The 71,601-nt window shown below is 39.7% G+C and overlaps 4 protein-coding genes and 1 non-coding gene across 9 annotated transcripts; 2 read left to right on the forward strand and 3 right to left on the reverse strand.

The window, feature by feature from the left end:
* Positions 1-12,459: 12,459 nt before the first annotated feature.
* LOC101127305 (small proline-rich protein 2D-like) lies at positions 12,460-13,954 on the forward strand. The gene is made up of 2 exons (XM_019036667.4): positions 12,460-12,502; positions 13,216-13,954. Exon 2 carries the CDS (start codon positions 13,235-13,237, stop codon positions 13,451-13,453), a length of 219 nt encoding a protein of 72 aa, XP_018892212.3. The 5' UTR covers positions 12,460-12,502; positions 13,216-13,234; the 3' UTR covers positions 13,454-13,954.
* A 6,732-nt stretch (positions 13,955-20,686) lies between these two features.
* On the reverse strand, positions 20,687-22,457 carry SPRR1B (small proline rich protein 1B). The gene is made up of 2 exons (XM_019036644.4): positions 22,337-22,457; positions 20,687-21,260 (listed from the first exon to the last, which is right to left on the reverse strand). The coding sequence occupies exon 2, from the start codon at positions 21,239-21,241 to the stop codon at positions 20,972-20,974; it is 270 nt and encodes an 89-aa protein (XP_018892189.1). The 5' UTR covers positions 21,242-21,260; positions 22,337-22,457; the 3' UTR covers positions 20,687-20,971.
* Positions 22,458-40,802: 18,345 nt separating this feature from the next.
* Positions 40,803-40,935, forward strand: LOC115932344 (small nucleolar RNA SNORA31). The gene has a single exon (XR_004068633.1). It is a non-coding gene; the product is annotated as a small nucleolar RNA SNORA31 (small nucleolar RNA).
* Positions 40,936-49,546: 8,611 nt separating this feature from the next.
* SPRR3 (small proline rich protein 3) lies at positions 49,547-53,843 on the reverse strand. 3 transcript variants are annotated; one of them, XM_019036606.4, is made up of 3 exons: positions 53,520-53,843; positions 51,586-51,676; positions 49,547-50,377 (listed from the first exon to the last, which is right to left on the reverse strand). In XM_019036606.4, exon 3 carries the CDS (start codon positions 50,356-50,358, stop codon positions 49,873-49,875), a length of 486 nt encoding a protein of 161 aa, XP_018892151.4. In that variant the 5' UTR covers positions 50,359-50,377; positions 51,586-51,676; positions 53,520-53,843; the 3' UTR covers positions 49,547-49,872. The 3 variants fall into 3 exon arrangements, with proteins under 3 accessions (XP_018892151.4, XP_018892169.4, XP_055215552.2); XM_019036624.4 differs by having other exon boundaries at positions 49,574-50,377; positions 51,586-51,625; XM_055359577.2 differs by having other exon boundaries at positions 49,574-50,377; positions 51,586-51,625; positions 53,733-53,825.
* A 13,733-nt stretch (positions 53,844-67,576) lies between these two features.
* Positions 67,577-69,435, reverse strand: LOC101125991 (cornifin-A). Of its 3 annotated transcripts, none has more exons than XM_055359542.1 (2): positions 69,329-69,435; positions 67,577-68,218 (listed from the first exon to the last, which is right to left on the reverse strand). In XM_055359542.1, exon 2 carries the CDS (start codon positions 68,182-68,184, stop codon positions 67,891-67,893), a length of 294 nt encoding a protein of 97 aa, XP_055215517.1. In that variant the 5' UTR covers positions 68,185-68,218; positions 69,329-69,435; the 3' UTR covers positions 67,577-67,890. The 3 variants fall into 3 exon arrangements, with proteins under 3 accessions (XP_055215517.1, XP_055215524.1, XP_018893246.1); XM_055359549.1 differs by having other exon boundaries at positions 67,577-68,204; positions 69,329-69,415; XM_019037701.2 differs by having other exon boundaries at positions 67,577-68,185; positions 69,329-69,409.
* Between the last annotated feature and the right edge of the window lie 2,166 nt (positions 69,436-71,601).

Consider the following 71,601-nt stretch of genomic DNA (forward strand, 5'->3'; position numbering starts at 1 on the left):
ATTTTTGCCTTTAGTTCTGTTTATGTGATGAATTGCATTTATTGATTTGTTTATTGTTGAACCAACCTTACATCCCAGGGATAAAGCCAACCTGATGGTGGTGGGTAAGCTTTTTGATGTACTGCTGGATTTGGTTTGCCAGTATTTTGTTGAGAATTTTTGCATTGATGTTCATTGAGGATATTGACCTGATGGTTTGTGTGTGTGTGTGTGTGTGTGTGTGTGTGTCCCTGTCAGGTTTTGGTATCAGGATAATGCTGGCCTCATAGAATGAGTTAGGGAGGAGTTCATCCTCCTCAATATTGTGGAATAATTTTAGCAGGAATATTTGTTTAGCAGAAAACAAGAGCAGATACTAGCTCTTGTTTGTATATCTGGTCGAATTCAGCTGTGAATTTGTCTTGTCCTGGGCTTATTTTGGTTGGTAGGCTATTTATTACTGTTTCAATTTTTGAGCTCATTACTGGTCCTTTCAGGGATTCAAATTCTTCCTGGCTCAGGCTTAGGAGGGTGTATGTGTCCAACAACGTATTTGTTTCTTCTAGATTTTCTAGCTTATGTGCATAGAGGTGTTCATAATATTCTTTTACGGTTATTTGTATTTCTCTGGGGTCAGTGGTAATATCTCCTTTGTCATTTCTAAATGTGTTTACCTAGATTTTCTCTATTTTCCTCTTTGTTAGTCTAGTTAGCAGTCTATTTATTTCATTAATTTAAAAAACCCACCTCCTGGATTTGTTGATCTTTTGAATGATTTTTCATGTCTCAGTGCCCTTCAGTTCAGCTCTGATTTTAGGTATTTCTTATTTTCTCCTTGTTTTGGGGTTAGTTTTCTCTTGATTCTCTAGTTCTTTTAGTTGTGATGTCACGTTGCTAAATTGAGACCTTTCTAACTTTTTGATGTGAGCATTTTGTGCTATAAATTTCCCTCTTAACACTGCTTTAGCTGTGTTCCAGAGATTCTGGTATGTTGTATCTTTATTCTCATTAGTTTCAAAGATCTTCTTGATTATGGTCTAATGAAATATGTGGATTTGATCCTGTCATCATGAAGTTAGCTGGTTATTTTGCAAACTTATGTATGTGGTTGCTTTATAGCGTTACTATTCTGTGCACTTAAGTGTGTTTTTGTAGTGGCTGATAATAGTCTTTCCTTTTCATATTTAGCTCTTCCTTCAGGAGCTCTAGTAAGGTAGGTCTTATGGTAACACATTCCTTCAGCATTTGCTTGTCTGAAAAGTATCTTATTTCTCCTTCACTTTTGAAGTTTAGTTTGGCTAGAATTGAAATTCTAGGTTGGAATTTCCTTTCTTTAAGTGTGTTGAATACTGGCTCCCAATCTCTTCTGGCTTGTGTGATTTCTGCAGAGAGGTCTGCTCTTAGTCTTCTGGGTTTCCCTATGTAGGTGACGTGACCTTTCTTTCTAGCTGCTTTTAAGATTTTTTCTTTCATTCAACCTTGAAAAATCTGATGATTATGTATCTTGGGGATGATGTTCTTCTGTAGTATCTTACAAGGGTTCTTTGCATTTTCTGAATTTTATGTCTGTCTGTCTAGCTAGGTTGGGGAAGTTCTCATGGATGATATCCTGAAATATATTTTCAAGCTGGTTACACTCTCCTTATCTCTTTCAGGGACACCAATGAGTCACAGATTTTGTTTCTTTAGAAAATACCTACTCATCTGACAAAGGGCTAATATCCAGAATCTACAATGAACTCAAACAAATTTACAAGAAAAAAACAAACAACCCCATCAAAAAGTGGGCAAAGGACATGAACAGACACTTTTCAAAAGAAGACATTTATGCAGCCAAAAAACACATGAAAAAATGCTCATCATCACTGGCCATCAGAGAAATGCAAATCAAAACCACTATGAGATACCATCTCACACCAGTTAGAATGGCAATCATTAAAAAGTCAGGAAACAACAGGTGCTGGAGAGGATGTGGAGAAATAGGAATACTTTTACACTGTTGGTGGGACTGTAAACTAGTTCAACCATTGTGGAAGTCAGTGTGGCGATTCCTCAGGGATCTAGAACTAGAAATACCATTTGACCCAGCCATCCCATTACTGGGTATATACCCAAAGGATTATAAATCATGCTGCTATAAAGACACATGCACACGTATGTTTATTGCGGCATTATTCACAATAGCAAAGACTTGGAACCAACCCAAATGTCCAACAATGATAGACTGGATTAAGAAAATGTGGCACATATACACCATGGAATACTGTGCAGCCATAAAAAAGATGAGTTCATGTCCTTTGTAGGGACGTGGATGAAATTGGAAATCATCATTCTCAGTAAACTATCACAAGAACAGAAAACCAAACACCACATATTCTCACTCATAGGTGGGAATTGAACAATGAGATCACATGGACACAGGAAGGGGAATATCGCACTCTGGGGACTGTGGTGGGGTGGGGGGAGGGGGGAGGGATAGCATCGGGAGATATACCTAATGCTAGATGATGAGTTAGTGGGTGCAGCACACCAGCATGGCACATGTATACATATGTAACTAACCTGCACAATGTGCACATGTACCCTAAAACTTAAAGTATAATAAAAACAAAAACAAAAACAAAAAAACCGAAAATACCATATTTTTAGGTTTTGTTCATTTCTTTTAATTCTTTTTTCTCTATTCTTGGCTGACTGTCTTATTTCAAAAAGTTAGTCTTCAAACTCTGGGATTCTTTTCTCTGCTTGGTCTACTCTATTACTAATACTCGTGATTGCATTAGAACATAACCGACCTGATAGAGCTGAGAAACACTCTGCAAAATGTATAGTTTCTAGTGTGTTTCTCAGCTCTATCAGATCAGTTATGTTCTTTTCTATACTGGCTATTTTGTCTGTCAGCTCCTGCGTTGTTTATGGTGATTCTCGGCCTTCTTGGATTGGGTTTCAGAACACTCCTGCATCTTATTGATCTTCCTTCCTATCCATATTTTGAATTCCATTTCTAGCATTTCGGCCATCTCAGCCCAGTTCTGAACCCTGGCTGGAGAGGTCGTGTGGTCATTTGGAGGAAAGAAGGCACTCTGGCGTTTTGAGTTTTCAGAGTTCTTGCATTGCTTCTTTCTTATCTTTGTGTCTTATAGTCCTTCAATCTTTGAAGTTGGTGATGTTTGGATGGGTTTTATTTTTTTAATGTCATTTGATAACCTTGAGGTTTTTGATTGTGGTGTAAGGTCAATTCAGATGACTGGCTTCATTTGTGAAAGATTTTGGGGTCCCAACACTCAGCTCCCATCTCCTGGACTGCATGCTGTAACTCTGGGGGAACTATATCAGGCTTGACTTTGTTCTTTGGCTCCCCCAGATTAGGAGGCTGAGGTGCTCCCTGATCCCTGGTCACTACACTGTGATGAGTGGTGTCAGCCAAAGTGTTTTGTAGTGTGGTGGCAGTGGGATCTATTCTTGTTTGTATGTGCCAGGAGCAGTGGCAGCATGGCAGGGTGCATACTTTTAGGCTGGAGCAGGGTTCTTGCAGGTGCTAGGCTACTTGCCTCTGTGGGGACATTCACCACAGTGGTGGAGGCAATGTTTCTTGGCAGGGTACAGGGTCCCTGCTGGCGACTGTGTGTGTGTGGTGACACTTGTAGTGTTGTTGGTGTGGGGATGGGGTGCTGGCTGGTGCAGGTCTGTATGCTTTCTCTCTGTGCCATGGGCAGGGGTGGTTGTTTGGGGTGCAGGAGTTTCCACTGTTTTCAGTGCCTAGTTTCACTCCCATGGCAGTGTTGGCACATGGGTATACATTGGCATGGGTGGTGCACTGGCAGGGGTGGGGCTTCCTGGCTCTGTGCTTGCCATGGCTCTGTGACTGCAATGGTCATTGCCAGGGATAATGGGCTGACCATACTCTCACTGCAGCAGTGGCAGGGCAGGATGCACACACTCACATGTACTGGTGAGGAGAGGAAAGCAAAACCCATTCATGCACACACATGCCAGCAAAGTGACATGGAGTGTTGCTCTGCGCCCAGGGGAAGCTGCAATGTGTGGAGTGAGCAGATGGGCTGGCTCACTCACAGATGACTGTGGGTGGCTGCCCCACTGGAGTTCTCCACTAGTCAGCTGTGATCTGCCAGCACAGAGGCTATGATGGGGTCCCAAGGTCACCCGAGTTTGCCCTGCAAGCAGGTACAGCCAGGCTGGCACCCCACGAGAGACCAGCTGACCAGGGGGTGCTCAGGTCAGACTGGCCCCATCTGAAGGGCAAGATTGCCCTGCACAGTTCAGGTCCAACAGTTCCTCAGGGGCTGAAGTCTCCTGTGCAAGCAAGTTGAGCCTAGGGAGGTGGCCATCCCTGGCCCTGCTCCATTACAGACACTCCCCTACCAAACCCTTTAGGCTCCACATCAGCTGGCATGCTGCCTCTGTCACTTCCCTAAGCAGCTCTCCCTGCCAACTGGAGCGTCCCTGGTGGTTAAGGGGGTCTCCCCCTGCCGGGATTCCAGAGGCCCATGGCGAGAGTGGGTTGTTCCCTGTCGGTTCAACTCAGCTGTTCCCCTGGAGTCACTGGAGGCCAGGAACAAGTCTTGGTGTGTAGTGTCCCTGTGTAGAGCTCCCACCTTTCTCTCTTTTCAGCCTAGCTTCTGGATCTTCTCTTCATTCACTCTCAGTGCCTTCTCTCTGAATATCTGTTAGAAGTGCACCTGCCATCTCGGTCCCTTAGTGGCAGCTGTTCCACCTGGCTGCATCCAGTTGGCCATCTTACCCACGGCCACAGGAACGATCTGGTATGCTAAATGTTTCTGAGGCTTTTTTGCATCAATATTCATGAGGAATATTGGTCTGTAGTTTTCATCTCTTGTAGTGTCTTTGTCTGGCTTTTGTATCCGGGTATTCGTGTGCCTCATGGAACAAGACAGGAAGTAGTCCCTATTTTCAGCTTTCTTTTTTGAAAGATTTTGAAAAGGATTGGCATATACTTCTCCAGTAAATCCTTCTGGGTCAACATTTCTTTCTTGTGAGATTTTAGATTAATGATTCAGTTTTTTTTACTTATTATATATCTTTTCAAATTTTCTATTTCTTCACGATTTGGTTTGGTGGATAGTGTATATCTAAGAGTTTGTTCAACTGGTTATCTGATAAGCTGACAGAATTATTCATAGTTTCTGCTTAAAATATTTTTATTTTTGTAAAATCAGTAGTAACGTCCTCACTTTCTTTTAGATTTTAGCTATTTGAATGTTATATCGTACTTTTTCCCTGTAGTTAGTTTGTCTAAAGATTTTTCAATTTTATTGACCTTTTCAAAGAAATAAAACTTAATTTTATTGATTTTTCTCTATGGTTTGCTTGTACTTTATTAGTATCTCTACTCTAGGCTCATATTTACTTTTCTGGGGTTTAGAGTACTTTAATTTTTGTAGTTTCCTAAGCTGTAACATGAGGTTATTGATCTGAGATATTTTTCTGTCATTAAAAATGTATGTGGGCCAGGCACGGTGGCTCATGCCTGTAATCCCAGCACTTTGGGAGGCCGAGATGGGTGGATCACGAGGTCAGGAAATTGAGACCATCCTGGCTAACATGGTGAAACCCCGTCTCTGCTAAAAATACAAAAAAATTAGCCAGGCGTAGTGGCAGGCGCCTGTAGTCCCAGTTACTCGGGAGGCTGCGGCAGGAGAATGCCGTGAACCAGGGAGGCAAAGCTTGCAGTGAGCCAAGATCACGCCACTGCGTTCCAGCCTGGGCGACAGAGAAAGACTCTGTCTCAAAAAAAAAAAAAAAAAAAAAAAAAATGTGGTTCTGGCTATAAATTTCCCCGTTAGCACTGCTTTTGCTGCAAACCATAAGTTTTGGTTTGATGTGTTTTGTTGTCAGTAGTCCCAAGCAATTTCTAATTTTCTTTGTGATTTCTTTTTTGACCTGTTGGTCATTTAAGAGTTTGTTGTTTAATTTCTACAAATTTGTGAAATTTCCAGTTATAATTGGGCTATAGGTTTTTAATTTCATTTTATTGTGATTGGAAAAGTACTTTGTATGATTTCAGTCTTTTAAAATATATTAACTTGTTTTCTAGCCTAATATGTGGTCTATCCTGGAGAGTGTTCTTCCATGTTCTCTTGAGAAAACTGTAAGGGGTATCCCGTTCCTTTTGGTTGGAGTATTCTATATTTGTCTGTTTGTTCCAATTGGCTTATATATTTAAGTCCTCTATTGTTTTTAACTTCTATCATTCTATCCACTTTTGAGAGGGAAGTATTCGAGTTTTCAACATGTTTTAGACCTATTAATTTCTTCTTTTAATTTCTCTCACTTTATCTTTTTATATTTTGGAGTTCTGATGTTCAGTAAGCGTATGTTTATAACTCCTATAATTTCTTGGTGAATAAATCTCTTTATCTTTGTAGTATTTTATAACAGTTCTCAACTTAAAGTTAATGATGTCTAATGTTAGTGTAGCCATGTCTGGTCTCTTTTGGCAATTTACATGAAATATCTTTTTCTTTCCTATTACTTTCACCTCCTTTTTGTCTTTAGCTTTAAAGTCAGTCTCTTTTAAACAGCAAACAGTTGAATCTTTTTTTTTCTTTTTGATTCAGTTCTCCAGTTTGTGTTGTTGGGGAGAGTTTAATTCAATCACATGTAAAGTACTTACTGATAAGGGAGGTCTTCTTTCTGCATTTACTCTTTTCTGTATATTGTTTGTCTTTCAACACTTTCTGATTTATGATTTTTTCTACTAAAACTATTTTACTGCCTTTTTTCTTTTGTGTGTACTTGAAAATATTATTATGTGATTTCAATTGGGATTATGTATAATATTCTAAAGTTATAGTAATTTAATTTTAATTAACACTATGTAACTGCAATAGCATAGAAAAGTTGACTCATACCCAGCTGGCCAACATGCCGAAACCCTGTCTCTACTAAAAATACAAAAATTAGCTGGGCGTGGTGGCACGCGTCTGCCTGTAATTTCCGAGGCACGAGAATCGCTTGAAACCAGGAAGCGGGGGTTGCAGTGAGCCAAGATCATGCCACAGCATTTCAGCCTGGGTGATGGAGTGAGGCTCTGTCTCAAAAAATAAAAAAAAAATAAAAAATAAAAAAAAGAAAAGTTGACTCATACAATCCTATCCTCTTTTTATGTTGAGTTCACAAATTATATCTTTATACATTGTGTGTTCACTAACACAGATTTGCAATTATTTTGTACACATTTGCATTTTAAATCTTGTAGAAAATAAAACGTGGAGTTACAAGCTAAAATTACAGTAATGCTGGCTTTTATGTACCTGTGTACATTCACCAGAGATTTTTGTGTTCTCATACAGTTTCAAATTTCTCTCCAGCATTTTATTCAACCTCAGAGGCTCTCTTTATCATTTCTCATACAGAAAATCTAGGGGCAATGAACTGCCTTAAGTTTTGATTTCTAAAAACGTTATAATTTTGCCATCATTTTTAAGGATAATTTTGCCAGCTGTAGAATTCTAGGTTGAAAGAATTCTAGGTTTTCTTTATTTTCAATATATCATCCTGCTGCCTCCTGATCCTAAAGACTTTTGGTAAGAATTTGGTCAACTATTTATTAATAATCCCTTAGATATGATGATTCACTTCCCTCTTGCTGCTTTCGATATTATCTCTTTTGATAGTTTAATTATAATGTGTCTCAGTGTGGGTGTCATTGAATTAATTTAACTGGAAGTTTTTTGTGCTTTTTGGATGTGTAATTTTGCATTTTTCAGAATTTGTATAAACGGAACCATACAGTATATAGCCTTTGAGACTGACTATTTTTTACCTATCAGCTTGCATTTTAAATTCAGCCATGTCTTCGTGAGTCTTGATAGGTCATTCCATGTTATCACTGCGTAGTATTCCATTGCTTGGGTGTGATGCACCACAGTTTATCAATTGAATTATTGAAGGGCATCTTGGTAGATCACAGATCTTGGAGATTATGAATAAAGCTGCTATAATCATTTGAATGCAGGTTATTTTTTGTCAACATATTTTGAAATCTGTTAGATCAATTTTTGAATGTGCTTTTGTTGATTCATATAACAAAATTATGTTTATCTCTTTAAGATTGTGAATTAGTGTTGACTTTTCTCATAATGTTTATATTTTATTTAGCCTTTCTCCCACTTGCAGCAGAATTCAGGTCTCTTGTCTTACATGTTAGAGTTCAAACAGTTTTTTCTCTGCAAATGTTTTCACAATTTTGTCCGTGTTTCTTCGTTTTCCTTTTTAACTTTTTTGGAGGGAAACCACGGCCTATGCACATTCACTGTCTTGAAAAGATTCTTACAAAAACAGGTGTCTGATTCATTCCATTATTTACCACATATCCTTCTCATTCTCATTTTAACACTAAGCATACGGGATTACTATATATTACTAATAGCTCTTGAAATTATGCTCTTAAATATACTGATCTAACATATAGAGAAAATAAAAGTAGAATATATAGGGTCTATTCACTTTGAGAAGGTTAATACTGATGAGCTATTCAGTTTCTTATAACGATTTAGCCTAAAATTTGGGTAATTTGCCACCAGAAGGAATGTGATATTTAAATGAGTGATTTCTTTATTATCCTAAACAGCTAACTACAGTAATGGCAAACTAAATTGGAGGTAACATTGTATATTTTTTTCACACAGAATGCTGAATCTCTATAAATGCTATTTGTTTTTACACATGAACAAATCCACATATTGCTATTTTTTGTATTTAGATTTATTTTCTTATATTAACTGAATTCAGAGGAAAGTCTTAGAGAGTCCAAACATCAAGGAACAATTAAAGCATCTGGTTTCTATCCTTTGCTCTAAATTTCTGCTTAGGTTAACTCTCATTTTCATCACAAAGGATAAGTGTCAAAATCATCCCATCTTATTGTTTCTGCACACTTCATTTAAATTATATATTTGCATTTGTTTTGTCCTAAAAACTTCTGGCACACACTTCAATAAGATAATATAAAAGATCTTAAAGGTGAAGCAAATAACTTTCTCAACTATAAACAACTTGAAATTGATATTTTGTCTCTATCTCTTTCGTTAACAATGTGTTACTTTAGCATTTTGAGCACTATCTGTAGCCTGTGCTAAGTACTTTAAAAGCAGTCTCTGCTTTAGTTGTTTTCTCATGACAATTAGTGGTAGGTACTATTATTATCACTATGTTCTATTATAGTTACTACCTGTCCTACTGATCACCCATTTCTTCCAATTTCATCATATTATGGCCAATTTATGCTTTCTATCCACGTGGCTCTTGGATAGCAGACAAACTCATTCCGATTTTTTTAACCTAGTATGATCTCCTAATTTTGGTGAGCTGTTTCATAGATACATATGGCTATGGAATGTCTGTGGCTTCTGTGTGTGTGTGTGTCAATGCTATGAGGATGGGGATTATTATTGGGGTTTTCTTCAAGACAGATTTTAGTAGTGATGTGATCAAATGTAGAGCTATAACAATAAAACAACTGCTACTTCCATCCAGCCCCACCTTTAGTGTCTGGCCAAAAATGCTGGAAAGAAGGAAGACCGTTTTCTCACTAATTGGACAATGGACAGGGTTGTCTCTTGTCAGCTTTTCAAATTAGAATTTTAAGATTCCTTAATAATAGGTAACATTCGGAGAATATTTTGAAAAGTAAAACAAGAAAATAAACATCATCCTTAATTATACCAGCCAAATATAATCACATTTAATATGTTGTTTTACATATTTCCTAACTTTTAATAAATACATGTTAATGAAAATGTTATCATCCTTTACATAAGTTTTTAGTAAAATTTGAGTGTTTTAAATAATATTAAGTAATCTTTCAAAACATCCTTCTTAATTATCTTCTGAATTCTACTGTATATTTGATACATCGAATTATGGAAAGACAATGGAGACTAAACCTTCCATTCAGAAATAAAAGCAGAAGGCAGATATGCATGGGGGCTTACAGTTACCATTTCTCTGAGCATAAGAAGAATATTTTGCCATGATTCTTGTTTCTTTATTTGTTTACATATTTAATTTTAAATCTTCATTTGCTAGCACTATTTGGTTTAGTGGAATGTATCATAGTAAAATACGAGATAAAATGTTGCATCAAATATTAGACCAAGTAAATTTTTTGTTGTTTCCTGTCATTTTTATGTACTAGTAATTCATACTTAATGATCTACTAGAAAATCAGGAAGTAGAAGTATTAGGAATGAGCCTAAGGCTATCAGACTCTTAAAGAACATAAAGCTAAGCTCTTTAGACATGAAGATAGACGATAAAGACCCGTGAGGTGTGTGTGTGTGTGTGTGTGTGTGTGTGTGTGTGTGTGTGTGTGAAGTATGCCTCGCTCCATGTCTCAGGGCCTGGATGTCCTAACTCGGGAAACTCTAACTATTAGCTGTCCCTCTTCATGTTATGGCCATTCCTCATGTAGCTGGCCTGTGAGGAACTCTGAGTTTCTAGTTCTCCACGTCAACTTGTAAAGTGAGCCTGTCTGAGATGCTGGGAGCACTAGGTCTGCTGCCACACTGGTGCCTGCACTGCTGTGATAAGTAGCCTGTTTGAGTGGGGTGTCCTAAGAAGGGGAGTCTCAGGTTGTGACCCAAACTGTGTTATCTCACACAGTGATCTCATTTGGCAGAGAATTCTTCCATTTTGCATGGCAGAAATCAGACATTTCTCTATGGATTTATGTTTTAGATGTCATGTGAGGCTCTTGGGGAGTAGTGGGTGATTTATTGAGTAAAGGACTTTTACTTTGGCTGGTGAAGTGCGTGGCATGTGTAATAGTCTATAGGAAGCATTTGGTGAGAACACCGTTTGTGAACACCTGGCCTCAGGGTGCTGACATGATGGCTCTATTTCTGTAGTGTCCTGGCCAGTGGTGATCTTGGCTAAAAGCTCTTCCTTACTGACAGGAGCAACAGCTGTTCTGGGAACCTAACCTACTTAACTGAGGGATGTGATGCTGGCTTGATTCAACACTCTGCCCTTCCTGGAGCACAGCTGGTGACTGCTCCAGTGATTTTGAGTCTTTCCTCTTCCTCATTCTCCTTTCTTCTCATTCACTTATAAAACCATGTTCTTGGGAAGCTTCCTGATTAATGGTCCAGATAAGGAAGCAGTAGCAACACCACTTTAAATGTTTAATATACAGTACTTAGAAAGGCTCACTGATTGTAGGAAGCATTTAAAAAAGTTGTGAAAGAACAATCTCTAAATGCATTGACAACATATGTGTTAAGTGAACAATATGTACCAAAATGGACAGATGAGAGGTGTACATTGGGTATGAGTTGATAATCTAGCAGTTTGTGGGACTAGAAGGTTTATGGAAAAGACAAAGAAAGAACATGCAAACAAATTGAAAAACACTGAGAAACATCTAAAACCTGTTTGGAAATAGAGAAGAAGAATACATATTGGATTACCCTTTGTTTGTATTTTCCCCTCAAGTTAAACTTTAAGTGCTCTTACCTTCCTCACTCTGCAAACCTACTTCTAATTATTTACATATGATAATGTCTATGCAGCTTGTTCTCTATACGATGTTCACAGGGAACCATACACGCATGTTTCCATACACAGATTTTGAGTGAATACTTGTAACTTTAGTTTCCTTCTCTCCATTACCTTTTATAAATAAAAAGGCTGTAGTACACATCCTTGATGGCACCAAGTAGCAAATGTGCTGGGGAGACTAGATCTCACTCTCAAATCTGTCCTGGGATGCAAGTGCCTCTACGAATGTGGTGCAGAAGCTACAAATGTGGTGCAGAAGACAGCTTCAAAGAGGAAAGGAATATAGGTAAAAATCTGAGGTTTTATCTGAGAAAGAAGTGGCAAAGAAAATTTCAGTCTTGAACAGGGTCAGCAGATAGCACAATGTGGTCAGCCTGCAAACCCAGAGGTAAGTATTATTGTCCCCTGTTTATAATCCCAGGGAGGAGAGGTGACATGCCTGTTGTCATGGAACTTAGCAAAGAAAAAGCTTAGCTCAGGCCTTTGTTAGGTCTCTCCTTCCTTCTAGCACATTGGCCAACTGTACGAGGAAAGTAGAGGTAGAGTTGGGTTCATGTAAAACAATATGGCATTCAGCTAGAGTGGATCAGGACAGGAAGTTTTATGACTCAGGGGAGGTAAGATAGGAAGGGATCATTGTTCCCAATCAAGAAAGAGAGCCCTTGACAACCGGTTAGAGAATCCCCCAATTATCTCTCTGACGAAAGTCACTGAAACTGAGATCTAAGGCAGGTCCTCTGTGACTCATGAGCACTTAACCCAGTGGGGAGATCCCAGAACAGGATATTTCCTAGTTTGAGAATGCCTCTCATGCCAGATATGGATACATTTGCATTTTACTTTGGACATTGCTGGACCAGCCCAGTTTTAGGCAGTTCCACTTCCCTCTGGGTGGGGCAGCAAGTCCTATAAAGAGGTTCTCTGCTGCACAACTCTTAAACTCCTGGTACTCTAGCACCGATCTGCTTTGGAGAACCTGGTGAGTGTGAGTCCTTGAGTTCCTTGGTTCTTCGTGACCTGAAATATTGAATTTAATCTGAAAACAGCAAGTTTGGTTGATACAATTCTGTAACCATGGGTTTGATGCTACTTAGTAGATGGAAATTTAGATTTAGAGTACAGTGATATGCTATTTTAGCTTGTTTCTTGTATACAGTTAGGTGTCCATACAGACAGAGAAGTTAATAGGAAAGCTTTGAATTGAAGAAGAAAAAAGAACAAAGTATTTTTTTCCCCATGTTTTCCTGGTGTCTTTTTCAAAGATTTGTGTCTTAACTGGTGCCAAGAGCCTGCAATCCTTCCCAAAGAGCCCTTTATTCTGTGCTCAAGTCAACCCACTGGGACTTTACTACAGATAATGATAAGAGAAATGGCTTGTGCGATTGCTCGTGGTATCTGAACTTGTTACTGCCTTTCCTAAAGATGTTATTTTCACAGAAATAACATGCTTGGTTCATTACTACAGAGATATTTTCTTTGGGAAAATTGTATGAGAAAACACAAGATTTCCCAGGGCCAATGAAGCAATTTGCTCAAGTGGAAGGGAGAAACGAAGTAGTCTTGAAAAGGCAGTTAAGAGTTTAAATAATTTCTTGGAGATGGAGCAATAATATTTCATGGTATTACATAAGCATTGGCTTCTCTCTCTGGAGGAGTCCCTTCCAACGAACACTGTTGTATCATTTCTTTCAGGTTCTGAGACTTCAGCAGGATGTCTTATCAACAGCAGCAGTGCAAGCAGCCCTGCCAGCCACCTCCTGTGTGCCCCCTGCCAAAGTGCCCAGAGTCATGCCCACCCCCGAAGTGCCCTGAGCCCTGCCCACCACCAAAGTGTCCACAGCCCTGCCCACCTCAGCAGTGCCAGCAGAAATATCCTCCTGTGACACCTTCCCCACCCTGCCAGCCAAAGTGTCCACCCAAGAGTAAGTAACAGCTTCAGGATTCATCAGGAGCATGAAAGGATAAGGATAATTGGCTCACCTCTTTCCACAGCTCCACCTGCATCTTCTCACCAAAGCCTACCATGGGTTCACAGGGAGCTTCTTTCTCCTTAATCTGTGACCTGCCTGTGATGATCTGTGACAGCAAAAGATTCCCTTTCTGAGGCTGCCATACTGCCACTGTCCAGGTGGAGCTGAGAAAAGGAAGTCCTCAGCTGTGCCAGCTCCCAGAGCTTCATCAGAAAGAGCAGCAGCTCTCTCCCTGGGAACCATCAGGCAATTCTGTTGATGTGTTCTGTGTCTGTCTGTCACCTGGTCATGAGCTTCTACCACCTTTGCAATTGTCACTTATCTTTCACTCCCTGAATAAGGTATCTATGCATATATATTTGTGAATGGATCTTTTGTTTCTTTTAGAATCCGCTTTATTAGTAACATTATATGATTATTTGGATTTCGTTCTACCTTTCTCTGATCCCCAGGACCAGGATTTCACAATTATTGTTATCTGAATTTTGGGCCATATCAATGATTATTTTTATATCATTTTAAACCCCTTTTATTTTCCTTAATTAGTGTTTGATTGATTTGAAGAACAAATCAATCAGAATTTTAATCTCTTCATTGCAAAATGTGGAAAATAATATTTATATCACTAACTTATCTTAGGCATAAAATGGAATTAATATCAGGAATTCAGTTGACACAATTCCTGACATATCATTACTACTCATTTGATAGTAGTCTATTAGCAGCAGTACATCATCATTAAAACAGAACTACTATTTGACCCAGCAGTCTCACTATTGGGTGTATATCCAAAGGAATATAAATCGTTCTACCATAAAGACACATGCATGTGTATATTTATCGCAGCCGTGTTCACTATAGCAAAGGCATAGAATAAACCCAAAAGCCCATCAATAGTAGAGTGGATTTTAAAAATGTGATAAATATACGCCATGAATTCTACACAGCTATAAAAAAAATTAGATCATGTCTGTTGTAGCAAAGTGGATCGAACTGAAGGCCATTATGCTAAGCCAACAAAATCAGAAACAGAAAACCTAATACCACGTGTACAGCCATTACGGAAACCAGTATGAAGGTTCTTCAAAAGTTAGAAATAGAAGTAATATATGATCTTGCAAACCCACTACAGGGTGTATACCCAAAAGAGACGAAATTAGTGTATCAAAAAGATATTTGCACTCCCCTGTTTATCACAGCACTTTGCACAATAGCCAAGAAATGGAATCCACCTAAGTGTTCAGTAACAGATGAATGGATAAGGAAAATATGGTTCATATACACAGTAGAACACTATTCAGCAATGAAAAGAATAAAATCTTATTTGTGACAACATGCATGAACCTACAGAACATTATGTTAAATGAAATAAGTAAGGCACAGAAAGACAAATATTGTATGTTCTCCTTCATATGTTGGAGCTAAAAAAGTTGCTTTCATGAAGGTGGAGGGTAGAACAGTGGTTACCAGGGATTGGGGAGTGTGTAGGGGAGGGAGGGAAGGATGGGGAGAGGTTAGTTAGTGGGTACAAAGTTACAATTAAATGGGTATAAAGTTACAATTAAATAAATATAATAATGAATTATAATTTTTATTTATAATTAAATAATACAATTAATTGTATTATTATAATAATACAAGTAATACAATTTAATTATGATTAAATAATAATTAAATGAGTACAAAGTTACAAGTAAATTAAAAAGTTACAATTGAATACATACAATTACATATACATCATGGAATGCTACATAGCCATGAAAAAGAAAGAAATCATGTCTTTGCAGCAACATGAATGAAGCTGGAGGCCATTGTCCTAAACAAATTAATATGAGAACATAAAACCAAATACCACATGTTCTCACTTATGAATGGAAGCTAAACATTGGGTACTCATGGACATAAAGATGGCAATTAAAAGGAATGAAATACTAATACACGCTACAACAAAAATCAGTATTTAAAATATTATGCTAAGTTAAAGAAGCCAGACACAAAGGACCACATATTGTATAATATTATTTATATGAAATGGCCAGAATAGGCAAATTTATAGAACCAGAAAGTAGACTAGTGATTTCTAGGGGTCTAGGGGCAGGGGAATGAGGATTAACAACTTGTCAGTATGGAGTTATTTGGAGGAGTGATTAAAAGATTCTGAAATTAATGGTGATAATTGTATAACTGTGAACCTACTAAGGACTATTGAATGTACACTTCAAAAGGGTGAATTTTATGGTATGTAAATTCTGTGTCAATAAAGGTATTTTAAAAACAAAGAAAATGGGCTCTTTTGTAAACGTAAATGCAAGAGAATAGAGGGAAACCAAAAATCTGCGGAGTTGGGAAACTCAATTACTTTTAAATAGAAAGAGATAAAATCGAGAATAATTTTGAGAGACAAAAGTTCATTAAAACTCAGGTTTGCACTTAAGATTAAATTAAGTTTTAATGTCATCCCACCTAAGTTTATTTTTCCAAATAGTGTCAAAGAAGCCACAGTTAAGGAAGACAGACATGGAAAAAAGAAGGAATAAATAAGCACAAGAATTTCATCTGTGAAAGAAATGAAGAAATGTGGGTATAGTTACTAGCATATAGAACTGGCTAGAAGAAAATAGATTAGAAATCTACTAAATTTTTGAGGAATCATATTCCCAAAGTAATCACAAGCTAGATCTTAAAACAAAACAAAAAGAAATGAAGCAAAACAGCTTTCCAAGAGCCTTAAACCACACTTGGTTAGAAAGTGAGCTGATTCTTCCAGTCCACAGACATGGAATTTTTCATTTGTTTGTGTTATCTATGATTTCTTTCAGAAGTGCTTTATAGTTCTCCCTGTAGAGATGTTGTATATTCTCCCTTTTGCCTCCTTGATTATATGTATTCCTAGTTATTTTTTTTTTTCGGTGGCTGTTGTAAATGGGATTCCATTTTTGATTTGACTCTCAGCTTGAACCTTACTGATGTATACAAATGCTACTGATTTTGTACATTGTTAAATGGCCATACTGCCCAAAACAATCTACAGATTCAACACTATTCCTTTCAAACTATGAATGCTGTTTCTCACGGAATTAGAAAAATCTATTCTAAAATTCATATAAAACCAAAAGAGAGCTCAAACAGATAAAGCAATCCTAAACAAAAAGAACAAAGCTGGAGGCATCACATTACCTGCCTTTAAGCTATATTATAATGCTACAGTAACCAAAACAGCATGATACTGATACAAAAACAGACACATAGACCAATGGAACAGTATAGAGAATGCAGAAATACAGCTGTACACCTACAACCATCTAATTGTTGACAATGTCATCAAAAATGAGGAACGTGTAAGGAGCTTTCTATTAAATAAATGCTGCTGGGATAGCTGGCTAGCTGTGTGCAGAAGAATGAAACTGGACCTCTATCTTTCACCATCTGCAAAAATTAACTCAAGATGGATTAAAGATTTAAATGTAAGGCCTCAAATATAAGAATCCTAGAAAAAAACATAGGAAACACCATTCTGGACATTGGTCTTGGGAAAGAGTTTATGAGCAAGTTCTTAACAAGAATAGCAATAAAACTAAAAATTGACAAGTGGGACTTAGTTAAACTAAAGAGCCTCTTCATATCAAAAGGAGCTATCAACAGAGCAAACAGACAACTTACTCAATGGGAGAAGATATCTGTAAATCATCTGACTAAGGTCTAATATCCTGAATCTAAAAGGAACTTAAACAACATAACAAGCAAAAACCAAATAATCACATTGAAAAGTGGGCAAAAGATATGAACAGACACTTCCCAAAAGAAGACATAGGAGTGGCCAAAAAACATGAAAAAATGTTCAACATCACTAATCACCACAGAAATGTAAATCAAAACCACGATGAGATACCCTCTCTCACCAGTTAGAATGGCTATTATTTAAAAAGTCAAAAAACAACAGTTGCTGGCAAGGCTGTGGAGAAAACAGAACATTTATACACAGTTGATGGGAATGTAAATTAGTTCAGCCATTGTGGAAAGCAATTTGGAGATTTCTCAAAGAACTTAAAATGGAGCTACCATTTCACCCAGCAATCCCATTACTGAGTATATATACAAAAGAAAATAGATTATTCTACCAAAAAGACACATCCGTTTGTATGTTCATTGCTGTGCTATTCACAATAGCAAAGTCATGGAATCAAACTAGGTGCCCATCAACAGTGGACTGGATAAAGAAAATGTGGTACATATACACCATGGAATGCTACATAGCCATAAAAAAGAATGAAATCATGTTCTTTGCAGTAACATGGATGGAGCTGGAGGCTGCTATCCTAAGCAAATTAATGTGAGAACAGAAAACTACATACCACATATTCCCACTTACAAATGGGAGCTGAACATTGGGTACTCATGGACATAAAGATGGCAACAATAGACACAGGTGAGTAACAGAGGGAGAAGAGACAGAGGGGGTTAAGGTTTGAAAAACTGCCTGTTGGTTACTATGGTCACTATCTGGGTAATGGACTCATTTGTATTCCAAGCCTCAGCATCACACAATACACCCATCTAACAAACCTACAATTGTATACCCCTGTATTAGTCCGTTCTTGCATTGCTATAAAGAACTACCTGAGACTGGGTAATTTATAAAGAAAACAGGTTTCAATGACTTACAGTTCCATAGGCTGTACAGGAAACATGTCTGGGAAGGCCTCTGGAAACTTACGATTATGGCAGAAGGCAAAAAAGGAAGCAGGCACATCTTCACATGGCAGAACAGGAGAGAGAGCAAAGGTGGAAGTGCCACACACTTTTAAACAACCAGATCTTGTGAGAACTCACTCACTATCATGAGAACAGCAAGGGCAAAGTCTGCTACCATAATTCAATCTCCTCCCACCAGGCCCCTCCTCCAACATTGAGGATTATCATTCCACAGGAGATTTGGATGGGGACACGGAACCAAACCATATCAACTCCTGAATCTAAAATAAAAGTTGAAATTATAGAAAAGAAAAAAATAACAAAAAATTTCAAAAAGAAAAGTGAGCTGCAAAGCTTACCTAACCAAGAAGGGCACAATCCACAATGCACACTTCAGGTTTGATTATAGAGAATAGTACTAAGAAAAGGACAATTCTATGGATGGCAGAACAATGAATAGGAAAGTTAAAAGGAGTTCCTTTCAGAGAACAGAATCAACACCTTAAAAGGAACTTCTACCACTTCTGGTATATTGGAGTGGGAAGAGTGTGGCTTCACAATGCCTGCCCAGTTGGATTTCAGAGTACTAAGGCCTAGTGGCTGCCATGTGTCACCATTATCTTCCTTTGAACATGGTAGTTTTGATTTAGCTCCCTGTACCTGCATTGCCATTGGATGCTGGGCAACAGGAAGAAATGGCCTATTTGTTTGTTTCATAATTTGCTGAACAAAAGAAGCCACAGGAAAATGTAATGGAGAGAATTTCATGTCATCTAGAGATCCTAGATTTTGAGCTGGTGGGGACCATAAGGCTTTTTTTCCTTACTGGATTGTGTTCTGCTTATGAGACAAAAGGAGCAGATGGATATTTGAGAACAAGAAGGCTATTCTGTGGCTGAAGCTTGAGGAGCTCACCCAAATCTGTCTTCCTCTTATTTCTAAGCACACCAGTAAACTACATTTCTTAACTTTGTGAGGTTGACAGGGCTATGTGACCAAGTTCTAGCCAAGTCAATAAGAACTGAGGGGATGCATGCCATTTCTTGTTCCAAGTGGATAAGTGCAGGGACACCTTCTCTATATTCAGTCTATTTCCCTGTTCTTGCACTTGGATTTATAAGGCACAGCACTCAGAGATGGTGAGACCATATGAAGGAAGAACTGTGTCTCTTCATGACTATGTGGAACAAAGACTTTACAAACCCATATTGGACTTTTATATGAGTGGAAAGTAACTTTTACTTGATGGAGCCCCAACAATATAGGGGGTGTTGTTATAGCAGCTGACCTACGCTGACTAATAATCGCATGATTACAACACTTTTTTTCTGCTTGGTTAATTGGTTTGGTGCTAGAGGCACTTATATTTGGATATGATGGTAGATTTTACCTACTAATTAAACAAGAAAACCCTTAGGGCAATACAACTTTTAGGGTAAATATTTTTCATATAGGCTTTGTAATTTTAAATAATGCAATCAAGTAAAAATGCCATGATCAAAAATATCACAATTTCTTGAGTTATACCAATGGCATGTAATTTTTTTGTTATTTCATTTTGCATCCTAAGAAAAAGAATCTCTTTTATGCTACTGCAGAACAACTTGCTTTGTCTCCCAGTTACATACAAAAGTAACCTATTTTTCCATCAATATAAAAATACATGCACATATATATGAATACACTGTTGATAATTCTATCTTGTTTAATTTGACTTGAGACATGTTGATACTACAGGGAGAGGGGTGAGGGTGGGTTTTACAGTTCTCACTTCCGTGGTTCCCACCTATGTGAAAGAAACAGTCTCCAAACTGGATCAGCTTTTGTGCATTACTCTGTGAGGACTCCAGATCTTGTGTGTGTGGTTGTATATGTGTGTATGTGTGTTTGAATGAGGGGTGGGGTAGGGAGTGAAGTACATCCCTCCAGGGCACTGTAAGTGCCCCTGGCAAGCACCTTAAATCCCCTTTATTCTGTTTCAGGTCCAGAGTTGGCACTCAGAAACTAGAAATGACTAACTGAGATAAAGAACGGAGTCTGTGCATCTTTGGAGGTGTTTGGAAATCTAGGTTGTAGATATCAGAGAGAAATGAGTGAGAAGGAGCAGGTTAGCATATGTAGGAACAACATTACTTGAAATAAACAGGAATTGGCTGGTAAGTTAGCAGTCTAAAAGCCAGATTTGGAGAGAAGGCAATCAGGATTAGTGAGTCAGAGTCAGCTTAGACAAGTGCTAACTAAACTCTGGCATGACTCACTGACTTGCAAGAGGAGAGCCCTGCTCCAGCCCTGGATGCCCAGAGCAACAGCCTCTAGGTGGCATTACACAACCTCCCATAGGCAGCCCAGGAATGCCTGTGGGGGCAGCCCTTCACCCTCCTAATGCGAGTATCAGATGCCTTCTGGACAAAGCCCTTCTTCACCAACTCATCTCTGTGTACAGCTCCCGCTTCATGAGGGAAAGGAATGAAGTTGTAGAGTCAATGACACACAGTCAAGAGTGGAATTGAAAGTGAATTTAATGGGGGTATAAGGGAGCTGAATCATGTGCTTTCATCTTAAGTCTCTCTTCAGATGAATTCTGAGCAGCTGAAAACTAGCTCTGGTACTAAGACCTTCAGCTTCATTCAGAGACTCAGAGTGTGTAGGAAAGAAAGCTTCATAGCACATTCTTTTTTGGGGGAGACAGAATGCTAATTGCAAGGCAAATGGGACTCATACGCAGAATGGGATAGGGGATTCAGCATCTGGTGGCCAGCTCCTCAAGGGCATGGCTGTGGACCACATTACTTCTGCTTGGTCTTCTGCTGGGCTGGTGCTGGAGTGACTATTGAAGGGCAGGGCTCAGGCACCTTGGGCTGGCAGGGCTCTGGAACCTTGGGCTGGCAGGGCTCAGGCACTTTGGGGTGGCAGGGCTCAGGCACCTTGGGGTGGCAGGGCTCCTTGGTTTTGGGGATGCATGGTTCCTGAGGTGGAGGCTGGCAAGGCTGTTTCACCTGCTGCTGCTGAAGCTGAGGGGGTGGGATGCAGGGCTGCTTCTGCTGCTGGGAACTCATGCTGCAACAGTGGCTGGTTCTGGACACAGAACAGATGATTTAAACAGAGAATAATAGGGAAGAAGCCATGGTGAATACCACTTCTGGTCTCTTAAAAAGCAAATGTTCTTTCCCCTTCTTGACCACAAAGAATACTTGATTAATTTCTGAGCCTTTGAAGAAGAGGAACTTAAAGATGATTTGCTCTTGTTCCACTGGAGCAGGGCCTCTCCTGGTGCTCTCTTTCTTCCTACACAGCACAATAACAGGCTTCTAGCAGCAATATGAGACTCATAATACTGGACCATTGGAAATGTGAGGTTATTTGGAAAAAAACCCTTATAAATTAAATCTACTCACTCATTTCTGATAAATAGCATGGCTTATCATCTATTGTATAACTCTGACCTCTCTAGAACCCCAAACAATCCCACCTGTGGCCTGGCTCAAGTTCTCCTCTGTCTTAAATGTTTTCCTTGTTCCTACTCATTCAAGCACTAACCAAACACCACAGATTGCTTCATATGGGACTTTTAGTGGCTTCTCTAGAAAAAACCTTCCAGAAATCTCTCTATTCCCAAACTGTCACAGAACTTGCCCTAATCACCTGGCACTGATAAGTTACTATTATACAATGCATTTTAGCTCTTATTTCCTGATTAAATCGTAGTATCATAGATGCTTAAATTATTTATTTGCAAACAAATTGCCAAATATAGTAAGCTCTCACAAAAGTATCTGTTGAAAGAATAAAATTATCTGTATTAAAATTATAAATAAGAAGGAATTATAATGTTAGGGTAAGTGCTGTGGACCTGGGTTCTAGTCATTATCATATTACAAACTTACTATGGATCCTTGAATAAACCAACCCCCTTCTTGCTGACACAGAAAGAGTGAATGAAGAACTGATAATGTCTAAAGTCTCTTCCAGCCCACAGTATGATTACTTTTAAAATGAAGATATTCCTAGAGATTATAATTCAATTGAACAGTCTGCATGGCTATGATCAAATTCAATAATGAGGGAAAAAAATACCAAGAATGCCAAGGAGACTCTAATAAAAATTAAATACCTAGGATGGATGCTAAAGAGTTCCAAGTAAAGAGACTCACCTGGTGTGAAGAGAGGAATACTCTGTATGGTCCCTTAGAACTGGTGTAGTGTTCCCAGCCAACTGGCCTTTTATGCATGGAACAAGCCCTGCCTCAAGGAAACAGGATCCATCTGGGCTGCTGTGCCTACATTCCTTACCTGTCAGATGTGATTCACCCCTCTTCCCTCACCCACCTGTTGACTCAACTTTTGTGATGAAACTTGTGGCACTTGCTGTCTGACAAGGATGTCACCTGGGCTTTATCCCCCTGAACACCCTTTGCTCCCAGGTGTAGTGTTTACAGGAAGGGTGGTGTGGGCTGAAAGAGAGAGAAGGAAGACATTCTGGGGCTGCTGGAACCAGAAACAGTCCTATCTTCTGGAAGAGTCTAATCCTCAGCACAGGTGACACTTGTAGGGCTGTTTAATATATGAAGAGGATGTAGAGATAAACAATAGGTATTTCTGGTTATTCTGGGAGGCCAAGGGCATGGTGGCTAGGTGAAAAATAGTAATATTCTGTTAATCCATCACTCAGTATACTCGTGCCTGGCAGGGGAAAGGAAAAACTAAAATGATGATTTTGGTTCTAAAAAGCCTTTTCTCCAAGGAGGAACTCAGGGTAAACAGCATAGGGGCAGGCTGACCTCAGTCTGTGAAGGAGAGTTCTGAGCAGTGAAACTCTGGGAAGAATGGTCACGTTCGGAAGCTCTGGAGCAACCTGGCCCTTTTAGTCCATCCGTTTATTCTGTACATTGTGACAGTAGGCCCTGAAGACCCTGGCTATCATGGGGAATCCCTTCTCTGCAGCCAACATGGGAAGGAACAAAGGAGCTGGGATTCCCTGAGCCCTTATATCAAAGTTCACTCTCCTCAAGATAAGATGAAACTTAGGTCACTAATCCAGGTCTACCTGCACAGCCGTGTCACCTCTCATGAACTTGAGCCCAGGACCAGCCAGCTACCACCAGAGGTTCCTCTGCTTAGCCACTGTTCTACCTTCCGTCTTCACATGATGCCTGGTGTGTAGTAGCTGCTCAGAGAATTGACAATTATAGAATAAATGAATGAATGGAAGGATGGAGAGATGGATGGATGATGTTATTTGTGAAGAGATGCCAGAGGCTGTTTTGAGAACTATAAGGAAATTTTTTTATAGGGGAAATCCTTCCTTGCGGCAGGCCTCATGGTATAAGCTGAGAAAAGCTGTAAGAGCTTAGCAAGAGACAGATATTTCTGTCATTTTATGCATTATGATTTGGCTGTTTCCCCACCCAACTCTCATTTTGAATTCCCACATGTTGTGGGAGGGACCTGGTGGGAAGTAATTGAATCATGGGGGAAGGTCTTTCCAGTGCTGTTCTCATGATAGTGAGTACGTCTCAAGATATCTGATGGTTTTGGAAAAGGAGGAGTTCTCCTGTACAAGCTCTCTCTTTGCCTACTGCCATCCACATAAGATGTGATGTGCTTCTCCTTGCCTTCTGCCATGATTGTGAGGCCTCTCCAGCTATGTGGAACTGTAAGTCCATTAAACCTCTTCTGTTGTAAATTGCCCAGTCCCTGTTATGTCTTTGTCAGCAGCATGAAAATGGATGAATACATCCACTTATCTATTTCTCTCTCTCCTTGTTTAAGTAGTCACCTCACTTTGGTCTGTGGCCACTGTCATCACCATGCCTCTTGCATCAGTTGAGCTCTTTTCTAGACTTGGACACAAGCCTTTCCTCAAACCTGCTCCCTGTAGACCCTACGAAGGAAATTATAAGCACACTTTGTTTGCAATATGGTGGGATTATCAGGTCCAAGGCAACCTGCTTCCTGCTTCTCGGTCCTCCATGACGCCAGGCCCAGGACCTGGCTGACCTGAACCTCAGCTCTGAGGCTGGGCCCCTGCCTCCCATGTCTTTCCTAGACCCACATGTCTTGGGGGAACTTTCATTCAATATGCTGTTTAGGTGTTGACCTGATGCACTCACTTGACATATCTCCTCTCCCTCAGTCAGCACTGTTCTCATTCTAGCTTCTAGACTTTCTCATTTTACTTTTCTGCTGTTTTTTCTAAATTACATTGAATAGCTAGGTGTAAAGATCTCCCTGCTGCTTTTTTTTTTCACTGTACAAGAAAGCTCAATTTCCTCATCTGTAGTGCTGGATCAGCCACGGATTTACTGGGAAGCCATATGGCTGCTGATTGCAACTAACATCTCCCCATATGCCTCTGACTTTTATGTCTGTCCTTCTTAGGATGAAAGAATGCTGCTGATTGTTTTTATTAACATCAAAGCCTGACCTTTCTGATTAACTGTACTTGACATCTCGTGGATATCCCTACAAATTCTCTCTGCCCTGCCTTTTATCCATACACAGTCATGTGGCTCTTTTCACATAGGCTTGGATGGGCTTTGTGCGGGAGATACCTGATAAAGTTGCTCTGCAGACCGTACTACATACCTCTTTCTTCTTGATCTGGGGCTCCTATGATACTGCAGTGCAGGGCACTCATGGAATGCTTTTGTGTGTACAACTGGGAAGTGTGGGGGAGTCAATACATATGGGCCCAGATTTGACAAATGAAGATAGTGAGGGGAAGTGAAATAAGACAATGGATAAATACCTCCTGCCTTCATCTCCAGGACAGAGAGTTCTGAGACTACTTCTTAAAGATCATCAGAAAGTCCCATCCATAGACCTTTTTTATGGTTGCATAGTATTCTATGATGTATGTATATGTACCACATTTTCTTTATTTAGTTCACTGTTGCTGGGCATCTTCATTGATTTTATGTCTTTGCTAAAATATGTTCTTTGTACAACATAGATGAAGCTGAAGGCCATTATCCTAAGTGAACTAATGCAAGAATAAACCAACTACTGCATGTTCTTACTTATAAGTGGGAGTGAAGCATTGAATGCACGTGGACACAAAGGTGGGAACAATAGACACTCAGGAGTGCTTGGGGGGAAAGTGGAAGATGGGAATCGGTTGGAAGGCTACCTGTCAGGTACTGTGCTCACAACTTGGGTGATGGAATCATTTGTACACCAACCCTGAGCAGGACGTTATTTACTCATGTACAAGCCTGCATGTGTGCTTCTGGAACAAACAAGATGAGGAAGGAGAAGGAGAAGGAGAGGGAGAGGTGGGGGGAGGGGGGAAGGGGACTACTATATGACCCAATAAAAAAAGAGGTAAGACACAAGTTTCAGCATTCAATTTTGAATGGCTTTGTAGTAATTATAATAAAATATTTCAGGAAGAAAGTACATGGTTGGGAGGAACTAACCATTGTTGAGCTATCAGTACAGCACCCATATTAGGTACTTTATGTTTGAGAAGTGAGTGTAAAATAATGGTTACAAGTGTGAACTCTGCAGCCAGACTTACTGAGTTCTGGTCCCAGCTGAACTATTGGTGACTCTGGGCAAGTTATTACCCTAACCTGTGTTTCAGTTTCTTTGTACATAAAATGAAGATAGTAGTAGGTATCTCACAGTGTTGCTGGGAGGAATAAATAGGTTAATAACAGTAGAGTGTTTACAACAGTAACTGGTACAGGGATTGTTCAATAATCATTAACTGACATCATATATGCTAATTAAGTTACATAGTCACTTTCTCTCCCTTTTCCCATTATCCAAGGACCTATAAGGCAATGTCTTTGCAATTATAAATGACTAAGTGCTAAAATGAAAACAATTCTATTGTTACAGTCTTAAAATAAGTCAATAAATTTACTGAGTTGCTATTAAAAAAAGTCCCATGGACTTGACTGTCAGCTGTTCTGGGTGATGTGCAAAATGGTAATGCCTTCTTGAATGGACATTCCTTCCCTCTTGTATTTCCCTTTGTCCATTATTCCTCTTCCTTGGGATTGCATTCCCAAATAAACTTCCTGCCTATGAGGCATTAGTGTCAAGCACAACTTACTGTAGGAATCACGTTAAGACAATCATGAAAGAGGCACATAATTCAGGAAGTGGATATATAAACACAATCATTATAAGGATTGAAATCAATGCCCAGAGCACAGAAAGTTGGACAGATCACTGTAAGAAAGTTGAACTTGATTTAAGTTCTTTCTTTGGAGACTCCAGAAAAGTTGATGTGGCTGGGGCTTGTCCTTTCCTCGCTTACCCTGGAATGCTGCATGACAATAAATTCAGGAAAGAATCCTTCTCTTAGTTTAGCCTCATCCCAGGGAGATCAGAGACTGAAGATTGGTGAAGAGGCCTTCTTCACCATTTCAGGCTTTGAAGAACATTTGATGGAGAGTCATGAGAAGGGGGATCCATTTGTCTTTGTCATGTTTTCCCCCTGCCAGCTTCTGAGACTGCTTTGGGGAATGTGTTGCTGCTGGCCAGGTGAAGAAGGCTTCAAAGTAGACTTGGGCAGACACTGTCTAGGTGGTTACTGAAGAGGTAGACACTGAGGAGAGACAATGTGGTGGTGGACAGTGGTGAGGCGGGCTTTGTGGAAACGTGAAAAGTGCTGGACACTTGAAGGCTATGTCTCTCGACCCCAGGAAGAATATGTAACAGGATATGCAGGTAAGATTACAGGAGCTGGCTGGCAAGGCTACTGCTAGAAGAATGTTATTCTTGTTACTTAGCAATATCTGAAAGAAAGGGAGGCAGAGGTTGCAGCGAGCCAAGATTGAGCCCCTGCACTCCAGACTGTGTGATAGAGCGAGACTCCATCTCAAAAAATAAAAAAAAGAAAAAAATTATTATATAATTAATAATGTAAAAAACAGATAGCTATTAAATGAACACTAACATTAAACAGCCAGAAATAACCACTGTTTATATTTTACTATAGTAAGTATCAGGATTTTTTTAATCTTCCATCAACCCACATGCATACACACACACACACACACACACACATATATATAAACAAAGACATACAACATTGTAAATGGAATGAATGCCAAAAAAGCCCACATAAAAATGCCTTAAATCACAATTTTTATGTGACAGATATATTTTCCACAATAAATATGTATTTTTAAAAAGCAGCCCCAAACAATGGGAACAAGTAAGTGCATGACTTTACATTCTTAATAGCTCTGTATCATAGAGTCCACTTCCCCACCCAGAATCAGCCTACTTAATTGTGATTGGTCCTGAAATTATCTCTAGACTTTCTATCATAGAATCAGCAGTAATTTGAAGCCACCTCATCATGTGCATACCTAACAGGCCCAAGTGACATCATTCTCTCTTGCCAGTTTGACAACTACTCATCATCTTGTAATGATTCTTTGGACAGTTTTTGTCTTATCATTTCCAAATATCTCTGAGGTCTTGTAAAACCTATTTGGAGTACCTGTGTATCATGCAGGTGTAACCTGTCACTGGCTTCACACTTCTTTGATATTATGAACCATGCAACCTATCAAGAAATAGAGTTTGTTCCCCGGTGGTTACTGTAGCCCTTCAGAAGTTTTGTCATCCTTTCTACTGTTAGAGACCATTCTACAATATCCCAGAGCCACTCAACACAGACCTGCAAACCTGTTGGTCACCCCTGAAATAAAAAAGACAAGGCTGCAGGAGAGAGTTGGGAGATGGGAGTCTGAGGAATTATGCTCCAGGGTGATGCAGAAACATAATTTCAGGGTTACCTTAATTAACTTTTTGGGTATCAATTTCTTTATTTAAGAAATGGAGCAACTCTACTAGGTGCTCTTTAAGTCTCCTATAACTCCTGAGGTTTTATACCTTAATTACCTACTCTTTCCTAACTTGGTGGCCAGTTATTCACCTCACCTAAATTGTGTAATCCTAATCCCTGTTTAAAACCCACATCTTGTTTGGAATTACTGGATAAATCTGTTTCTGTGGGATAAATCTGTTTCTGAGGGAGAGAAAGAAAAAGGGATGGGGGAGAGAGAGAGACTGTATAGTGAGTATTTGTGTGAAAAAGATATGAATGTCCTAACTTCTAGACAAAACTGTGAAATTATGCAAGGGAGGCATTGTGTATCCTACACTCCCTCTTGCTCCTCCAACTTCAGGCCTCTCTGTACATGGCGAATACCCAGCAAAAGGTAACATTGCCTGAGCCAATGAGGATAGAGCTTGTGTGAGTGATTATGTGAGTGTGTGACTATTTAAAATGAATCTGCTTTTCAGTCAGTGTGTGTGTGTGTGTGCATGTCTATATGTGTTGGGGTATCTGGAAGGTAAAATGAATAAATCAAAATAGAATATCAAGTTCAAATATGTAGGAATAAAGTTTTCTAGGAACAGACAGGAAATTAGTGGGAAGGATACTAAGGATTAGAGGTGGCCTGGAGCAGGCAACATGGAACTCAGGCATGACTCAGTTCAGTGCAAAAGGAGAGCCTGTGGCTGCCCAAAGTGACAATCTCTATGCACCATCACAGAATACCCATTGTCATTCCAGGAACACCCCCAAGTGTACCCCCACACACACATAGAAACATATAGTACTGGGTTTAGATAGATGAATTCTACACCAACTCCTTTTTGTCTATAGGTCCTGACTCACAATGGGGAAACAAGGAAGGAGGAAGATTCAGCCAATGACACACACAGCCAAGACTGGAGTTAAAAGTGATTTAATGAGGGCAGAGCAGGAAATATGCATTTTTTTTCATTCGAATGTTCAGATGAACCCTGAGCAGCTGAAGACCAGAAAAACCATGAAGACTTTCTGCTTAACTCAGGGGCTTACAGAATTCTTCAGAGTGTGTACAAGCAAAAGGAGCTTCATAGTGCATATTTTTAGAATACAAATAAGAGAAAGACTATGACTTGCGGTGACAATGTATTGGTTACAAGGTCTACAGACAATTAAGATACAGAAGCAGATGGGAAGAGTGTGTCCAGCATCTGGTGGTAAGCTTCTCAAGGGCTTGTCTGTGCACCACATTACTTCTACTTGGACTTCTGCTGAGCTGGGCTGGAAGTGACTGTTGAAGGATGTGGCTCTGGTACCTTGGTGTAGATTGGCTCAAGGACCTTGGTGCAGCCTGGCTCAGGGAGCTTGGTGCAGCCTAACTCTGGAATCTTGGTGTTTCCAGGTTCCAGGTTCCAGGTTTTGGGTAGCATGGCTCCTTGGTTATGGGAACAAATGGTTCCTAAGGGGGAGGCTGGCTGTGTTGTTTCACCTGCTGCTGTTGAAGCTGAGGGGGTGAGGTAAAGGGTTGCTTCTGCTTGTGGGGACTCATGCTTCAAAGGATGCTGGACCTAGAGACAAAAAAACAGATTCAGTGCTTAGATTAAATAGGAATGAAGCCAAATTCAATGCCAAACATCTTATTGCATGTCCCCAGAGGAATGAGAACTTTGAACTCCTGGGCTCTTCTCTTTCTTCCTGTTTTCTGAATGTAATATCAAAGGAAACTTTGATAATCCCCAAGCATTTCAAAGGGAGAGAGTAAAAGTTGATTTGTCCTGCTCCATATAAGTTGTGTCCTCTTAGCTTCCATTTTTCTTGGTATATCTAAGAGCATACACTAGTGAGGGAACCTAACAAGCCTCCAAGGACTGATGGGAGGCCCCAGATTTGCAATAATTTGGAAAGGTCAATAGTCTAAAGTCTACTCACTCATGCCTACCTTATACAGTGCCATAGTTCTCATAGGAAAACTCCATCTAAACCTCCTCCTGAGGCCCATATGATCCAGCTGTGACCCTGTTTTCACACGTTGCCCACTGCACATGTTTTCTGGAAGGCTCTCCATGCCAACACTACTTGTTCACACCTGCCCACCCCTCCTGGTTGTCCTCCCTGATGGTCTCATTTGTGAGATTCTCCCATGGGCCTGAAAGCTTAAGGAGATGAATAACTCCTCCCTTCTCAGGCCCAGTCCCAAGGTGCAAGGCCACTTGCATCAGCAGCATGCGTCAGCAAGATAGCAGAAGCAGGAAGAGAGCTGGCTGGAGGACACCTACCCCGGCTGGAAGACACGTACCCCTGAAGATCCTGAAAGAGGCCATCCAGGTACAACATAGCAGTTGCGTCAGACTAGGACACATCCTGTTTACAGGAGACTGTAAAACCTTTGCCCCGTCCTCACTTGGGACTGACGCCATTTTAGGCCTCAGCTTGCCTGCACCCAGGCGCTTATTAAAACAGCATGTTTTGTCTCGTGTTGTCTGTTGGCATGTTCTCAGGGTTTGAACTGATACAAGAACCTTACACTCATCTTCCTTATTTAGCCACAGCATGGTACATGATTTGTCCTCTTTACTGATCTCATACTCCCCATGCTGTATGTTTGCAAAGTTTGTGCATGTGTTATGTTCTCTGATAGATCATAGGTTTGTGTAGCAAGGAAGAATTTAACTTTTTTTTTTCTTTTTAAGAAATGGGGTCTTGCTATGTCGCCTAGGCTGGCCTCAAACTCCTGGGCTCAAGTGATCCTCCAGCCTCAGCCTCCAATGTTGGTGGAACTACAGAATGTGCCACTGCACCTAGATTTAAGTTTTGAACATCCAAATTGTCTAATGCAGTCCCTTTGATGCTGACAATTCTCAAAATCATACAGATGATTAAAATATCACTAAAAGTGCCCTGGGCATGGAGTCTAGTTCATTCCTCCTGCTCAAGGAACAGCACTCTGAAATAAGTCACTTCCCTTTTCTGAGTCTCAGTCCCACAGCTGTAATCTGAGTGGGGAGTCAAAAAGAACTGCTTTAGTACTGTTGTACCCGAGCGAGTTAGAAAAACGCCACACTTTGAGACGAATTAAGAGTCCTTTATTAGCCGGCGACCGAGAGACGGCTAATGCTCAAAATTCTCTCGGCCCCGAGGAAGGGGCTTGATTAACTTTTATATCTTGGTTTAGAAAGGGGAGGGGGTGTCTAGTTAAAACAATTTTACAGAATTTAAGTAGTCAAAAAGTTAAAAGGATAAATGGTTACAGGAAAGTAAACAGTTCCAGGTGCAGGGGCTTTAAGACTATTACAAGGTGGTAGACGCGGGGCTTTGGGCATTATCAATCAGATGAATTCTTGGGGACTGTGGATATAGCTTGCCACAGTATCTTATCAGTTAATTGCATTCTTGGATGTGCTGGGAGTCAGCTTGCACAAGTTAAGTCCTTGAGGAAGGGGCTACAAGTGAAAGAGCCAAGATGGAGTTTGTCTGGTTCTCTTAGCTAAGGGAGAGTCTATTCAGGTGGAAACAAGGCTAGGTGAAAAAGGAAAAACAAGGTTGGGCATTACAGTACCCTTAAGTACAAACTGCAAATCCATTTCAAATAACCATAGCCTTAGCATTGCAAGGAGACCCCAATCAAAATAAGATACAATTAGGTGAATATTAAACAGTTTCAGGTTGGAACTCTTACTTCAGAAGATTGAGCTCCCTGGCCTCTCAGGTCTGGTTAGGAGTCTCTGGCCAACTGGGCTTTTATATGCAAAATGAGCCCTGCTATAAGGAAGTGGATTTGGGGAGGGCTGTTTTACTTTCATTCCAGCTGTGAAACCAGACAGGTCTCAGTTAATTTAGAAAGTTTGTTTTGCCAAGGTTGAGGACGCATGCCCGTGACACAGCCTCAGGAAGTCCTGACGACATGTGCCCAAGGTGGTCAGAGCACAGCTTGGTTTTATACGTAAGACATCAATCAACACATGTATGATGAATATTGGTTCGGTCAGGAAAGGTGGGACAACAGGAAGCAGAGAGGGGGCTTTCCAGATCATAGGTAGATAAGAGACAAATAGTTGCATTCTTTTGAGTTTCTGATTAGCCTCTCCAAAGGGGGCAATCAGATATGCATTTATCTCAGTGAGCAGAGGGGTGACTTTGAGTAGAATGGGAGGCAGGTTTGCCCTGAGCAGTTCCCAGCTTGACTTTTCCCTTTAGCTTAGTGATTTATTTTCCTACCATTCTTCCCCCTTTTTCTTTTAAAAAATCTTTTGGAGAAAGCATTTTAGAAGAAATTGAGTCTCTTTTCCCAGGTTTCATCTGATCTCTCATGGCTAGGATGGTTTATTCCTAGATGGGTAGGTCCTGAGTTATTAGGAAAGCTCATTTTAGCAGGTTGTGAAGTCTCATGTCGTATGAAGAGAAAATAGGGGGAGGAAGGGAGAAAAACAAACAAAAGGAAAACCCTGGAAAATTGATGTAGGACACATTACTCTGAAGTCCATATATTAGTAGGCAGGTATGAAAGTGGCTTATGTATGTAAATAGGTTGCTATTATTATCTTCCGAAGTTTAAGTTGTCCAGCTTCAGTTAGTAGGGCTTTAAGGAAGCACAGCTTAGTTTTCAGTGACTCTCAATTAGGAAAAATGGGGGGAAAAAGGAGGAAAAGAATTGAAAACATTATTTTGAAGACTTGTAGCCAAGAAAATTAGAATTTGGTCCAAACTGTAGAAAATAATAACAGTTGAAAAACATTAGGCAAGACTGGAATCTAACAACAGGTGTACTGTAGTTTTTGAAGCATAATAAGGATACTTAATTTTCCAAACAATAAGCCCTAATAAAAACAGCAAGAAGTCAATTAAATTTGTTTTTCAAAATTCTACAAACAATCTATAAAATTTTAATCTTGACCATAAGATATGACTTCCAGAAGCCTTTTATAACCTTAACAACATTTATTAAGGAGTCAGTTAATGCCTTTTCCTTTTTATCCAGCTTTCCATTCTGTGTCTTTTAATTGGGGTATTTAGCCCATTTACATTTAAGGTTAATATTGTTATGTGCGAATTTGATCCTGTCATCATGATGCTGGCTGGTTAATTTTGTGGACTTGTTAATGTAGTTGCTTCATAGTGTCATTGGTCTATGTACTTCAGTGTTTTTGTAGTGGCTGGTAATGGTTTTTCCTTTCCGTGTTTAGTACTTCCTTCAGGAGCTCTTGCAAGGCAGTTCTGGTAGTGATGAAATCCCTCAGCATCTGCTTGTTTGAAAAGGATTTTATTTCTCTTTTGCTTATAAAGCTTAGTTTGGCTGGATATGAAATTCTGGGCTGAAAATTATTTTCTTTAATACTATTGAATATTGGCCCCCAATCTCTTCTGGCTTGTAGGGTTTCTCCTGAGATGTCTGCTGTTAGTCTGATGGGCTTCCCTTTGTAGGAGACCTGGCCTTTCTCTCTGACTGCCCTTAACATTTTTTCCTTCATTTTGACCTTGGAGAATCTGAAGATTATCTGTCTTGGGGCAGATCTTCTTGTGGAGTATCTTACTGGGGTTCTCTGGATTTCCTGAATTTGAATGTTGACCTGTCTTGCTAGGTTGGGGAGGTTCTCCTGGATGATATCCTAAAGTGCATTTTCCAACTTGGTTCCATTCTCCCAGTCTCTTTCAGGTACTCCAATCAATCATAGGTTCTGTCTTTTACATGTCCCATAGTTCTCGGAGGTTTTATTCATTCCTTTTCATTCTTTTTTCTCTAATCTTGTCTGCCTGCCTTATTTCAGCAAGGTAGTCTTCAAGCTCTGATACTCTCTCTTCTGCTTGGTCAATTTGGCTATTGATACTTGTGTTTGCATCATGAAATTCTGGTGCTGTGTTTTTAAGTTCCATCAGGCAATTTATTTTGCACTCGAAACTGGTTATTCTAGTTAACAGCTCCTGTAATCTTTTATCATGGTTCTTAGCTTCTTTGCATTGGTTTAGAACATAATCCTTTAGCTCAGTGAAGCTTGTTAGTACACACTTTCTGAATCCTACTTCTGTCTGTTCATCCATCTCAGCTTCAGCCCCATTCTGTGCCCTTGATGGAGAGGTGTTGCGATCATTTGGAAGAGAAGAGACATTCTGGCTTTTGGAATTTTCAGGCTTTTTGCATTGCTTTTCCCTCATCTTTGTGGATTTATCTGCCTTTGATGTTTGAGGCTGTTGACCATTGGATGGGGTTTTTGTGGGCTCTTTTTTGTTGATGTTGTTGTTGCTTTCTGTTTTTTTGTTTTTCATCTAACAGTCAGGTTCCTATTCTGCAGGTCTGCTACAGTTTGCTGGGAGTCCACTCCAGACCCTGTTTGCCTGAGTATCACCAGTGGAGGCTGCAGAACAGCAAAGATGGCAGCCTACTTCTTCCTCTGGAAGCTTCGTCCCAGAGGGGCACTGACCTGATGCCAGCTGCAACTCTCTTGTATGAGATGTCTGGCAACCCCTCTTGTGAAGTCTCACCCAGTCATGAGGCATGGGATCAGGGACCTGCTTAAGGAAGCAGACTAACTGTCCCTTAGGAGAGCTGGTGCGCTGTGCTGGGAGAATCCCTCTTGTCCAGATCAGTCGGACTCTTCAGAGCTAGCAGGTAGGAAAGATTAAGTCTGCTGAACCTGAGGCCATGGCTGCCATTTCCCCCAGGTGCTCTGTTCCAGGGAGATGAGAATTCTGTCTATAAGCCCCTGGCTGGAGTTGCTGGAATTCCTGCAGGGAGGCCCTGCCTGGTGAAGGGGGATGGATCCAGGTTCCACCTAAAGAAGCAGTCTGGCCATGATCTGCCATTGCTGCTGTGCTGTGCTGTGGGGAGTATTGCCCAGTCCAAACCTCCCAGTTTCCCTAGTAGTGAAGGGAAAAACTGCCAACTGGAGCTACAGTAATGGCAGCCACCCCTCCTTCCAGGAACTCAGTCGTCTTAGGCAGACTCTAGGATGCTGTGCTGGCCGGCGGGGATTTCAAGCCAGTGGGTCTTAGCTTGCAGGGTTCCTTGGGAGTGGGACCTGCTGAGTGAGGCTATTTGGTTCCCTGGTTTCAGCCCCCTTTCCATGGGAGTGGATGGTTCTCCTGCCTCACTGGAGTTCCAGGTGCTGCCAGTGTAGGTAAAAACTCCTGCAGCTCAGTGCCTGCCCAAACAGCCACCAATGGGAGTAGCTGCTGTGGGTCTGCCCAGTTTTGTGCTTGAGACCCAAGGCCCTGATGGTGTAGGCTCATGAGGGGATCTCCTGATTCTTGGACTACAGAAATCTGTGGGAAAAGCATGGTACCCCGGGTGGGTAACAGTCCCTCACCACTTCCCTTGACTGGGGGAGGGTGGTCCCTTTGTCCCATGTACCTCCCAGGTGAACCATCACCCCAGCCTGCTTTTCCTTGCTCTCTGCAGATCATGCCAGACACCTAGTCAGTCCCAATGAGATGCACTGGGTACCTCAATTGGAAATGCAGAAATCACTCACTTTTTGTGTTTGTCTTGCTGGGAGTTACAGACCGGAGCTATTCCTATTTGGCCATTTTGGCCCCTCCCCTCCAGTAATTGCTTTAAATGTCTGTGCATCATATACACCATGGAATAGTATGCAGCCATAAAAAATGATGAGTTCATGTCCTTTGTAGGGACATGGATGAAACTGGAAACCATCATTCTCAGCAAACTATCACAAGGACAAAAAACCAAACACCGCATGTTCTCACTCATAGGTGGGAATTGAACAATGAGAACACCTGGACACAGGAAGGGGAACATCACATACCGGGGACTGTTGTGGGGTGGGGGGAGGGGGGAGGGATAGCTTTAGGAGATATGCCTAATGCTAAATGACGAGTTAATGGGTGCAGCACACCAACATGGCACATGTATACATATGTAACAAACCTGCACGTTGTGCACATGTACCCTAAAACTTAAAGTATAATAATAATAAAATAAAATAATAAATAAATAAAATAAATGTCTGTGCATTAAATTCTCCAATCAAAAGACAGAGATGGGCAAAATGACTTAAAAAACATGATCCAATTATATGCTGTCTATAAAAAATTCTCTTTAGATTCAATTATACAAATTGGTTGAAAGTGAAAGGATGAAAATAGATATTTTATGTAAATAGTAACTAAAAGAGAACAGAGGCAGTTATATTACTATCAGATAAAACAGACTTTAAATTAAAAAACTTATAAGAGAAAAAGAGGTTACATATATATATACATATATATATATACACAAAGGTTTAATACAGCTAGAAGATACAACAATTACAAACCTTTATGCACCTAATATCACACCATGAAATATACAAAGCAAAACTTGACAGAATTGATGGGAGAAATAGACAATTCTACAACAATAGCCAGAGACTTCAGCATATCACTCTCAATATGAATAGAGCTAGCAGACAGAAGATAAGTAAGGAAATAGAGGACTTGAACAACACAGTAAACCAACTAGATCTAACAGATATACACAGAACACTCTATCCAACAACAGAATGCACATTCTTCTCAGGTGTATGTGGGACATTTCCTAGGATAAAATATATGTTAGGGCAAAAATTAAGTCTCAGTAGATTTAAAAAATATATATCACACAAGGTATCTTTTTCAATGAGCAGAATGAAGTTAGATGTCAATAACAAGAAAAACTGGAAAATTTACCAATTTATGGAAAGTAACACAATTTTAAACAAACAGTGGATCAAAGAAGAAATAATAATGTAAATTAGAAAATATTTAGAGATGAATGAGAACAAAAACACAACATACCAAAACCTAAAGCATGAAAGCAGTGCCATGGGGGAAATTTATAGCTATAAATGCTTACCTTATAAAAACAAGTAAGATCTCAAATCAACAGCCTAACTTCACAACTTAAGATACTAGAAAAGGAACAAACTAAACACAGAGCTAGCAGAAGGAGAGAAATAATAACGATTAGAGCAGAGATAAGCAAAACAGAGATAAACAATAAAGAAAATCAATAAAAACAATAGTTATTTGAAAAGATTAACACCATTGACAAAGTTTTAGTGAAATGGAATAGGAAAAAAGATAAGAGACTCAAACCACTAAAATGAGAAATGAAAATGGGGACATTATAGTTATTCTCCATAAATGAAAGGATTATAAGGGAGTGTTATGAACAATTGTACACCCACAAATTGGGTAACCTAGATGAAATAGATAAATTCCTAGAAATACAAAACCTACTGAGACCAAATCACAAAGAAACAGGAAATCCAAATAGATCTATAACTAGTAAAAATATTGAATCAGTAATTGAAAATATCCCCATAAAGAAAAGTCCTGGACTTGATGCTTCACTGGGGAATTCTATCAAAAACTTTAGGAAGAATTCACAGCGATCTATTTCAAACTTTTCAAAAAATTAAAGAGGAGGGAACACTTTCTAACTCATTTCATGAAGTCACCATTATCTCAATGCCAAGCGCAGATATAGACACTGACAGAAAAGAAAACTACGGACCAATATCTCTTAAGAGCATTGATGCAAATATCTTTAACAAACATTAACAAGTTGAATTCAGCAGTATATTAAAAGGACTATATGCCATGACCAAGTGGGATTTATTCCTGAATGCAAGAATGGTTCAACATATGAAAATTGACCATTATAATATATCACATTAAAATAACAAAGAAAAACATCACATAATCATCTCAACTGATGCAAAGAAAGCATTGGACAAAATTTGACATTCTTTTATTATAAAAACACCCAACAAACTAAGAATAGAAGAAAACTTTCAACATTCCAAAAGTCATGTGAAAAAACCACAGCCAACATCACACTCAATGGTGAAAGACTGAAAGCTTTTTCCTTAAGATGAAGAAAAGACAAGGATGTCTTCTTTTGCCACTTCTACTCAATGTAGTCCTGGACATTTTAACCAGAGTAATTAGAGGAGAAAAAATAAAAGGTATCCAAATTGGAAAAGAAGTAAAATTATCTCTATTAATAGATGATATGACCGGAAGATTCTATAAAAAGTTGTTAGGACTAATAACACATTATAGCAGGATACAAGGTCAATGCACAGAAATCAATTACGTCTCTATGTACTAATAATAAACAATCTGAAAGGAAATTAAGAAAAAATTTTATTTATAATGGAATGAAAAAGAATAACATACTTAGGAATTAACAGAGGTAGTTATAGACTTTACAATAAACTATAAAACATTGTTGAAAGAAATTAAAGAAGACATAAATGGAAAGACATCTGTGTTCATGACCTGGAAGACTTAACATTGTTAAGATGTCAATGCCACCCAAAGCGATCTACAGATTCAGTGTAATCTCTATCAAAATCCCAATGATGTTTATTGTAGAAATATGAAAACCCATCCTAAAATCCATCTGGAATCTCAAGGGATCCTGAATAGCCAAAAGAATCTTGAAAAAGAAGAGCAAAGCAGAAAGAGCCACACCTGTTAATTTCAAAACTTACTATGAATCTCTAATAATCAAAAGTGTGGTATTGGCATGAATACAGACATTTAAACCAGTAGAATACAACTGAGAGCCCAGAAATAAACTATCAAATACATGACACAGTAATTTTTGAAAGGACAGCCTTTTCAACAAATGGTGCTGGGAAAACTGGATATCTACATGCAAAAGAATAAGGTTGGACTCTTGCCTAAGACCGCATATAAAAATTAAACTCAAGGTGGATTCATGACCTAAATGTAAGACCTGAAACTATAAAGCTCTTCAAAGAAAACATAGGGTAAAAACTTTACAACACTGAATTTAGCAATGATTTTTTTTTGATATGACACCAAAGGTAGAGACAACAACAAATAATAGATAAATTGGACTTAGTAAATTAAAAAGTAATGTATACTAAAAGAATGTCTTCATCAGTGAAAAAGGGAACTCACTGAATGGGAAAATGTATTTGCAAGTCATATATATCGTATGGGATTAATATCCAAAAGGCATAGAGAAGTCCTGAAACTCAACAACCAAAAAAACCAAATGTCCCAATTAAAAAAATAGGAAAACTAGGTAAACAACTTGCCTAAGCATTTATTTAAATAAGTTCAGAAAACATTGGCCAAGGTATACCATGGCCAATAAGAACATGAAAAGATACTGAACATCACTAACCATTAGAGAAATGTAAATCAAAACTACAATGAGATACCATCTCATGCCCATTAGGATGGCTACCATCAAAATGCCAGAAAATAAGAAATGTTGGTGAGGACGTGGAGAATTTGGAACCTTTGTGCACTGTTGGTAGTAGTTTAAAATGGCACACCTGCTCTGGAAAACAGTATGACCTTTTTTAAAAAATTAAAACTAGAGTTACAATATGAACTATAAATTCCATATCTGGGTATATACTTCAATGAATTGAAAGCAGGGACATGAAGAGATATTTATATACCCATGTTCATAGCAGTATTATTCATAATAGCTTAAATGTGGAAGCAACGCAGGTGTTCATTAATGGAGGTATGAATAAGACAAATGTGGCATATACCTATGGTGGAATATCATTTGGCCTTAAAAAGGAAGGAAATTCTTACATATGCTACGACATAGATGAGTCTTGAGGATATTATTCTAAGTGAAATAAGCTTGTCATTAAAAGATAAATACTATATTATTCCACTTACATGAGGTACATAGAATAGTCAAAATCCTGGAGACATAAAATAGAGTAGTGGTTGCCAGGGCCTGGGGAAAGGAGAAAATGGGTTGTTATTTTTATGGGTATAGCATTTCAGTTTTACAAGATGAAAAGAGTCATGGAGATGGATGGTGGTGATGATTACATAGCAATACGAGTGTAATTAATATCACTGAACTATATATTTAAAATGGTTAAAATGATAAATGTTATGTATATTTTATTACAACAAAAAATTTTTAAAAAGACATGAAGAACTGATTAATACCAGAACATAAATGAGCCTTGAAAACTTTATTCTAAGTGAAAGAAAGCAGTCACAAAAGACCATGTATTATATAATGTCATTCATTTGAAATGTCCAGGGTAGGAAAATCTACAGAGACAGAAAGTAGATTAGTGGTTGCTTAGGGTTGGGGGAGAGGGTAAAAAAAAAGGAGGATGATAGCTGAAGGTGGCATTTTCTTTTTTCAGTGATGAAATTGTGCTGAAATTCACTGTTGTAATGGTTACACATATTTGTGAATATACTAAAGTTAATTTAATTGTATACTTCAAATTGGTGAATTGTACGGTATGTGAATTATAGCTTCATAAAACTGTTTAAGAAAGGGTGAGGAATTTAGATTGTCCCACAATGCTTATATCAGCACCTATGTTCCCTAAAGCCCTTTTCTGTCAGGTGGGCCAATATTGTTTAATCCACCATGCTTATTGTTGCCATTGTGTACTAATGGCCTGAGAGCCGTTAGCCACGTTTTGTGCCCAAAATGTTGGACGCCTACATTGGGGTTAAAGGAGTGGTGGTCACATCCAGATGTGATTTAGTCTAAGTATTCCATAAGGCCTCTCAGAGTCTCCCTTGTTTTTGGGTGGGGCATTCTCCAGGATAATTTGGATCCACCATGGAATGCCTACTTCTTTAACCCCAACAGAAACTGGTTGTAATTTTAGATTCTGTTTAATAACTTTCCATCTACAACAAAAAGGGTGATATACATTTGTCCACAGCACACGGTGGCATCTTGAACACCCTGCTGCCATACTGTGTCTATTATAACCAAGGACCTTCCTTCATTTGATCATCAATGTTTATAGTCACACAGTGGTCAGTCAGCCAGGAGTTGTAACCCCATGGTTGGATGTCCTGCTCCTTACAAGATTGAAATGCATCTATCTGACATGCCTGGAGCAGGTACTGTCTGCTGCTAAAGTTTCCACCACAGATGCAAGAAAAAAAGTGTCCTCATGCTTTTTGTCTGTGATTGTGGCAGCCAAGATTGACTAGAGGAATGCAGATGGAAAAAAAGAAAAAAAAATAAGAGACTATAAAAGGTTTTGTTTAGTTTACCTTGTATGTAACTGCCAGGGAAACAAAGGTTCTGTGTCTTATCAGAATGATGTCCTATGCTTTATGTTGACCTTTGCCGTGTCCTGGCTATTTAAAACAACCAAGTCTTCTCTCTTTGAAAAAAAAACTAAGGTATTTTACAATAAGTATCCTTCCTATAGTTACTTTTGTAGTTTTTTATAGTCACTTTGGTTAACTAGGTAGGCAAGTATGGTTTCATAGTGATCAATAATCTTATTTAGTCAAGTGTTCAAACCTTTTAACATTTTTGGCAGTTTTGCCTTCCCAAAATAAAACCTGAAATGAAATCTTGATCTCAAATTGACCTTAATATTTCCCAGAGGGCCCCTGGAAAATCATGAAAGATTTTTTTCTTTCACCTTGTAAAAAGAGAAATTTTAAACAAAGTAATGGTTTTTGATAGTTAAATTGCATTAAATGTGTTGTCAAATGAGAAGAGATGCTTAACCTTCTCTATGTGATATTTGCATGGATAAATGTTATTAACATGACTATTTCAGAAATTGTTTGACATTCATAGGAATTTGTCAATACCTCCACTGCTCAGGATATGCCTTGGGATAATTTTAGTCATAAATCTGGTTGTTGTTTTAAATATCTATGACAGAGACAACCAAATTTCCTTGTCAATTACTTAATAATAAACTCTTATTGACAGGTGAAGCCAGCTGGACTTCCTGGGTAGAGTGGGTACTTGGAGAACTTTTCTGTCTAGCTAGAGGACTGTAAATGCACCAATCAGCACTCTGTAAAAACGCACCAATCAGCACTCTGCATCTAGCTAAAGGTTTGTAAGCGCACCAATCAGCACTCTGTAAAAACGCACCAGTCAGCACTCTGTGTCTAGCTAAAGGTTTGTAAACTCACCAATCAGCACTCTGTAAAATGGACCAATCAGTGCTCTGTAAAATGGACCAATCAGCAGAATGTGGGCGGGGAAAAATAAGGGAATAAAAGCTGGCCACCCGACGCAGCAGAGGCAACCAGCTAGGGTCCCCTTCCATGCTGTGGAGGCTTTTGCTGCAGAGGCTTTGTCTTTTTGCTCTTCACAATAAATTTAGCTCCTGCTCACTGTTTGGGTCTGCACTACCTTTATGAGCTGTAACACTGCGGGGGTCTGCAGCTTCATTCCTGAAGTCAGCGAGACCACAAACCCACTAGGAGGAACAAACAAACAACTCTGGACACGCCACCTTTAACAGCTGTAATACTCACCGTGAAGGCCTGCAGCTTCACTCCTGAAGTCAGTGAGACCAAGAACCCACCAGAAGGAAGAAACTCTGGACACATATGAACATCTGAAGGAACAAACTCCAGACACACCATCTTTAAGAACTGTAACACTCACCGTGAGGGTCCGCGGCTTCATTCTTGAAGTCAGCAAGTCCAAGAACCCACCGGAAGGACTAGATTCTGGACACATTATCATATCTTTAACCATAGCCATTTTAAGTCTTGTCATGCACAGATAGTTTTTGTTTTACTCTGATTCCTGTATCAAAACGTTTTTAATAAGTTACAAGCCAAAATGCTTAATCTTAAATAAAAAGGAAAAATCTCAGGGACACATGGAAAAAAATCTATAACAGATACACTAGAGTGCAGGCTTCTGACTGCATTGCTTAAATGACTTTAAGACCATCCCACTAGACTGAGTAAGGATTTCCAGAACTATATTGGAGAAACTGATTGGTTGATAAAACTGCTAACCCAAGATCAACCAGAACAAAAATTAATTACAGGTACCAGATGAACTGATGAAGTGCAATTATAATATTTATGGATTTTTACTTGAAACATTGTTGATTCTTTTATGTTCTATTTTCTGAATGGATTATAAGACACTTCTTTCTCTTTTACAGTATCCATAACTTGCAACAATAATTAGATTATACTTTTATAAACAGAAATAGAACATTTATCGTTTTCTCCTTGCCTAATCCCTCTAGAATTTGGCACTCATTGAGGATTCTTATTTTCATGACAACATAATTATTTGCATATGTCCAATAGGAATTTATCCTTCTTGTAACTGGATATAACTGAAAATCTTGGTTATATAACCAAGGCTTTGACTGAAATGTCATATTTGAAAATGACACATAGACCCAGTTGTGACCAGACAGTTTTTAAGAAGCTAAGGTTGATTTTATGGAGTCTGTGCTTACAAAGCACTTTTTGGTAAAGCATTCCAACTAACCTTTGTAGAGAGGCAAGAATGACTAAAGGGAGGAAGGGTGAGAAGATAGGAGAGTAGTTTTGTCCTCTCCATTTACTCTAAAGGTTTAGGGTTCCTTGGCATCAGCCTTCTACCAGGCACGTTGAAGAATTTATCTCCATGGACCCTACTTCAACATGGAAGGGAGGCCCCCACCATTTTACTGTTCATCTGGGATCTGTGTAGAGCCTGAGGAATGTTCTGGATAAGCAGGACACACATTTTTCCTTAGCTCAGCAGCATCTTCATTGACTTCTGTATTTTTAATATCGTGATAAAATGTTTTAAAAATGAAATAACTTTACATATTATATAATAAGAAAAAACAGAGCCATTCAAAAAAGCAAATGAACAATATCATGTGAACAGGAAGAAATAACCAGTTATATTTTGCTGAATTTTGTATCAGGATTTTTTTATATAAATCGACTTTCATGCATGTATTATTCACAAGACTCTTTTTTGCTTATATTGTTTGGGGCTTGCTTTTTAAATATAACCTGATCGTTTTTCAATATGATGAGTAATTCTTCTGTAATATTTCCTTTAATAGCTGCTGTGTAATTTTAATACATGGACACTCCAACAATTATGGATGCCGTTATTCACTAGTATGCATTTAGGTTGTTACCAGCTTTTTACTATTAGATACAATGCTGAAATGAATATCTTGATGTATAAATCTTTGTGTACATGCATGAATAATTCTTAATGAATTTCTAGAATAGAATTCATGGCTCAACGGTCAGGCAGATCTTTAAATCTTTTTGTGCTTCCTGTCCAAACTCCCCTTTAAAATGTTTGAGCTACTTTATGTGCATAATAGCTGCATACTATAGAACGCATTTCTCCATTCTGGATCAGCCTATTTAATTGTAGTTAGTCCTGGAGTTGTCTCTAGACTTTTCCATCATTGAAATCAGCAATAATATGAAGCCATCTTAACACATACATATCTAGCAGACCTGAGTGACTTTACTCTCTCCTGCCAGTTTGGCAACTACTCATTACCTTGTTGGACAATTTCTACAGTCTACTGTTTCCAGGTGTCTCTGAGTTCTTGCCAATGCTATACTGTGCAGGTGCTACCTATCTCCTACCTCACACCTGTTTGATATTATGGCCCACCCACCTTCTCGAAAAATAGGGTTCACCCCTCAGTGACTGCAATGACCCTTCTGAAAATTTATGTCGGCTTCACTGCTTCTGGAAACAGCTCCCTAGTATTCCAGACCAGCTCAACAGAGACCACAAACTTTCTCAGTCACTCCTGAAAACAAGACTAGGCTGCAGGAGAAAGAGTAGAGGGCTGGCTGGGAACCTAGGGAACTGGACTCCAGGTGTGATTCTGAAATAATTTTTGATTGATCTTAATTACTTTTCTCTGCCTTTCTGGAAATCAGTTTTTTATCTTGAAATGCAGGAACTCTATTATGTACTGTTTAACTCCCTTTTTACTCCTCCCTGACATTCTGTAGCTTAATGACCTGCTTTCTAACAAATTTGTTGCTAATAATTCACCTAAATTGGATCAAGCACTCCTTCTCCTTGCAATCCCTTTTAAACTGATCTGTTTTAAAAATCACTTAATAAGTCTCCCATTATTAATGTGTGGGAGTCTAAGTCTCTTTGTAGGTCACTCAGGACTTGCTTTATGAATCTGGGTGTTCCTGTATTGGGTGCATATATATTTAGGATAGTTAGCTCTTCTTGTTGAATTGATCCCTTTACCATTAAGTAATGGCCTTCTTTGTCTCTTTTGATCTTTGTTGGTTTAAAGTCTGTTTTATCAGAGACTAGGATTGTAACCCCTGCCTTTTTTTGTTTTCCATTTGCTTGGTAGATCTTCCTCCATCCTTCTATTTTGAGCCTATGTGTGTCTCTGCCCGTAAGATGGGTTTCCTGAATACAGCAAACTGATAGGTCTTGATTCTTTATCCAATTTGCCCCACTGTCAACATTAGACAGATCAATGAGACAGAAAGTCAACAAGGATACCCAAGAATTGAACTCAGCTCTGCACCAAGCGGACCTAATAGACATCTACAGAACTCTCTGCCCCAAATCAACAGAATATACATTTTTTTCAGCACCACACCACACCTATTCCAAAATTGACCACATACTTGGAAGTAAAGCTCTCCTCAGCAAATGTAAAAGAACAGAAATTATAACAAACTATCTCTCAGACCACAGTGCCATCAAACTAGAACTCAGGATTAAGAATCTCACGCAAAACTGCTCAACTACATGGAAACTGAATAACCTGCTCCTGAATGACTACTGGGTACATAACGAAATGAAGGCAGAAATAAAGATGTTCTTTGAAACCAACGAGAACAAAAACACAACATACCAGAATCTCTGGGACACATTCAAAGCAGTGTGTAGAGGGAAATTTATAGCACTAAATGCCCACAAGAGAAAGCAGGAAAGATCCAAAATTGACACCCTAACATCACAATTAAAAGAACTAGAAAAGCAAGAGCAAACACGTTCAAAAGCTAGCAGAAGGCAAGAAATAACTAAAATCAGAGCAGAACTGAAGGAAATAGAGACACAAAAAACCCTTCAAAAAATTAATGAATCCAGAGCTGGCTTTTTGAAAGGATCAACAAAATTGATAGACTGCTAGCAAGACTAATAAAGAAAAAAAGAGAAAGAATCAAATAGACGCAATAAAAAATGATAAAGGGGATATCACCACTGATCCAACAGAAATACAAACTACCATCAGAGAATACTACAAACACCTCTACACAAATAAACTAGAAAATCTAGAAGAAATGGATAAATTCCTCGACACATACACTCTCCCAAGACTAAACCAGGAAGAAGTTGAATCTCTGAATAGACCAATAACAGGAGCTGAAATTGTGGCAATAATCAATACCTTACCAACGAAAAAGAGTCCAGGACCAGATGGATTCACAGCCGAATTCTACCAGAGGTACAAGGAGGAACTGGTACCATTCTTTCTGAAACTATTCCAATCAATAGAAAAAGAGGGGATCCTCCCTAACTCATTTTATGAGGCCAGCATCATCCTGATACCAAAGCCGGGCAGAGACACAACCAAAAAAGAGAATTTTAGACCAATATCCTTGATGAACGTTGATGCAAAAATCCTCAATAAAATACTGTCAAACCGAATCCAGCAGCACATCAAAAAGCTTATCCACCATGATCAAGTGGGCTTCATCCCTGGGATGCAAGGCTGGTTCAATATACACAAATCAATAAATGTAATCCAGCATATAAACAGAACCAAAGACAAAAACCACATGATTATCTCAATAGATGCAGAAAAGGCCTTTGACAAAATTCAACAACCCTTCATGCTAAAAACTCTCAATAAATTAGGTATTGATGGGACGTATCTCAAAATAATAAGAGCTGTCTATGACAAACCCACAGCCAATATCATACTGAATGGGCAAAAACTGGAAGCATTCCCTTTGAAAACTGGCACAAGACAGGGATGCCCTCTCTCACCACTCCTATTCAACATAGTGTTGGAAGTTCTGGCCAGGGCAATTAGGCAGGAGAAGGAAATAAAGGGTATTCAATTAGGGAAAGAGGAAGTCAAATTGTCCCTGTTTGCAGACGACATGATTGTATATCCAGAAAACCCCATTGTCTCAGCCCAAAATCTCCTTAAGCTGATAAGCAACTTCAGCAAAGTCTCAGGATACAAAATCAATGTACAAAAATCACAAGCATTCTTATACACCAATAACAGACAAACAGAGAGCCAAGTCATGAGTGAACTCCCATTCACAATTGCTTCAAAGAGAATAAAATACCTAGGAATCCAACTTACAAGGGATGTGAAGGACCTCTTCAAGGAGAACTACAAACCACTGCTCAAGGAAATAAAAGAGGATACAAACAAATGGAAGAACATTCCATGCTCATGGGTAGGAAGAATGAATATTGTGAAAATGGCCATACTGCCCAAGGTAATTTACAGATTCAATGCCACCCCCATCAAGCTACCAATGACTTTCTTCACAGAATTGGAAAAAACTACTTTAAAGTTCATATGGAACCAAAAAAGAGCCCACATCACCAAGTCAATCCTGAGCCAAAAGAACAAAGCTGGAGGCATCATGCTACCTGACTTCAAGCTCTACTACAAGGCTACAGTAACCAAAACAGCATGGTACTGGTACCAAAACAGAGATATAGATCAATGGAACAGAACAGAGCCCTCAGAAATAACGCCGCATATCTACAACTATCCGATCTTTGACAAACCTGAGAAAAACAAGCAATGGGGAAAGGATTCCCTATTTAATAAATGGTGCTGGGAAAACTGGCTAGCCATATGTAGAGAGCTGAAACTGGATCCCTTCCTTGCACCTTATACAAAAATCAATTCAAGATGGATTAAAGACTTACATGTTAGACCTAAAGCCATAAAAACCCTAGAAGAAAACCTAGGCAATACCATTCAGGACATAGGCATGGGCAAGGACTTCATGTCTAAAACACCAAAAGCAATGGCAACAAAAGCCAAAATTGACAAATGGGATCTAATTAAACTAAAGTGCTTTTGCACAGCAAAAGAAACTACCATCAGAGTGAACAGGCAACCTACAAAATGGGAGAAAATTTTCTCAATCTACTTATCTGACAAAGGGCTAATATCCAGAATCTACAATGAACTCAAACAAATTTACAAGAAAAAAACAAACAACCCCATCAAAAAGTGGGCAAAGGACATGAACAGACACTTCTCAAAAGAAGACATTTATGCAGCCAAAAAACACATGAAAAAATGCTCACCATCACTGGCCATCAGAGAAATGCAAATCAAAACCACAATGAGATACCATTTCACACCAGTTAGAATGGTGATCATTAAAAAGTCAGGAAACAACAGGTGCTGGAGAGGATGTGGAGAAATACGAACACTTTTACACTGTTGGTGGGACTGTAAACTAGTTCAGCCGTTGTGGAAGTCAGTGTGGCGATTCCTCAGGGATCTAGAACTAGAAATACCATTTGACTCAGCCATCCCATTAGTGGGTATATACCCAAAGGACTATAAATCATGCTGCTACAAAGATACATGCACACGTATGTTTATTGCGGCATTATTCACAATAGCAAAGACTTGGAACCAACCCAAATGTCCAACAATGATAGACTGGATTAAGAAAATGTGGCACATATACACCATGGAATACTATGCAGCCATAAAAAATGATGAGTTCATGTCCTTTGTAGGGACATGGATGAAATTGGAAATCATCATTCTCAGTAAACTATCACAAGAAGAAAGAACCAAACACCGCATATTCTCACTCATAGGTGGGAATTGAACAATGAGAACACATGGACACAGGAAGGGGAACATCACACTCTGGGGACTGTTGTGGGGTGGGCGGAGGGGGGAGGGACAGCATTGGGAGATATACCTAATGCTAGATGACGAGTTAGTGGGTGCAGCGCACCAGCATGGCACATGTATACATATGTAACTAACCTGCACATTGTGCACATGTACCCTAAAACTTAAAGTATAATAATAATAATAATAATAAAATAAAAATCACTTAATAGATTTCTGAGGGTTATTTTGGAACACCACTGGGAGTGTGTGTGTGTGTGTTTGTGTGTATGGTTGTGTACTCATTTGTATTAGAAGGGCATGAATATCCTAACTCGTAAACAAGACTGCAAATTCTACAAGGGAGGCACTGCGTATCCTCCTCTCTCTCTCTCTTGCTGGTCCGTCTTTAGGGATCTCTGCACATAAGAGTTACTTAGAAAAAATAACATTGTCTGAGCTAGACAGGGTAGAGCTTATGTGAATGATTATGTGACTGTGTGGCTATTTAAAATGAATGTTTCTCTTTGTGAATGACTCTGTGAGTGTGTGTGTGTGTGTGTGTGTGTGTGTGTGTATGTGTGTGGTGGGGTATCTAGAAGGTAAAACAAATGAAGAAAAATAGACTGTCCAGTCAAAATATGTAGGAGTAAAGTTTTCTTGGAACAAACAGGAGATTTGTTGTTAGGATACTGAGGATCAGAGGTGTCTTGGAACAGGTGGCTTGGAGTCAGGCATGACTCAGTCCAGTGCAAGAGGAGAGCCTGTGGCTTCCCAAAGTGACAACTTCTGTTCACCATTACACCAGGCCCATCGCCATTCCAGGAACACCTCAACTGTACCCCCATACACCCATAGAAACAAACAGTACTGGGGTTAAATAGATGACTTCTACATCAACTCCTCTCTGTCTATAGGTCCTGACTCACAATGGGGAAACAAGGAAGGAGGAAGATTCTGCCAATGACACACACAGCCAAGACTGGAATTAAAAGCAATTTAATGAGGGCAGAGCAGGAAACATGCATTTCTTTTCATTCGAATCTTCAGATGAACCCTGAGCAGCTGAAGACCAGAAAAGCCATGAAGACTTTCTGCTTAATTCAGGGGCTTACAGGATTCTTCAGAGTGTGTGTGAACAAAAGCTTTATAGTACATATTTTTAGGATACAAATAAGAGCGAGACTATGGCTTGGGGTGACAATGTACTGATTACAAGGTCTACAGATAATTAAGACACAGAAACAGATGGGAAGAGGGTGTCCAGCATCTGGTGGTTGGCTTCTCAAGGGCTTGTCTGTGCATGAAATTACTTCTGCTTGGTCTTCTGCTGAGCTGGGCCTGGAGTGACCGTTGAAGGACGTAGCTCTGGTACCTTTGTGTAGCCTGGCACAGGAACTTTGGTGTATCCTTGCTCAGGGACTTTGATGGCGCCTGGCTCAGGAAACTTGATGAAGCCTTGGTCAGGGACCTTGATGCTGCCTGGCTCAGGGACCTTGGTGTAGCCTGGCTCAGGGACCTTGGTACAACCTGGCTCAGGGACCTTGGTACAGCCTGGCTCAGGGACCTTGGTACAACCTGGCTCAGGGACCTTGGTACAGCCTGGCTCAGGGACGTTGGTACAGCCTGGCTCTGGAATCTTTGTGTTTCCAGGTTGTGGAACCTTTGAGTGGCATGGCTCCTTGGTTGTGGGAACAAATATTTCCTGAGGTGGAGGCTGGCTGGGTTGTTTCACCTGCTGCTGTTGAAGCTGAGGTGGTGGGGTAAAGGTCTGCTTCTGCTGGTAAGAACTCATGCTTCAAAGGATGCTGGACCTAGAGACAAAACAGCTAATTCAGTGCTTTGATTAAGTAGGAATGAAGCCCAGTTTAATGACAAATATCTGTCATTTCATTTTCCTTCAGAACTGAGAGCCTCTCTTTTCTTTCTTTTTCCCTGAATTTGAGATCATGAGATGCTTTGGTGATCCCCACTTATCTTCCAGGGAATAAGGTAAAGTTGATTTCTTCCACATCGTGTAAATGGAGCATTTCTTTATGCTTCTTTTCTTCCTGGTACATCTAAAAACCTACGTACAACATGAAAACACATACAAATATGCAAATATATACCCTGAAGCTTTTGCTTACACACTCTTTGAAGAATCCTGTAAGCCCCTGAATTAAGCAGAAAGTCTTAGTGGCTTTTCTGGTCTTCAGCTGCTCAGGGTTCATCTGAGGAATCGAGTGAAAAGAAATGCATGTTTCTTGCTCTGCCCTGATTAAATCACTTTTAATACCACTCTTGGCTGTGTGTCATTGGCTGAAGATTGATGTGACACCTCAGTTTTTCCATAAGTTGGAAAGATTTTAAGGTCAGCAGTCTAGAATCTACTCACTCATGTCCTCCTTATATAGTGCGATAGTTCTCCCAGGAGAACTCTTATCTAAACTTCCCCCTAAGGCTCCCACAATCCACCTGGGAGCCTCTGTTCACACTGTGCCTGCTGCACATGCTCTCTGGCAGGCTCTGCACATCATCGCTGCCTCCCCACACATGCCTACCTCTCATGGCTGTCCTCCCTGATGCTCTCACCTTCCTCGTTTTGCCACAGCATGATACCCGCTTTCCCTCTTTGCTAATCACTCCCCATGCTGTATGTTTGCAAATTTTAGTCAAGTATATGTTTTCTAATGGATTATACATTCATGCAATAAAGAAAAACTTATCTTTTGATCATCAAAATTGCCAATGTAGTGCCTTCTATATTAAAAATTTTCAATACATGTTGACAGGAGAGTGCTCTTGAAGTGGGTATATTGTCTTGCTAACTTAGCAAGCCTTTACAGAAATCACTCCCCTTTTCTGATCCTAAGTTCCACACCTATAATCTGAGTGGAAAGTCAAAATATGTATAAGGTCACCTTAAACAAAAGTTGTTATTGCATTTAAAATAAATATATTCATTGCATAGCAAAGAGATCTCAATCCAAATAAAGAAACTATTGGAGAATATTAAGGTGTTCCCAATGGGGAGACTCACCTGCTGTGCAGAGAAGGTCGAGCTGTTCAGCCTCTGGGATCTGGTGAAGAGTCTCTTGTTAGCTGGTATTTATATAGAAAATGAGCCCTGCCTTAAGAAAATTGGATTTTTTAAAAGACTGCTCTAACTTCATTCCAGCTTTTGTGATAAATTTCTCTGGCTTAACATTTTTTGTCACTTAAGCTCTGACAGTGATGTCACCTGGGCCTGACTCACTGTCCACCCTTTGTGGTGTGGTTGCTGTGGGCAAAGGACTTCTTGAATGGCAATGGATTAAATTAGGAGGAAGTTCCATGCTCCTAGGACTAGAACGAGCCAGGCCTCTTGGCCTGGGCCCTAATCTTTAGCCAGATTAGTCCTATTGGGCTTCTTCATGGTTGAAGTGGACATGGAAATAACAATAGGCATTTCTGGTTCTGCGAGGCCATGGGGATGGTGCAGAATAAGTGAATCATCTGATTTTCAGTCTCTTACTGGATTTGGACCTGGGAGGGGCAATGGAAGGCAAAATGCCTGCTTTGGAAATAAGTTGCTTTCACTGTGAAGGGCGCCTTAAGGTGCCGTGTTGATCAGGGATAGCAGATGTCATTGAGAGGGACAGGCAGGATTGACTGGATCTGTGTGACATTGTGGCTCAGCCCTGAAGACCCTGCCTCTTGTGGTATCTTTCTTCTCCAGGAGTGACATAGGAACAGGAGAGTGCTGATTCCCTAGGTTCATACATCAGCCATTTCCTCTGATCACTACAGGAATAACCTCAAGTCACTAACTCAGAGTTGCCCTCAATACACACTCTCTTACTAGATGCGGCCCTTGGGAAATCCAGACATCCTTACATCTCAGGCATGTGAATAGCTCCTCCTTTCCCAATATCCCACGACTGTGTTACTCCCTTGAACCTGATGCCCAGCTCCTTCCACCAGGTTCTGAAAGCCCCTTGTTCTACTTCAGCGTCACACAGTGCCTGGTTATCATGGGTGTTAAGTCAATGGACAGTCATTGTTCTCCTGAATAGAGCTGTAGGTTCATGGAAGGGAGAAAGGAAGTGAGAAAGAAACAGAGATAGATAAAGAAGAAAGGAAAGAAAGAAAGAGAGAGAGAGAGAAGGAAAGAAAGAAAGAAAAAGAAAGAAAGGAAGAAAGGAAGGGGAGGCGAAGGAAAGGAAAATAAAAGAAAAGAGAAAAGAAAAGAGGAAAGATAGGGAGGGAGGGAGGAAGGCAGGAAGCCACAAGGCAGTTTCTTGGGCATGATTCACTGTCCTGTGCCAGGCCTCCTGGTGTGAGCTGAGAAGAGGTGTGAGCTGATAATTCATGAAGGAGAAGAGGCTTACCCTCCCTTCCACACCCGTGTCCTTCCCTCTCTGTTAGCATTTGTTTGACCAGCCACTTCCCTCTGGGATGGGCCAGGGCCACTGCATGCCTAAACTCTGGGCTCTGTCATCACATTAGCTCTTTTTAGGGTTGGGTCCAAGTTTCTCTCCTCAGCAAATCCACCTCTCAGGAGCCACAGACCCTGGGGGCTTCGGCTAGACCCTGCTGCTCCACCTGGGATTTTCCTCCCCAGAGGAAGGCAGCTCCTCTATGAATCCTGGTCTCCCTCATTTTCTTCCTCGATTCTGCACCTTGGTTCTAGAGGAAATTCCTTTCTGATTTCCTGTGTCCCTTCCCTGGGCGGGCTCTCTCCTGCCCTTCTCTAACTCTTGCCTCATTCACCCCAACAAAAGCTTCTCTGCCATCAGCTTATTGAAGTTCTCGTTTTACCCCAACCCTGTTATTCCTGTTTAGTCAAACACACTCAGCGCCTGAACGTTAAGCCTCTTTCAGAGAAGCTTTGTTTTCTCATGAGCAGTGTTGGGTGTGCTGATAAGTCTGGCCTCAGTTTTAGAGAGGATACATTGGGTGGCTTCTGAAGGCGAGTCCCACTTCCCCAGGTACCTTAGTCTTTCCCACTGGCTCCCTTCTCTGGTGGCAGGAGGCTGTGAGTCATCCAACTGCACTGTCCTGGGACTTTCTTGGGACTTGTGTGTGGATGGTACTGGGTGCCTCTTAGGCACTCTCCAAATCTTCTGGATCTTGCTCTTGTTTTCTACCATGGCTATGTGGACCACTCACACACATTGCCTAGAGTTCTGCCTCTTCTTTCCTCACCTGAGGGCCTCTGATGCCCCAGCATGAGCTGTCTGTAGGAATCTCTAATGCACTTGTGGATATGCAAGCTTGAAGTTCAGTGTTAGCATCCAGTGGCCACACTCCACCAATGGAGGACATGAACTGGTAGATAATGCTTTCCTCTTTCATTTCTAGGGGAAACCCTTCTGTGACATAGTTCTCTGTCAGCTGAGATCATGGGGATCAAGTTCCAGTTACCCTTCCTGGTTGCCTACTTAGTAACATATTCTTTGTATATATTGATTTTTCCTTTTGCCTAGCTTCACCCCTGTTTATTTCACATTCCTCTTTTCTATGATTACATTCTCAAAGAAACTAGCTTCACATAAGATATTGTCTTAGGCTCAGTTTTGGGGGAACCCAAGCTAGGGTATATAATGAAATACATGCTCCATTTAAGATACAGAAAGAGAAAAACATTGCCCAGTGATGGAAATCGGTGCCTAGGCCAAGCTCAGAGGAATCATCTGGTGGGTTAATACAAGAAATTTGGAACTGATGTAAGGCCTGTCTTTGGAGACTGTGAAACTGAGCCGTCCAATAAAGTAGGCACTAGTCATATGTAAATATTTAAGTGTAAATGTATTAATAAATATTTGGAATCTGGATTGTGGAAGAACAGTGTGGCCACTCTGAGCAACTGGAACTCTGGTGTAGATCCTGTTATCAGATATTTATGTATATTCCTCTGAACAGGATTTTCTGATCCTGATTTATTTTTGTGGAGTTTAAAACCCTGGAGCCGGCCTGGTAAAAGTAGTGCAAGTTAACATCATGATTTAAAGGAGGTAAGTGCACTGGCAACTTTAGGTCTGGGTTATGTGCAGATGCCCCAGGCATGAGGCTGGCTCAGGGAGCTAGGCCTTGGTTCTCTGTCTCTGAAGCATGCTCTGCGGTCTAATATCACTATCTCTGTTACCATCAGAATCTTCCTACTGTTCTTAGTGAAAACGGCTCCCACCACCCAGCAGGATTCTGATCACCAGCGCATGGCTGCCCCGCAATGATGGATGCACAGCTGTCACAAGGTGATGTGTCCACCAGGATTCCATGTTTCAGATGTCAGTGGAAATTGAACAACATCTGATAACAAAGTGGATTATACAAATAATTTTTTTTTTGAGGCAGAGTCTCACTGGAGTACAGTGGCATGATCTTGGCTCACTGCAGCCTCTGCCTTCTGGTTCTAGTGATTCTCATGCCTCAGCCTCTCGAGTAGCTGGGATTACATGCGTCTGCCACCATGTCCAGCTAATTTTTGTATTTTTAGTAGAGATGGGGTTTTGCCATGTTTGCCAGGCTGGTCTTGAACTCCTGACCTCAACTGATCTACCTGCCTCAGGCTCCCAAACTGCTGGGATTACAGGTGTGAGCCACCGCGCCCGGCCTGTACCAATAACTTGAATGCTTCCTGCACTGCTTGCTCCGTAGGACTTGTAAATCAGATGTAGATAAAATAACGCCCTGCATTGTTTACTAGTACAGTTTCATGTTACTGTCTTGGTTCTTGCTAAAGTGCCAGATATTTGACTCCTTTCCCATGTTTTTATGGAGCCATCTGTGTTATATGAGCGAAGTAAAAAGACAGACGGTCTTATTGTTATCTTGTTATCAGTCTTGACATCACAGCCTCCCTGATAGGATCTCAAGCATCCCTGAAAGCCTGCAGACCACACTTTGAGAAACACTGATGTAGCATAACAGTATCAGTGTGTCTAGATTTGTAGAATGAAGGCAATTCCCATTGTTGGCCCAGCCACACTGGACCCTGAGGCAAGGTAACATACAAAATCTTGAGATGGGGAACACCTAGAAACTATACAATTACTGTCTCAATAAAGTATCCTGCCAGGCTGTATTACTCTAGAGAAGGATTAGTTGGAAGGAGGACTAAAATGACTACTGAGGATTTGAGAAATAAGACCAAATGACAAAGAGAAAAAAGTTCATCTTATTATCTACTTGCATGCCCTGTCCTCACAGATATTAAGAACCGGTTATTTGTCTGTCATTTTTGAATGCAGAAATCTGATATTTACAAAAAAGCTCATATCCTCAAATAGGCATGGCAGCTTCAAAAAAATATTGAATCTGAGAACCATAGAGACCCTCACTGTGCAGATCACTTGCCCTGTTCAATCTTCCTGTTTGAATAAGTCATTAAAAAAATCTTCACCCTTTAGAAATTATTTGTTGTCAAATGGGAAACACACGTAAAGTTATTTTGCTGCATTTCAAAGTACAATGGCTGTCTCTAGAAAAAGCATTTGTGAGACTGAATTTTGATCTGAACTAGCTGTTTTTTATGAAACAAAATTTTACTTGAAAGAACAACTGCCAGGCAAACTGTGTTTACTCAGACTTGGGTACTTGGCAGACATTTCCTTGAAAACGAACTGAATGAGACTTTCACTTCAAGGAAAACAACAGACAGTATTTGTGGCAGTAAGACCCTAAGGGAGCCCCAGTGGCCTCCTTCCTGGCATTTATGCCTTTATATAATCCTATGCGTGACCTGCTGTTTTTTTTGTTGTTGTTGTTGTTGTTGTTGTTTGTTTTTTTTTGTTTTTTCAGACAGAGTCTTGCTCTGTTACGCAGGCTGGAGTGCCGTGGCACAACCACAGCTCACTGCAGTCTCAAACTTCTGGGCTCAGATTGTCTTCTAGCCTCAGGCTCCCAAAGCACTAGGATTATAGGCATGAGCCACTGAGGTTGGCCTCCTTCTAATCAACAGGCTGTAACAAACGTGACACGGTATCACTCCATGATTATGTGATCTAGGCAAGACTGACAGCAGGCAGGCTGGAGGAAGGGACTCTCCTTGCAGGCTTGATGATATAAGGGCCCATAGAGGGGGGATGTTTGCTTCATTGTGGGCTGCCTCTAGGCACCACAGGTGCATTCTGAAACCTGAGGGAGGACTTTAGTGGGAAGCCTGCAAAAAGTTGGAGCCCTTGGTCATCGAGCTGCAAGAGAATGAATTCAGCCAACAGCTTGAATGAGCTTGGAAGTGGATTCTTTCCCAGTGAAGGCTCCAGATGAGAATGCAGCCAGGCTGACACCTTTATTGCAGCCTTGTTGTGAAACCTGAGCCCCTGACCATGGCAACTATGAAATATGTGTTAAGATGCTAAATTTGTGGTAATTCATTATACAACAGTAGAAAACTGGTACAATATTTATTGCCAGTGAGATAATGTGAACTTTTACACAAAAGTTATAATATTGAAAAACTCAATTAGTTCATTGCAATGTATCAATTAGTTCACTACCAGTTTCACAGCTTCCCAATATGGAATTAATTTTCTCATGAGATTGGTGGTGGATTAATGAATGCAATCTTTTCCTATTGTATAAAGAAATGTGTCAACATTTGTAAGATCTATATAACTCAGTGAACCAATATTTTCAAAATGACCAATTTATGATGCTACCAAATTAGGTACAGATGATAGGTAAGAGTGCAATATGAGCAATTAATTTAAAGTGCAAAATTTTATTTTGAAGTTTTATATCATTTCCACATGTAATACTTCCTCTAATACTTTGTAATCAATTTATTCAATTGTTTTCCATTTTTGCAGATCTCATCAATATTTTGCTAGATTCTCATGTTAGTTTCTGCATTCAATCTGTTGCTATAAGTATTTACTTTTAATTTTGAAGTAATTGTAGATTCACAAGAACATACAAGAAACGTACACCTTCACCCAGCCTACTCCAGTGTTAACATCTTGCATAAGTGTAGAACAACAGCAAACCCAGAAAATTAATACTGGTACAATCCATTGAGCTAACTCAGATTTCACCAGTTATATATGCACTCATTTGTGTGTGTGTGTGTATGGCTCCATGAAATTTTATCACATATGTAGCTTTGTGTAACCACCACCTTCATCAAGAGACAAGACCTTATCGTCACCTCTAGACTCCCTCATTTACCCTTTTACAGCCACACTCTCCCTTCTCCCCCTGTATCTCGAACCACTAGTAACTAATAATCTGTTTGTCATTTCTACAATTATGTTATTTCATGAATATTACATACATGGAATCTTGCAGTTTGTATCTTTTTGAAATTGGTGTTTTTCTCTACTCAGTATAATTTTCTTAAGGTTTATTCAGGCAATCATTTCTATCAATAGTTTGCTCTTTTCTGTTGTTAAATAGTATTCCATGGTATGGATGTACCACAGTTTGTTTAACCATTTCTCCTTTCAAGAACATTTGGCAAGGTTCCAGTTTCCAATTATTTCTTTCTTTTTCTTTTCTTTTTGGCAGGGTCTCACTCTGTCACCCAGGCTGGAGGTGCCATGGTGTGATCATAGCTTACTGCAGACCTTCTGGGCTCAAATGAGCTTCTTGTCACAGACTCCTGAGTAGCTGGGACCACATGTGTGTACCACTAAGCCCGGCTAATTTTTTTATTTTTCATAGAGATGAGATCTCATTATGTTGCCCAGGCTGGTCTCAAACTCCTGGGCTCAAATGATCCTCCCACCTATGCCTCCTAAAGTGCTGGATTTATAGGCATGAACCATTATGCCTGGCCTGGTTTTGGGTTATTTCTAATAAAGCTGCTTTAGACATTCATGTGCAATCTTGTATCTGGAAATAAATAAATTTTATTTCTTTGAGATATACGCCCAAGAGTATAATTAATGGGTCCCATACTAAGTCCACCATAATTTTAAAAGAAACTACAAAATTATTTTCCAGAGAGGTTGTACTATTTTACATCCCACAAGCAATGTCTGAAAGATTCAGTTTTTCATGTCCTCACCATAATGATGCATCGTTGTGGTTGTAATGTATGATTTTTAATGTCTGAGGATGTTGAATGTCTTTCTGTGTGTTTATATGCCATCTGTATGTCTTCCATGAAATGTCTGCTCATGACATTCGTACATTTTCTAATGAGATTTTTTATTGTTAAGTTTTGAGGGCATTTTATGTATTCTGTATATAAGTCCTTTGTTGAATATGTGATCTGGAAATATTTTCTACCTGTCTATAATTTGTCTTTCTATTGTCTTAACAGGGTCTTTTACAAAGCAAAAATTATTTAATTTTGATGGATTCCAACTTATCATTTTTTTTTCTTTTTGGAATTGTGCTTTTGGTGCCAAGTCTAAAAAGTCTTTACTTAGTCCTAAGTCTCAAAGATTTTTCCTGTTTGTAAAAAATATAGTTTTATGTTTTCTATTAAGCCCATTGTCCATTTTGAGTTAATTTTTGTATAAGGAGTAATGTTTAGATTGAAGTTAAATATTTTACCTATGGCAGTCCAATTGTTCTAACACCATTTATTTATTGAAAAAGTGGCCTCTCCTTCATTGTATTGCTTTAACCTTGTATTAAAAAAATAATTGGAATATTTGTGTGGATTTCAGAGTGTATATTTTCTGCTCCATTGACCTGTGTGTCTGTCCTTTCCCTAGTGCTGTGCCACCTTGATTAATGGCGGTATAGAGTAATCCTTAATATTGGAAAGAATGAATCTATTCTATTCTTGCTTTTAATGTTTTGGCTATTCTAGGCCATTTTAATTTTTCATAAGAATTGTATTAAAGCTATAGATCAATTTTAAAAGCATTGACATCTTTACCATGTTGAATCATCTAACAGATAAGCACAGTGGTCTCTCCAATTAGGTGTTCTTCACTTTCTTTTACCCACTGAGTTTATATTCACCATATAACTCTTGTACATATTTTAAAATGTATAGTGTTTAACTTTCTATAGAGAAATTTTAAATAAGCATTTTTTTTTCAGTTTTTACTTCACCGTATGCATGTAGAAATGCAATTGATTTTTTCTGTGTTAATCTTGTATACTGTGACATGCTGAACTCACTTCTTAGTTCTAAGATGTTAGACAATCTCTTGGCATTGTCTACATAGAAAATCACATTTTCTGTAGAGATTATTTTATTTTTTATTTTCTGACAAATGGATTTTAATGTAACAGAATATGAACAATTAGTTAATGTGGTTTGAGATTCCATGTTGCAACTAATCTTTAAGAAAGTATGTACTACTTGCTGAATTTGGCATGGTGTCAAAGAATATCCATAATTATGTAAAAAGTTATTAATCCATTTTGCAAACTACATCCTTATGAGACCAGATTTTCTTTGTATACTTCAGCCAAAATAACATAATGCAACAGATTGGATGCAGAGGAAGATATAAAAATCCAACTATCGTAACCTAAGGATGATGTCACCTCAAGCCATAACAGGCTTTGAAGAAAATGTGTTCATTTGGAACTCGCCCAAAGGAAAGCACCATTTCTGTGTGTTGTGTTTTGGTCCTGCAAGTTTTGAGGCTTTTCTTGCGTTTTGGAGGGCTGCTAGGCAGACAGAAGCGCCTTCCCACTGGCTGGCACTGTGGCGGTGGGTGGTGGGTACTGCTGGGTGAACACTGTGCGGCAGACAGTTTGGGGAGGTGGGCTTTTCAGAGTCGGGCACTCCATAGGTGGATGCTGAATGAACAAATCCTGACACTGGCAAGGTGAGCTCCGTGGAGGTGTGTAAGGTACTGGGCACTTCGGGTCCATGTCTCTAAGCATTGGAGGGGACCATGTAGGTAGAATTACAGGTGGCAGTGGAAAAGGCTGCGCTGCCCTTGCTTTTACTCAAACTCAGGTGAGTCTAAAGGAAATAGGTGAAGGCGTTAGTAGAAGTAAGATAAATCAATGCTCGTATAATGCTGGGAAATTCTCTAATCTAAGAGGATAGTCTCTAATCATCTAAATCTATAATTATGACAATAAATGGCTTCTGACTTCTTATTTGGCATTTTTTTCTTTTTTTTCACCATTTTCATTTTTTTCACCATTCTTATCCATCATTCAAAGGAAATTCTGCTTTCCTGAAACAATAAATGTTGGTTCAAATTCTGAATTGTGTTCAGAAGAATTATCATCATTACGTACCATGAAACTAAAGTGGTCTAGAAAATGATCCAGATGCTGCCGCAGGAGAACTTTCTTATCTCATATTCTGACATTTTTTTGTATGTTTTCCTGAGAAAAAAGAAAGACATGGGCTGGGTGTGGTGGCTCACACCTATAATCCCAGCACTTCAGTGGACAAAGCGGGTGAATCATTTGAGGCCAGGAGTTCGAGACCCGCCTGGGCAACATGGTGAAACTGCATCTTTACTAAAAATATAAATTTTTTTTTAATTTTTGTATTTTGTGTGGTGGCACATGCTTGTAATCTCAGCTACATGGCAGGCTGAGGTGGGAGCCCTGGAGTTGGAGGTTGCAGTGAGCAGAGATTGTGCCACTGCACTCCAGTCTGGGTGACAGAGCAAAACTTGGTCTCAAAAAGCAAACAAACAAACAAAAATAATAAAAATAAAATTTAAAAAGACATGAATACCAAGAGTTCTGACTTACTTGCTTCTCTAATGCGGATCTGGAATCTGATTTTAAGAGTGGTAGCTATGAAGAATATCCAGTTATACGGTCAGTCAGCCCCAGTTATAAAGAAGTGGAATAGCCTATACTAGGCTGGGCTGTGATTTCCCACCTGACAAAAAAACCCTCTGGAATTCCTAAAAGGATCAGGCGGTCGTGTTGCTACACTGGGGCAAAGGCTCAGGATTAGAGGTCCCATTTCACCTGGCAGTTTGAATGATTGTAGCAACTGGACAATTAGAGAATTCTTTAATTTTAGGTCAATGAAGCTCTCTCTTTAATGTGTTCATTCATAAAATTTTCTGTACACCCACAGTGTTCCACTAATTGGAACACATGAGTGAAGAAAAATGACATTCCCTTTCCTCCTGGAGCTTACATGTTAGTGGCAATGATTGGAGGTTGAACGGCAATAAATAATACATAGAATTATAAAGCAAAAATATATATTACTGCTATGGAAAATAAAGTAGTGTGAGTAATTGCAAGAATGAGAATGGGTGGACTGGGTTGTTATGACTTGAATGTGCTGCCAAGTTAGGCCTCATTGAGAAGCTGACATTGTGGCAGAGAAAGAAGGAGGTGAGGGAGTTGAGACATATGGATGTCTGGAAAAATAAATATTTAGGTAAAGAGAATTTCTAATAAAACAACCTGAAGTCAGAAGCATGCCCAGCATGTACAGAGGCCAGAGTGGAGAGACAGGAATGAGTGAAGGAGTAAAAGTGATAGGGAAGAATTCTGGGGTTTTACTCTAGAGGCTGAGGGTTCTGCGGTATCTGCCTGGCACAGGGAATATTCAATGATATCTCTCCTATGGATTCTACTTTGAGCTCCGTAGTCTGCAGAAGCAATTAGCTCAAAGTAAAGTACACTACAGAATGTCTCTTCAAGTGCCCAAGTGTTCCTACAGTCTTCAGATATTTCTATTTTTGAGAGCTTCTGCCCTACAGAGGAAGAGTTACCACATAACGGTTAAAGTTGTGTATAAATGTCTTTTGAGAATAGGAATAGTATTTGTCCAGAATATTTTCCATTAGCAGGCATCAGTTCTTATGTAGACTATAGCAATTAACATGTTATTATTTATCAACTAAGAGTAGTCTGAGTCTTTATTTGATTCCATGTCTTGGCTACTGTTGGAAGTGTTGCTATAAACAACTAAGACTATTCTTAGTTGATAAATAATAACATGTTTAATTGCTGTTATGATACATATTTTAATCCATATTAAAATAATTTATAACTTGCATATCGATGCTCTTATTTCATGGTCATTTTTAACCTAAGGCCAGTCTAATTTTTTCATCAGTTCTTATCAGTTTTGATAAAGCAAAATACAAACTAATTATGAGGCATATGTGCATTGCGACAATGCACAACTACAGATGTTAAAGTTTGGGAAACAGTACTCTGCTAATATGCTTTATAGCACCCACAAAAGAGCTCCATTTTCACCCGTTCAAGATATACAATCTTCTCAATCAGGTCCTATGTAACTCTTCCTGTTCCAGAAAATTATGATATTAAAAGACCAGTTATCTTCACCCGCAGCCCCTACCCAACATGCAAGAGTAGAGAAGGTCAGGAAAAACTCAGTAAAAACTTTCAAATTTTTTCAAATTCTGTAAAATAAATTCTGTCCAAGGGTTCTCTTAAGATATCTAAGCATTTGCAAGCATGGCCATCGATGTTAATGAGCACAGAAGATACTGATGTGGCACAGAGAACAATAGACCAGGGGGTGCCTTCCAGACAGCAAACTCAAGGGGAGGAGGGGCTTGATATCCTTGTTAGGTAGGATTTCACATTCACTGCAGATCGTGATTCCCATTCTTCATCCTTCACATGGAAGTTTTTATTGAAGCTTTTCAGCCCTGTTTCACTATGGCATGTTGCATTGGAGATAGGGGTAGTGATAGTTTGCCTTTTAAAAAATTATTTTTCATTGATATAAATGTACGTATTTATTAGATACAGTGTGATATTGTGATACATGTGTGCAATATGTAATGGTAAAATCAGAATAATTAGCACATGTATCACCTCAAACATCATTTCTTTGTGTGGAGAACTTTCAAAATCCTCTCTTCCAGCTATTTGAAAATATAGAATAAATAATTGTTAACTGTGGTTACCCTACAGTGCTATAGAACAATCGAAATTATTCCATCAATTTAGCTATATTTTTGAATCTATTAGCCAACATCTCCCTATCCTCCCTCTCCCCTACCCTTCCCAGCCTCCAGTTACCACTATTCTAGTCTCTACTTCTATGAGATAAACTTATTTAGTTTCCACCTATGAGTGAGAACATGTGAAATACATCTTTTTGTGCCTGGCTTATTCACTAAAGGTAATGTCCTCCAGGCTCAACTATTTTGTTTCAAATGATAGGATTTAAGTATTATTTTGTGGTTGAATAATGTTCCATTGTGTATATGTGCAATATTTTCCTTATATATTCATCTGTTGATGGACACAGGTTGATTCCATATCTTGGCTATTGTGGGTAGTGTTGCTGTAAACAAGGGAGTGCACAGACCTCTTCAATATACTGATTTCCTTTCTTTTGGATATATACCAAGAAGTGGGTCTGGTGGTTTTATTTTTAGTGTTTTGAGGACCTGCCATACTGTTTTCCGTAGTGGCTGTACTAATTTACATTCCACTAACAGTGTACAAGTGCTCATCTTTATTTTCATCGTCAGAAGCATTTTTTTTGTCTTTTTGATAATAGCCATTCTAACTGGTTTGAAATAATATCTCATTGTGGTTTTGATTTGCATTTTCCTAATGATTAGTGATACTGAGCATTTTAAAATATATTTTTTGGGCCATTTGTATGTCTTCCTTTGTGAAATGTCTGCTCATGTCTTTTGCTCAAATCAATTTTTTTTGCTATCAAATAGTTTGAGCTTCTTATGTATTCTGGTTATTAATCTCTTGTTGGATGGATAGTCTGCGAATATTTCCTCCCATTCTGTAGGCTGACTCTTCATTTTGTTAATTGCTTTCTTTGCTGCTCAAAAGCTTTTTAGCTTGCTGTAATTCCATTTGTCTATTTTTGCTTTTGTTGCCTATGCTTTTGAGTTCTTGTCCAAAAATCTTTGTCCACACCAATGTCCTGCAGCATTTCCCCAATGCTTTCTTCTTGTAGTTTCATATTATATTTAAGTTTTTAATCCATCTTGAGTTGATTTTTGTATGTGGTGAAAGACAGGAATCTATTTTCATTCCTCTGCGTATGGATGCCACGTTTTCCCAGATAATTTATTGAAGAGATTGTCTTTTCCCCAGTTTATGTTCTTGGGGCCATTTTTGAGAGCCAGTTGGATGTGAATACGTGGATTTATTTATGAGTGCTTTATCTGTTACATTGGTTTTAGTGTTTGTTTTTTTCTGCCAATACCATGCCTTTTTTTGTTACTATAGCTTTGTAGCATATTTTGAAGTAAGGTAGTGTGATGCTGCAAGGTTTGTTCTTTTTGTTCAATATTGCTTTGACAATTTTGGGTCTTCTGTGATTCCATGTGAATTTAAGGATGTTTTTTCTATTTCTTTGAAAATATCATGGACTTTCGAGAAGGATTGTATTGAATCTATCGATTGCTCTGGGTGGTATGGTCATTTTAACAATATTAATTCTTCTAGTCCATGAACATAAGATATCTTTCCATTTTACTGTATCCTCCTCTCATTTCTTTCATCAGAGCAATACAATTTTCATTTTATAGACCTTTCATTTTCTTTGTTAAATTTATTCCTAGGCATTGTTATGGCTATTTTAAATGGGATTGCTTTCTTGATTTCTTTTCCAGGCAGCTCAGTATTGATGTATAGAAATGCTACTGATTTTTGCATGTTTATTTTGTATCCTGTGACTTTACTGTTCATTTATCAGTTCATAGAGTGTTTTGGTGGAATCTTTAGGTTTTTCACTATATATGATCATGTCATCCGCAAGCAGGGATAACCTGACTTACTTCTTTCCATTTTGGATGGCTTTTATTTCTTTCTCTTACCTCAGTGCTCTAGCTAGGACTTCCAGTATTACGTTGAATAGAAGTGGTGAGGGTGGGCATCCTTGTCTTGTTCCAGATCTTAGAGAAAAAGCTTTCAGCTTTTCCCCATTCTGTATGATGTTAGCTGTGGGTTTGTCACATATAGACTTTATTGCATTGAGGTATGTACCTTCTATACCTAATTTGTTGAGAATTTTCACTATTAAAATATGCTGAATTTTGTGAAATGTTTTTTTCTGTGTCTATTGAAATGATCATAAGTTTTTTGTCTTTCTTTCTGTTAATGTGATGTATTACATTTATTACTTTGCATATGTTGAACCATCCTTGCATCCCTGGAATGAATCTCACTTGATCATAGTAGATGATCTTTTTAGTGTGCTGTTGAATTTGGTTTGCTAGCATTTTTAAGGACTTTTGCATCTATGTTCATTAGGGATTTTGGCCTGCAGTTTTCTGGTTTTTTTCATGTTCTAGTCTTATTTTCATATTAGTATAATGCTAGCCTTACAGAATGATTTTAGAAGAATTCTCTCTTCAATTTTCTGAAATAGTTTGAGAAGAATTAGTATTAGTTCTTCTTTAAGTATTTGGTAGAATTCATCAGTAATTCCATTTAGCACGGGGCTTTTCTTAGTTGGGAAACTTTTTAGAGCTACTTCAATCTTATTACTCATTATTGGTCTATTCAAGGTTTCTGTTTGATCTTGGTTCAATCTTGGTATGTTGTATGTGCCCAGGAATTTATTCATTTCCTCTAGGTTTTCCATTTGTTTGTGTATTGCTATTTATAATAGTCTCTTATGATGTTTTGCATTTCTGTGATATCAGTTGTAATGTCTCTTTTATCAATTGTGATTTTATTTATTTGAGTCTTCTCTCAAAAAAATCCACTTTTTGTTTCATAATCTTTTGTAAAGCTTTTTAGTTTTTATGTTATTTATTTCTGCTCTATATATTTTTTTGGGTTTGGTTTGTTCTTGCTTACTAGTTCTTTGGGATGCAATTAAGTTCTTCATTTAAAGCTTTTTTTTTTTTTTTGAAGTAGGCATTTATTGCTAAAAAAAAAAACCCCTTTCCTCTTACTATTGCTTTTGCTATGTTTTACATGTTTTGGTATCTTGTATTTCTATTTTTGTTTCAAAAAATTTTTAATTTTTAAATTTTAATTTTTTTTCATTTCTTCATTGACCCATTGATCATTCGGGAGCATATTGTTTAATTTCCATATATTTGCAAAGATTCTAAAGTTTTTCTTATTATTTATTGATTTCTAGTTTTATTTTATGGTTGTAAGAAAATATCCTTGATATGGTTTTGATTTTTAAAATTTGTTGAGATTTGTTTGTGGTATAACATGTGGTCTGTAATATTTTATGTGCTGATGAGACAAATGTGTCTATTCTGCAGTTATTGGATAAAATATTCAACTTTTATGTCTTACTTACAGAAGTACAGTGTGTGTGTGCTCATGCATGTGTGTGTGGAGAGAGGAGCATGTGTATACTTTTTTGAGAGCTTATGTTTGTATGGGAAGGAGACTGAAGATCACCTCTCTTAGGGTTCTTCTAGGGCAGGTGGTGTGGATTCAACTCTCCTTCTTCCTGCTGCAGCATCAGGTATCTTCACAGCAGGTACTCGATGAAAAAACATAGGACTAAGGTGATTAAGTTAGAGAGAGGGAGAGAGAGACAGAGACAGAGAGAGAGAGAGGGAGAAAGTGCATGTGTGTGTGTATGTCAGTGTTGGGTGGTTTGGGAGATCCATGTGTGTGAAGGAGTGTGTGTGTGTGAGTGTTGGGATTTTGGAGATCTACGTATGTGTGTGTGTGTTTGAATGTCTGTGCATGCGAGTATATCCTTGTGTGGGAGTGTGGGAGTGAATATGTGTTTGTGGGTATGGTGTGAGTGTTCAAGTGCTTGGCTCCATGTGTTGGGGGCATCAGAAAAGGAAGATGAGTGCAGAACAGATCACTAGGCTGGACTATGCACAAGCACTGTTTCTTGAATAATTTTTAAAAAGGAATCAACTAAACAAAGATGATGATGGCTTGAAGCGGGCACCATCTACACTCACGTGTGACTCACTTCAAGTCATTAAGATATAAACATTAAGGTAAAAGAAAAAAGCCTTGCTCTAGCTCTGCCTACCCAAAGTAACAGATTGGGTTGGTGGCCCTGAACACACTCCCACTGCCAGCCCAGGAGTGTCCTGTGTGTACAGCAGCCATACACATTCACACACATTCTCAGTGTCAGGATCGGACACCTTCTGACTACAGACCTCACAACCAGCCTTCACAGTGTTAGTTCCTGCTTCACGCTGAGAAAGCAACAGAGGTTGAATCAACCAGTGACGCACAGCCAGATGTGGAGTTAAAAGTTATTTATTGAGGGAAGACCAGGGATGGTTCACTTGATCCCTCCCCAAATCCATCCTCAAATGCACCCGAGCAACAAGAAGACTAGCTCAGTCAGTGAGACGTTCAGCCTTACGCAGAGGCTCAGGAGCCCTCCAGAATGAGGGTAAGGGACATCTTTTTAGAGGTGCAAAGGAGCGATTATGATTCAGGGTGACAGCATGCTAACTGCAGGGTCAATAGGCAAATGAGATTCATAAGCAGAATGGAGTAGGGTGTTCAGTATCCAGTGGCCAGCTCCTCAAGGGCATGGCTGTGGACCACATTACTTCTGCTTGGTCTTCTGCTGGGCTGGTGCTGGAGTGACCGTTGAAGGGCAGGGCTCAGGCACCTTGGGCTGGCAGGGCTCTGGAATCTTGGGCTGGCAGGGCTCAGGCACTTTGGGGTGGCAGGGCTCAGGCACTTTGGGGTGGCAGGGCTCAGGCACCTTTGGGTGGCAGGGCTCCTTGGTTTTGGGGATGCATGTTTCCTGGGGTGGAGGCTGGCAAGGTTGTTTCACCTGCTGCTGCTGAGGCTGAGGCGGTGGGGTGCAAGGCTGTTTCTGCTGCTGAGAATTCATGCTTCAAATGTGTTTTTTTTCTAGAGACAGAAAGCTGACACAGTGATTCAATTAAAGAAAGATGGATACAAATTCAATGCCAAACAGATTTTATTTCAGGACCCTTTAGAAGTGAAAGCCTTTCATCTCCCCTAGCTCCCCCATTACATTTAAAAATGAAATAAGCTTGGATAATTTTCAGGCCCTTTTAAGAGGAGGAGCTAAAAGGCAATTTCTTCTGCTCCATTTTATTGGAGTTCTCTTCTTGGCTCCCTTCCTACCCAAGGCACCTTATATCTGTTCTGGAAAAATGCCCTACGAAAGCTGGCTTCTGAGGGACATGAGGTCCGCATATTAGGTCTTTTGGAAAGTGGCATCAGACCACTTTCCTCTCCTAGTACCATGGCATCAGATCAGTCTATCCTCTCCTAGTACCGTGTAGAAAGCCTGTGACTTATAGGATGGCTTCATATTCATCTAAGCCTCTATGGTTTTGCTTCTGGTCTGTGCTTACACAGTCCCTTCCAAATGCTTTTCTTCCCATCTCTGCTTGTCCAAATACCCCTCCATCATAGCTCACATCACTTGACACCCCTAGGAGGGTCTCCTTGAGCAAGGTTTCCCAAAAGTGCACAGCCCTTCTCTGCCCATCTCCGTCATGCCAATTACTATCTACTTTGCATTTCATTTATTTATATATATGTATTACCTTCCTGCTAGGTTTTATGTTTGTTAAGTAAGTACATTAGACATTGATTTGTCCAAAGTGCCTAGCATACTGCCTTAAATGGAATAAATGCTCAGTAGAGATCCATCTAATAAATTAAAATTTCTATAAATATCTTGTCAGGGGGAAATTGCAGTGTTACTGAGAGTGCTCTGGGCCTGAGTCCTAGTTCTGCTATGAACTTCCCATGGGCATTTGAACAGTCTTCTCCAGGACTCCCAGTTCAATGACTATCTACTGAGGTGGGAGCCCTAACCATCTCTAAGGTCCTTTCAAATCCAGACTGTAATTTAACTTAAAATAAAGATATTCCACTATTCTCTATCTTCCATTGAAACCCTGGATTGATTAACCTTCTTACACATATTTGCCTTTAGCTAATTTCTAATAATGAAAAAGTACACTAGAATTGCCAGTTTGTTGCAATCAGAGACTTACCTGGTATACGGAGCAGAATGGGCTGTGTGGTCCCTTGGGTTTGGTGTGAAGGCAATGGCCAGCTGGCTTTTATAAGATGAATGAGCCCTGCCTCAAGGAAATAGAAGCTCTCGGGCACTCTGTTTTCATTCCTCACCTGTCACACATGACTCACACTACCATCCTCATCACTGGTTGGCTCAGCTTTTTTGATGAACACCACCTGATATTTTTTGGCACTGGCTGGCTGAAAATGATGTCACTGGCCTAATTTTCACTGCCACCCTCATCCTCAGACCCAGGTGCAGGGCTTGCCTTGACGGGGGGTGAGCAGCAGGCTTCATGGAGGGTTTCATGAGTTAACCCTGGGGGGAGATCTGAGTCCTGTTGAGGCCTTGCCACCTGCTGTCCTTGTCATTGAGATGGTTGTTCCCCGTGTTCTGTGGGACAGGGCACTCTTGCACACATGAATAGGTGGGAAAGGGAGGGGGAGCAGAGGAGCTGAGGCGGGCACTCCTTGTCTGCCTTGGTGAAGGTGGAAGCTAGAAATAATGAAATGGACTGATTATAGACCCCTTGTCTCAGAGTCCAAGACCCTTCCATCCATTTCCCCCGTCTTTTTCCCAATTCCATTAAACTACACACATTCAGAATAATTTACTTATGACTCTCCCACTCTCACCTTCCTCCCCCTGACTGGTTGCTAATCTGGGAAAACCTGCTTTCCTTCACCAACCACACCTTTACCCTTCTCCTACTTCAGGGACTTTCAGGGGCTAATCCCTCTTCTGGGATCACTTTTTCCCTTCACTCCACCCAGACATCTGGCCCTGGCCTTTTCCTCCTTTCTAATCAGGCTAGACTGCCCCCCACCTGAAAACCCAAAAGCCTTTTCTACCTGCCTCCCCGCAGCCCATCCATGGGGTCCTCAATGCTGAATCCTTCTCCACTTTTGCCCACTTCCAGCTCCAGCCCCAATACCTAGAGATCCTGCTGGCTGCAAGGTTTTCCTCCTCCTTCTGGGTCCGTATCTCCTGGGGGCTTTCTGAGGGTCAGAGCTGTTCCTGCTTAAAGCAACGGTGTCCCCACCACAGTGTTTGTTTCCTCATTTATTCAACAAATCTCAGTGGGGAGCCTAACATATGCCCATCATGCCTGTCATTCTAGGAGCTCTCTGATGAGGAAGCCCACCTTTCCTCTACAGACCATGAACTCCCCAGGGTCAGAGACAGAGCACAGTTGAGAGCCACTGAGATTATGGATCTCAGAGAGCCTTTAGTTCACACTCCTCAAGGGATGATTGGGGAATCTGAGGCCACCAGAGGTGTAATAACTCACCAAGGTCAAAAAAACAAACCCTAGGAAGAAAAGAATTTTACACAGAAATCCTGTGTTCTCCTTTGTTTTAATTCCTTGTGACTCCCTAATGTCTATGGAGGAAATTAAGCCCAGGCAGAAAATTGATTAGAGGTGGAAAGGGGAGCCCTTCCTGACTGAGAGCTGGGTCACTTGTAGTTCTGGAAAGTTTTAGAAGTGGCAGTGTGAGGACACAGAAAGAGCCTTGCCTTGTGGGTAAGCCTTAATCAGTGCTAAGATAAATCCCTTTAAGTAGAAATAAAGATGCTTAATATTTGAGTGGCTCTAAACAGTGGATGTTTCTAGCTCTGCTAAAGTAAGAAGGGCATGAATTAGAATAGGTGGAAATAAGGTTCAGTTTATCATTACTCAGGGCACCAGGGTCGGAGAGAGGAAGGGAAAAGCCAAAACTAAAGCCAAAACTAAAATGTCTGCTTCGATCCTGAGTTGCTTTCGCTCTAGGGGAGCTCTCAGAGTGACATTGTGACACAGCTGCGGTGAAGGCACTGGGGGAGGCAGTAGGTGATAAGCCCCTGAGCACCTGCACATGCTTGCCTTCACTCCACGATGGTCAGATTCTGCCCTGCCAAGGAACTTCTCTTTCCTGGGGACACAAGAACCGGGGTTCCCTCAGTCTTTCCATAGGCAATTCCCGTAAAACTGAGGTCTCTGATTCAGAGCTGCACTCAAAACACAAACTGTTACTAGGTGTGGCCTTTGGAAAATCCAAATCATCCTTAAAACTCAGGTGTGCAGATGGTTCCTCCTCCTCATCTAACCCCTCCTTTACCCAAACACACACCTAAATGTTTGTGGAGCACCTGCTGGCTCCACAGCCAGTGAACCTGAGGCCAAGGTCAGCCTCCCACTGTGTCCATGCAGCCATTGGTCCCTATCCATCTCCATCCTCACACAGTGCCTGGCGTGCAGAAGCTGCT

This window comes from Gorilla gorilla, chromosome 1, assembly GCF_029281585.2.
Source record: "Gorilla gorilla gorilla isolate KB3781 chromosome 1, NHGRI_mGorGor1-v2.1_pri, whole genome shotgun sequence".
Classification (NCBI taxonomy): domain Eukaryota; kingdom Metazoa; phylum Chordata; class Mammalia; order Primates; family Hominidae; genus Gorilla; species Gorilla gorilla.

Excerpts from the sequence above, each read along its gene's own strand:
- LOC101127305 (XM_019036667.4), top strand. The coding sequence starts at position 13,235 with ATGTCTTATCAACAGCAGCAGTGCAAGCAGCCCTGCCAGCCACCTCCT.
- SPRR1B (XM_019036644.4), bottom strand. The coding sequence starts at position 21,241 with ATGAGTTCCCAGCAGCAGAAGCAGCCCTGCATCCCACCCCCTCAGCTT.
- SPRR3 (XM_019036606.4), bottom strand. The coding sequence starts at position 50,358 with ATGAGTTCTTACCAGCAGAAGCAGACCTTTACCCCACCACCTCAGCTT.
- LOC101125991 (XM_055359542.1), bottom strand. The coding sequence starts at position 68,184 with ATGAATTCTCAGCAGCAGAAACAGCCTTGCACCCCACCGCCTCAGCCT.